The 72,089-nt window shown below is 37.1% G+C and overlaps 2 protein-coding genes across 6 annotated transcripts in view; both read left to right on the top strand.

The window, feature by feature from the left end:
* LOC116175069 (probable Na(+)/H(+) antiporter nhx-9) overlaps window positions 1-22,204 on the top strand; it is a 30,876-nt gene extending 8,672 nt beyond the window's left edge. Inside the window, exons 6-15 of one of the 5 annotated variants that reach the window (XM_031493137.1) lie at window positions 830-1,042; window positions 1,316-1,451; window positions 7,676-7,822; window positions 7,871-7,940; window positions 11,285-11,383; window positions 11,583-11,723; window positions 15,949-16,008; window positions 16,070-16,231; window positions 16,277-16,544; window positions 20,981-22,204. In XM_031493137.1, the coding sequence (XP_031348997.1) occupies window positions 830-1,042; window positions 1,316-1,451; window positions 7,676-7,822; window positions 7,871-7,940; window positions 11,285-11,383; window positions 11,583-11,723; window positions 15,949-16,008; window positions 16,070-16,231; window positions 16,277-16,544; window positions 20,981-21,194 (1,510 nt within the window). In that variant the 3' untranslated portion in view covers window positions 21,195-22,204. Of the gene's footprint in view, window positions 1-829; window positions 1,067-1,315; window positions 1,452-7,675; window positions 7,823-7,870; window positions 7,941-11,284; window positions 11,384-11,582; window positions 11,724-15,948; window positions 16,009-16,069; window positions 16,232-16,276; window positions 16,588-20,980 lie in introns of all 5 variants that reach the window. The other 4 variants (XM_031493136.1, XM_031493135.1, XM_031493139.1 and 1 more) reach the window with 4 other exon arrangements.
* A 20,086-nt stretch (window positions 22,205-42,290) lies between these two features.
* Window positions 42,291-70,749, top strand: LOC116175221 (transcription factor SOX-9-like). Its single transcript, XM_031493369.1, has 3 exons — window positions 42,291-42,819; window positions 49,951-50,097; window positions 69,805-70,749. The coding sequence occupies exons 1-3, from the start codon at window positions 42,605-42,607 to the stop codon at window positions 70,628-70,630; spliced, it is 1,188 nt and encodes a 395-aa protein (XP_031349229.1). The 5' UTR covers window positions 42,291-42,604; the 3' UTR covers window positions 70,631-70,749.
* Window positions 70,750-72,089: the final 1,340 nt, after the last annotated feature.

Genomic DNA, 72,089 nt, shown 5'->3' with positions numbered 1-72,089 from the left:
TAGGATTTTGTATTCATTAAATCATTCTATTGGAGCAATCAGTACTTTGAGTTATTGCATTCGCTTTCACTGAAATGGGCCTAACCTGCAATGTTTTCATTTAATTTCTTTTAGGAGAATTTTTAGCAAGAAAAAAAAATTAAAATGGGAGGGGGGATGAAACATTCAATGGGAGTATCTCGAGAACGGGGGATCGGAAGTCGATACTCGCAAATGGAAAATGATATAGGTTTCTCATCCATTGACCTAATCGTATCACTAACAACGGAGATATACCTAGTGCATTTTGGAAAACAAAGTGCCGGAAAAGGTACTCACAAAGCGAAGATAAAAGTTTTTTGCTATTGTTTTGTATTTCTATTTGCGGATAAGACTTAATCGAAAAATTAACCTCTTGAAAATCGTATGTGATTCAACTTATCTTAATTTAATGTAGTTCTGCACGCTTGCGGAATGGACATTCATCTTTGGGCTTTGGGTCGAAATCTATACCGGTCGTACCTGTTCGTTATTCATTGGACACCCTTTAAGCTGTTTTTGTTACGGAAAACGGCAGAATGTTGGTTAATTCACAAATCTAAACGATGTTGTCACACTTCTCAGGTTTTTATTTCGTTCATCTTACAAAAATCTTATTCCGTGAAATAATAGCTGCGCAGCAACGTTTTTGCTTTTCTGTTAAATTCTTTGAGCATTGCAAAAGATCGCGCTAATGCAAAAAAAACATGTTCGTTTGTTCGCGCGAACCTCACAAACGGCACAACATTGGGACAAACTAATTAAGACTCGAAATACAGATGATGAGTAATTGTTGTTTCTTATTTTACAGGTTTAAACGATTTGACAACAAATATATCCGCCCATTCCTTTTGCGCAACTACCAAGGAGCAGAACCAAAAATTTTAGAAACCTATTCCAAGTTAGCGATGCGCGACGCCATGGAGTTTATGCGACGTAACGCTTCAACAATCGGTAATATATCTGGTACTGAAAGTATGTCTGGTATTTTCAAGAATTATACAGCAGGAAATCTGGATGGCAGGTGCGAAGAAAAATTACTAACCTGGTAACTAACATCGGCACAGACTGCCAACCTTTCTCTAACTTGTAGAATAAGCACGTCACACTAGTCCACTTTTCTTTTCTAATCTAAGCTTAGGTAACTCATAGGAGCTTTGCTTAGTAACGCTTGCATTCTTCACCTTCAAATGCAAATTAGTGAGGAGTAAGAGAGCATTTTTCGTTGCTTGTAACTATTTGGCTATTGCGCCAACGAAAAAGATTTTCCAAAAGTTGAACTAAACAAATTTTTTAGCACGAGCTTTAGTCAATTAGACTCGAGCAACTGGAATGTAGATATGCAGGAATTGGAATATAATCCTTCCAAGAAGGATTTAACGGATGCAAAGATTCATCATCTTCTGGCTGAAGAATTATGCCAACCAAAAAGGGTAAGCTTTTTTTAGGTCATACAAATTCACTAGGGATCAATTATTAATTTAAATTCTGTTGCACGTCATTAACGTATATACCGCGCACTGGAAAATTCCACAATAAGAATTTTCTGTATTGTGTTATTACTAAAGATGCACACATAATTTTAATACCAATGGTACTACCACTAAAATTGCTCATGCTACGACCAAGTATATTTTATGTATATTTAATTGAATTTTACAATTTCAGGGGTTACTGTCTTCAATCTTTATACTTAACCAACTTTCAATGGTTGTTTCGTCTCTACCAATACACCAGTTATGATAATGACCCTTAGGTATTAATTTAATTGGATTAAAGATACAATGGTATGGAGGCAATCGTAACACTGAATGGCCATATTTCTTCGCTAATTGATCCATATGGTACACTTTTACTGGTACACGATTGGTACATTGAACATTCATTGGAATAATGTCCCTCGGACGCACAATTGAAACATCGCACTGCTTGTTTCGATTTGCCACCTGAGCTCTCTGACTTTACGTGTCACATCGTGTCGCGCGTTTTCTCCATTGGATAATTTGTCTCGCCACGATTTTTTGTAAAGTGTTTCGCCGCCGGTTCGTGTTACTCTTTGCAAGGATACCATGTCATGCAAACGGTCATTGGCATCGCTATGTTCCTTGACCATTAAAGCCGGAATTAATGCTTTCTGCACCAGACACAGCTTGTTCTTTACACTCGCCCAAGGTTAAATTTAGTACGTTGCACCTTCTCGGTTTTTCATGAAAATGCAATTCAACGTTGTACTCGTTTTTCCATGCGTCTCCACGCGACTGTCACCGTTTCACGCAAGTCAAAAGTTAATGCCTTGTACTCATGGTATAATAACTTGTACTGGAACTGAAACTTTGGCCACGAACGGAATTTCGCCCTCCTAACGTGAAACTAATCTTTAGCTGGTCGCCACACAGTTTCCAATTTCATTTCGCCTGACCAGTTTTGCAGTATTGGGCTAGAGTAGGTATTACGGTACCTTAGCCTGGGAAAATTCTTGGGACAGTGGGGGGGGGGGGGGGGGGTGCAAGATCTAATTTTGGCAATTGGCCCGGGGATGCAAGATCAAATTTTGGCAGTTGGCGGGGGAGGGGGGGGGGTTAGGTCAAATTTTCGCAATTGGCCTGGAGTGCAAGGTCAAAGTTTTTACTTATCTTAATTTGCTCCACAGTCATCTATGCGATAATCCGTCCAGGTTCAGCCTCTTACGCAAAAACGTCATTGCACAAGATACATATTACTTCGCGTGTATACTCGCCACGATCTGGAAGAAAACTGACAGGTCTTGGTTGTGCGTTAAAATGACGCATGCGCACATTTCAAGGAAGATCGGGGCAAAGTCCATTCTCTGCTGTTCAAAACCCAAAGGTTGCTGCCCGGTCAAAAGTCCATTGTAAAAGTAGGTCAACCTACCGATCAAAGTCCACCCGCTGTTCAAAGTCCAAAGGTTGCCGATCGGGCAAAGTCCAAAGGTTGCTGACCGGCCAAAGTCCATTACACACCTGTTCTAAGTCGGTCAACGTCCATTCGCAGCTAATCAAAGTCTAAAGGTTGGTTTTCGGTCCAAGAATTCGTGTAAAGTCTAAAGGTTGCCGAACGGTCAAAGTCCGTTTCTCGCCATTCAAGTCCAAAGGTTAGTGTAAAGTACAAATTTCAAGTCATTCCATCACTTCTCTGCCCCTGGTTCGTTGAAGTTGGGAATTATTTAACTTAAATCGGGCATAATTACGTAGGGTCGCCTCAAGGATTGGTCGCTGTGCTGGGGCACGTTCCGAAGTGATGTAAGACAGCTTGCAATGGACGACCCCTGTCGCACAAGATCGCCTGTCTTATTCCCGCTTGTTGACGCTCGGGTCGCGTAAGCTCGAAACCGCTTGTTTTCGCTTCCAGTGGACGACCAGCCTTATGCTTGACGTTGACGTTTCATTGCACTTTAATTTGTTCCTGACGTTCTATATCCCGCTTCTGAATTTGTTGGCTTCCCTTTCAAGAAACTAGGATGAGAAATTAACCACAAACTCAGTTATTTAATCATTATTTAATTAAATATTCAGATTCAACTCAAACATGACCACACGACAGCGACACCATTTCTCAGTTATAACTTTCTTGCCAACTTAAAATCACAACAAAACTAGAATTCTAACCAAAATAAGCCATAGATCCTATCATTCATGTGGTTCAAAAGTAAATTGGTTTGCCATTTATGGTTTTCTCTTTCTACTTTATTAGTTATATGTCCCTATCCAATTCAATAACACAAGCAAATTTCATGAAAGGCACTATGAATACTCACTGTCCTTATTTAATTTACTGTTTCTTATGAAAGGGTGGTATAAACATTTTTAATAGCTAATTTTATGACGTAACGGTAATCACTCTTGGTTGTACTATTGTACAGGGTTATTCCGTATTTTTAGACAGCGCGTAACGCGTTTAGTATAAGAGATAGAAATAAACTTTAAATACAAAAGTTGTAGATTTTATCATAAATCGCCAGAAAATGTAAAGTAAAAAACCAAATGAATATCGCAAAGTTAATAAAAAATGCAAATTTCATAAATTTTTATGGAACGCCGTGTATATTTTTCAAAAATTGAATAGATCTTTTCTTTTTGATTTCAAAAATGTACACGTTGACGTTCGCTTTAGCGGTTTTTTTTTTAATTGTGATCATATCCAACATTTGTACATTTTGGTTACAACATTTTGATTATTGAAAATAAATATCAAAAAGTCAAGTTGGTTTAAAGTTATTTCCAGGGTAAAAATAATATGCTACTAAATAATAATGGCCATTTGTTTTGTTATGTCAACACCGATTTGCTAAAACAATTGGATAACAATGCAAATAAAAACCAATGTCCACATATTATAGAGATGAAAAAAAGATCTATTCAATTTTTTAAAAATATACGGGGCGTTTTTTCTGTAATGATAGACGCTGAATATACGGAATAACCCTGTAGGTAGACATGTACACTCTACAGGGTATAACACATAAAAATGTCAAAAAATTGGGCAGTAGAAAGGAGTAAAACAATCAGTTTTTTTTCCAAATAAACCAAATCTTTCGGGGCGTATTGTTTGGGAACTACACCCCCAGAACTCACAGGATTTATAACGGATATAACAGTTACTTGGTTTTTGTTTATGCTTTGATTTTCCAAAAACATTTCCAAAATTCCTACGACAAGATGGTGCAGCCTTAAAAGGGTCGCGAAAAGTTATCATTTCGGCAAAAGTTGGTATGTAAGAACTAAGAAGAGCCCCGAAGACAACTTACGAATCCAAAATAAATGGTCAGAATTTCATGAATTTTGTAGGTACACACACAAAAACTTTTCAAAAAATGTTAAGTGCGTTTTGTCGTCGAAATCACCTGACGAACATTTATGCTTTCCTCGCGAAAAAGTGTTCCGGATTAGGTGGAGAAAGGAATCTTTATCGTTGAGTTTTCTTTTGCACCCCCGTTTAGGGTGTACCACTTTATTAAAATTATATTTATAAAGTGGATTGTGACAGTATCGCCAGATTTGGAGTATTGGAAATCAAAAACCAAAAAGTTTTTTAAAAAATCAGGTGCCTTTCTCTGATTAATTGTCGATGTTTTTTTTTATTGTATTGTGTATCCAAAACTTTCAAGAAAATCTCGAAAATTGTACGTAATAATTGACATGGTGTCTCACAAGAAATTACAGAAAAATTAATTTAGTACAAAAATCTACGATAAATTTAGACAAACAACTCGTAAAAAGATAAATTTCATGTACATAAAAAACATTAAAATGGCATGGTTCTACTCCAGCATCGGTATGGTCGATTATCACAGTCAGACCCCGCATAATAAACAGAAGAAATGTTAATTAGAGGACCCCCTTTCTCGCATTCCTAAGACACAAAGAGGTGCAGTCCACACGAGATTAAAGAGGCAACCTATACAGCGAAGAATAGGGAATGTATGGGGTACTTTTTCCACGGGATAAACGGTTATTCGATTTATACAGTGCAACATCACACTGGTAATATACTTTCACGTGAATACATAAATAAATACTTAATAAAATAATATAAAGCCACCTGTACATTAGAAATAAACCTGGCCTGATGCACGCCATGCTTCAATAAACATATATCAGCATTTTATAACAAATGTAAATAATTGGGAGTTTCAAAACAAAATAAATTAAACAAATATAGCAAACGAGCTCCTGAGTATGGCTATAGCATGTGCAAAACCAAATTTTAAACCTGATGTTAGTTTTGCGTTTATTTAAAGCGTATATGTATGAAATTTCATTTAATTGCTTCCATAAATAAGAAAGTTGGCACTGCACCTCGCACTGCACATCCTACACAAAACCAAATTTGGAAAATGGCGCTACATTTGCTTTTATTCTAAGTGGCTGTGTATCAAATTTCATTTAAATCCCTCCATAAATAAGAAAGTTGGCACTGCGCATGCGCAAAATCAAATTTTGAAACTGGCGTTAAATTTGCTTTTATTCCAAGAGGCTATGTATCAACTTCATAAATAAGAAAGTTTGCAATTCGGTCTGCAAATGGTCGAATGCTGATCGATTAAGCTCAACTTTTGGAATTGTGTTTTATATAACTAAAGCTATGCGCATATAGAATTTCATGCAATTCGGTTCATAACTAACGGAGATGTCAAAAGGGCCTACTTTATTTTTTGGGCTACATTGCCAATTCACGAACTCCGATCTACAAATTTGATAAAGAATCCACCTGCAAAATTTCATCGTAATCGGTCCATTCGTTTATGAGTTATCGTGCTAACGGACGGACGGACGGATGGACAGACACCGTAAAATTATAAACTCGCTAGGAGCTCGTTAATAAACATTGAGAACAACCGGCACGCCAGCACGCTGGATGAGGGCTCGGAATCTAGAGACTCAAGTCAACTTTTCCTTGCCAACGCCAAGTTTAATATCCCAAAATCCCTGTTTCCCGGTATCTGCGCAGAAATCGAAGAGTTATCACGATTGTTATGTACAGAGCGTTTCGTAGTTTTTTCCCATAGTGCTATTTTTCTGATGTAAGTTATGTTACCTTACCGTAAGGGATATCACTGAAAATTCTTTTGGAAATTTACCACTAATAAAAGATTCATTGGTTTAACAGGGTAATTATTAAACAATTCGTACGTCATTTCTTTTTCTTTTTGTGAAGCCAGATTATAATTGTTCATCGTATACTTTCTTTGCATCATTAATAGAACGTCTATGTTTTATGTTGTTTTAATAGATTTTTATACGGCAGGAAGATAAGCCCTTCTCTATACAGCAGTGTAATGTAAGTCCATCAAACAGTATCCTGTCACTTTCTATTCCTGTTAAGTGATCGTATATAAAAACGAACGTTTTGCCATTACTTTTAATGCTTTTTATACACTTCGCTTGTCATCGTCTTGCTATGAGAGTCCAATAGTTCCATTTGAAAGAAATTCATGTTTCGTTTATAAATATGAATTGATGGGAACCATTTGCCTTTGTCACCTTATATTGCTTTAAAAAGTTGACCTTTTTGCGAACAACGTCAGATAACTCCATTAAGATTCGTTGTGGTTCATCTTTTTTCCGTTTAGTCCCAATATCTTTCAATAGTGGTTGAAACGATGTTTTATTGTTTTCAAAAAGGTGTATACTTTGACTGTTCATAGGTAAATGGTGGTGTTACATGCCTTAAATCGTATAAAATTAATTAATTTATATTAATGAAAATGATACAAACAGTTGAAATGTTTATTTTGAAAGCCGGTGCGATCAATAAACAAGGTTAAGTATTTGTTTTTGAATAACGAAAAATGCACACCCCTCTAACGCCTGCCATTAGATGTACGTGGCCCTTTCAAAATAATCGTTTAAGCTAACCACCAATTATTTAGCTTTGCCATGTAAATATACTTCGGCATTTCGACGAAAGGAAATCAACACTTCAATTTTGCTCTGAAAAGAGCAGTTTTTATAACTGAAAGGGAAAACCGAAAAACGTTCGGCAATGTTGATTATACCACACACTTGTATAAACTTCCTAAATATTTTTGGAATTGAAAATAACAAAAACAAAATTTTATTTTGTCGGTGACGTGCAACGGAATTTACAATAAACAAAGGTGGGTAGTTAACAATTGGTGATTTTCTTCTAATTTCAGCATCGGCGTCTTAGTTACAGCAGGCACGCTGTAAACGATAGGGATTTATCTACCCAAGTCAATTATAAGATGCATTACAATATGAGAAGGATGGTCGGTGATAGTAAACGACATCACCACAAACGACATAGTAAAAAGTTGCAGAAGGTATACGCTGACAGTAAGTGATTTAGTACCTACATCGTATTATTTCAGGACGGTAAACAAAACCACGTCAGCTTTCCAGAATTTCAGCAAAATGGTACTGCTAAACAATTTTCACATGGTAAGCATATATTTGTAACTGGGGAATATTTCAAATGCAGGGTGTTCTCCTATACAGCTCTAAAACAAACTCATAAAATAGATTTGGCTTTGGTTTGATTTGTTTCAAGTCAAGTCAACTTTTAAAGTGTGTCCAGGGTTTATAAAGGCTCTCTAGGACTTTAAAAGACTTTTTAATATTGCTGTATGCTGTCCAGCTGTAGCTCAAAACAAAACAACCTTTAACATTGTAATTATTTTCCTCGTTCGTCCCTTGTCACTATGGAAAATCTCAATCTTAACTTTAAATACAGTTTGGAGCAGTCAGTAGCCTCGATCGACTTCCTAAAATTCTAAAAAGTTTATTACACAACTTTTTATTAACACCTAAAATAAATCTTGGGCACGAAAAGAAAAATCTGACATGAATAACTCCATCCGTCGAAGAAACACACAATTAATTGATGGAGAAAGACAAACATTTATTCCGAAACACATGAAACAATTAAACCAAAATCCCTGACACAGAGAAAATCTTACAAAACTTGTTTGGACATATTACTCCGCACGCAGACAGTCGACAAATAAAATAAAAAATCTTAAAATTACTTACAGTTTTTTTTAATGATCAAATAATCTGGTCGTACAAGATTTGCGATATTCGGGCGCACCTATCTCTCACTAACGCTGACAGCTTCTGAACATCACACAAATTAAACTTCTTGCGGTTAACTTGCTTCTACACACATTTATTAAAGAAATGACGAACTGCGTCTTCAATAAAACAAGTTAACTGCCAAAAATTTAGCATAAACAAGTTTACACGCTCTTAAGCCGTCGCGAAACTAGCAGCAGCAGCAGTAGCCTCGTTTTCTCGTCGTCTGCAGAATTTAAAGAATCGCTACTTCCGCCATCAAATAAACTCATTCTTTAAGAAATTTCCAATAAACCGCCAATCACAATCGATTTCAATAACGCCAGCTTCGACAGAATACGTCCCCCGTCCTCGTTTCTGATGTCATGAAACACTCCTAACTGTTTCGTTAAGGTTCTTAAAACCCATGAGGTCCTTACATCATTAAAAGCTCTCAACGACTAACAAAAGCTGTTAATTAAAAGATCGGCTAGCCCTAAGAGAGCTCTTACGACTTTTAAACTTCCATCGAAGCTTTTTAGGTTGAAAACCTAAAAACTCTTGGAAGCAAGTGAAGGCCAAATGGTTTTAACGAATCCCAAAAATCTTTGAGGTTACATAAAAGCTCTTAAAGTTCTTCTTAAAGATTATTAAAAGCGCCTTAACGCATTAATAATAAAAAGGTGGCCCATTACAGACTCTCAAAAGCTATGCAATACCGAAAGACTCATAAAACCCTATGAATCATAAAATTTGAAAAAATTCATTAACGAAGGCAACTCGGCCTTTTCTCGGAAGTTTTCAAAAGATTGCACAGTTTACGCAATCCATTGAAAACCGAATTTGTCAATAAAGATTATTTAACTGCAAGTAAATTACGATATCTAAGGCTGGCTTACGTCATACTGTTTTATATACCGTCCATATTTCTCGAAAAGGATCTACCAGTCAAATTCAGTAATTATTTTAATGATAGGCTTTTATGGGATATTGATAACGTTCGTTAAATTAAACCTCATTGTCAAGTAGAGGTTTGTTTTCCTTTTCATGAGTAGGTAGCTGGTAGGTGCTTTTTCCTTGACAACGCAGTATGTATCTTACTATTGAGTGAAAATTGAATTGTTATGTTTCCTTTACAACACTTTTCCCTTCGGAGACAGGAAAAGGAAAAGTATAAAATCTGCTCTAGCGATAATGTCATACTTTGGCGGCTTCTACTCAGTCAAACAATGACCTAATATTTTGACGTGTGAAGAAAAAAACTGTTTTCGATGCATTGAAATTTTCTCCAATTGTCAGTTGAATTTTTCCTTTGGACTGCAGCAGCAATTTGGAAAATTGGATGGTCGTTCGGACCTCTTGTATTACCACTGAAATTGGTTTACTTGTTCAAAATTAATTCCGAAAAACGGTTGATGCAATTTGATTCGGGACCAGCCCGTGCTTCGGGCTTACTCTTATTTACTTAATTGAACTTTCAGTTATTCCCAATAACAAATTACCGATGTTACGCAGTGTGTACGTGTCAAAAATCTGTTAACAGGGTTTTAACAACAAACAGAAGCTTGAATTAATTGTCTTTAACCCTTTTACCGGTAGCCGTTTTTTTCATAATTTTGTTCGCACTTCATATAAACAAATTGGGTGTTGTAGTACGTAACTTGTTACTTCAAATCTGGTGCAATGTAATGTTTTGCACCTTGGATCCAAACTCTTTCGTAGTAACAATTTATCTTAATCTCCAAATCTGCACCGCACCGAAAAATGTTCGCTAACGGTCAAGCTTCTCAATATTTCGTCACACAATAAAGATCCTCTTTCTGCATAAACTAACCACGTATTATTATTTACTTTTGAGGGTAACTCATAGCGAATTTAGAAGGCACCCACATTCGTTAAACTCGTTAAAAATGGTGGCACAGTCTTTGGTTGGGAGGCCAAAGATTCTCCCACACCGCGATCTCAAAAAAATGGCACACAAAATCACAATATTCGCCTTGGTAGTTTTACAAATAATTTCGTTTTACGCGATTTATAAATCTCGCTCAACCGACCGACTGATTCTCTTCGCAGACTTCCGCTCTCTCACCAGATTCTTACTTAAATACTTTTTCTGAACGCATTTTTTTTTAAAGCACGCTCTCTTAACCAATACAAATCCCGTATTTTCATCACGTGCTCGACTTTTCGCAAACGGAACGCAACTTTTGAGGTCTGTGAGATCGTGGCAACGCTGTGACGTTTCGACTCTTATCTACTTGAACACTTGTTTCTTATCTTAACCTGCTTTATTTTCTCGAATAGGAGTTCTGTTCTCTTTCATTATAAAGCGGTACACGTAAAGGCCTAAAGCGACCACCTGTTACAATATTGTTATTCACCCACAACCGTTGGCAACAATTTACTTGCAGGAATAGTCTTGACCCTGGTTTTGACGAATTAAGAATTGCTACTAAATTCAAAAAGTTCAAGTCAAAACTTCTTACATCTAATAGAGCCATTTGACATAAACCCAATCTACTTACAATTTTAAATTAATTCATACGTTGCACCATTGAATAACGTTTTCACTCAACCGTTGCACAAGAATATTATATTCTGTAAAGTAAAGACCGTAACTGAAGGAAGTGGCTCCCAATTCCGCGAAAATTGAATAGAGCTAAGATTTTCCCATACGCTGTATATACCGTGAAAAGTTTCACAGAATAATATTGATGTTTCCGTATTTTCAGATTACATTAGTCAAGTATTAAGCGAAGAAGAAGTGCCTGATCCAAAAGCAAACAAGGAGGAGTGGGACAGTCCGATTACATTTACGGCAAAATCGTCACGTAAGTTACAATATAAGAGACTATGCTTGAAGTTATAATAATTTTTTCAATTGGCCGATGAATTTTAAATTACTCGAAAAACTAAAAATCTGCACGATAATGAGGTACCTCTTGACTATAAAAATGTTATTGTCATGTATGTATTTCAACCGGTTAAACATTCGACTATGTGTTAAGGATAAAAAGGGTGGTATTTTAGCGAGCGATGAAGCTCATATGAGTACGGGAACGGAAGGAAGCGGAAGTGTACATTTTGGTTTGTTGCTCGGGATAAAGAGATACAAGTCAACTGCGGCTGAAAATTACATGCCTTGGCGACAAGACAAAACGAAATGTAACGGTACAACACAATGCTTTTGCTTTGTTATAAAATTCGTTTTAGAATTAGTATACCTACCCTTTTCAGTGAAGTACGTTGTAGTAAATAGGGCCTGAATGATTGTTGTGTTTGTAAGTAGTCCCCTACAATTTGTATTTAAAAAAAACAGATTTTCCGTACTTTTGAACTAATGTACGTACTTCGCAGGGTTATTTCTGCTTGCAAGGTGTAGGTGGTAGATCATTATTGCACTGCTACAGCTATCAAACTTTAATGGTACCTATACATTGTTGTGCACATCCAAGTGGGTGATCTATTAAAATACTCTTTAAATATATATTGCATGGCACTTACATGGCAAAGAGTACCTAATAATAAGAGAACTCTTCGGCTACGAGTTTTGTGTCATTTCGCAGTTCAGTCGAATTAGGATGTAAAAACAATTGGAAAAAAATCTTGGAAAAGATAATAGGAAAAGACCAAGGAACGAAATATATGTGGGAGGATCATTTTTGTCGTTAGGGTGTGTAACTTGAGTAGGAAGTATGTCTCCTGACATTTTGTATGTAAAGAGCCCTCTAGTACTTACTTTGAGATAAAAATTAATTAAAATCACCTCGTTTATCTGCCAATGTTTACATATTACTCCAGATTCAATATATGATCGATTTTTTCAATTTCAAGAGCTCAACTACCTTCCGCAAATATTCCGTTGGAATCACTCAAACTCCGTAGGGAATACAAAGGAATAAAAAATGTTGATTTGATATCCACAATATGTCGAATTGGTTAATTGAAAGTGAATGAAATCCGCTAGCACCCTACTATATTTGTAGGTACTGTCCCAAAATGCTAGTACCAAGTCCATCAGACTTAGCGCACTTATTGTAAGCACCCTATCATTGAAAAGTTGCTTTTTAATAGCGTAATGCTAGCTCTTGGTAAATCATTTTTGCACAGTAAATGCTTAATTGTTCCAAATGAATTAAAAAGTACACTTAAATTTACATATCCACACTTCAATTTATTAAACACGGATAATTCCATGCAACCGTAATTTTGGTACAACCAAACGCATTAATTGTCGTTTATTTGCCCTGTCATAAGAAGCCACATCTCAACAATCTTTCTTATGTATGCATTCAAGAATAAAATACAGGTAATCAAGCTGCCGTTTTCTCTCAAAGTTTCTAGGAAGTGTTTCTGAAGTACAATTGTAGATTATTGTTTAAATTTTAAACTAATAAAAGTTCGGCTAATTATTTTCAAAATATACGACTAGCTCGCTGTGGTAAAACACATTTGCAGAACAAAACGAAGCGGACCGGAATGGGAATAGAAAGGAAATGGAACAAGAGCGGAATGAATTTGGTATTAATAGAAAGAAAGGCAAAGGGAACAGCACGAAAACGGAAATGGAAACGAAACAAAAGGGAAGTGGGAGGGAACAGGAGCGACATAAAACGGAACGGAAACAGAATAGAGAAAAGAGAACGGAACGGAAAGGACCCGAAACTCCAGCAGAACTGAATAAAAGGGCAACGGAAAAGAATGAGACCGGAACTGAAACGAATCATAATAGGAAATGGAACAAATTCCTCACGGGAATGAAACGGAATGAACCGGAGCGAAGCGGTACGTAACAGAAACGGAATAGAAAATAAACAGAACAGAGACTGCACATCAGTGACGGAATGAACCGTAAACGGAGGAACAGGCCGGAAACGGATCGTAACGGAAATTGAACAAGAACGGAACGGAATAGAAAGGAAGAGACAACGGAACCGAAACCAAAACAAATTGGATACAGGATGGAAGCGGAAGGGTAACGTAACGAAATGTAACGTGAATGAAAAAGATGGAAAGGCAACGAAAAGGGCATAGAACAGAAAAGAAACGGAATTGATGCGAGACTGAAACAGAAACGTAATAGTACAAGCGGTACGGAAACAGAGAGGAACGGAACATAAAGGAATCGAACACGTAACGGATATGGAAAAATAACCGAACGTAGCATAACGAAAACGGAACTAAATTGTAACGGAAGCAAAATATAACGGAATGAGAAAGATACATGCTGTAGGAAGGAGTTGTCATATAAATAAAACGGAAATGGAACGGAAACAAGTTTTACTTTCCTCCGACAACCCGCTTTTGAAATATCACCGATCACGATAGGTGGTCGAAGAGGACGACTATGGTCCCCCTCCCGAACCCCCTATTTTAATAAGGAGTGAGAAAGAAATTAGAATACCATGAAAGGTAAAATCAATTTCTAACCCTCACCCTATCTCGAAAAAGGAGTCGCGCAGGGAAAATAGTTTGTACAAACCAATTCATTTCGATGAAATGAGACCTTTAATTAGAATAAAATACCATGAGGGGTAGAACGTATGTTTATGCCCTCACCCACCCCCATTTTTGAAAGAGTTACCGGTCACCCCTAAAGGCATGCGAACGAAAACGGGACGGAGCGGAAACGGAATTGAACGGAAACGAAACCAAATGGAGACGGAATGGAATGGGGAACGAAACGGAAACGGAACGAAATGAAAAGGGAACTGAACAGGGACGTAACGGAAAGGAGAACAGAATTAAATGGAACGCAAACGGGGCACACCGTAATAGAACAAATGGAACGACAACGAAAGGGTAGCGGAAGGGTAACGGAACGATAGGTAAAGTGATAAGTTGATAAGACAATAAATTCACATTCGAAGCCAAATGAAAACGAAGCGATATCAAACGCGGCGGCGACACGTAAACGGAAGTGGAACGAGAGTGAGGGGGGGGGGGGCTACGACAACAAAATGTGATGGCCGTCTGGCACACAAGGTATATAGCCTACTTATTCAAAAAAATTCGAGGATTCTAGGACCATTTCGAGCGGACAAAACGTAAACAATAGTACGGAACGAGAACAAAAACGGAACGAGAATGAGACGGAAGCGAAATGGTAACGGAACAAACTATATCATAAATGGTACGGAATGAAGTGGAATGGATGTGGAATATAACAGAACGGAGACGTAACGGAAACGGAACGGAACCGTAACGGAAACGAAACGGAATCAAAACGGAATAGAAACGAAAACGGAATGGAACGGAAGCGGAATAGAGCGGAATGGAATGGAAACGGAACGTAACAAAAAGTGAACGGGGACGAAACGGAACGGAAAACTGGCGGAAACGAAAAGGAAACGCAACGCAAACGGGACACACCGTAATAGAACAAACGGAACGAAGACGATACGGAAGTGGAAGGGTAACGGAACGATATATAACGTGACATGCAAACAAACATAACGAAATGGAAGCCACATGAAGACAAGATAAAAATCAAATGTAAGAAAGAAACGGAAATTAAAAGGAAACAATTGGAAATGTTAACGACAGGGGTACCAAACAGAAACAAAGCAAAAATGAAACGGAGATAAACCGATTTGAGGTGAAACGAAAACGGAGCAAGAAGGAATCGGAAATGGAAATAAAGTGAAAAAAGAAGACAATGGAAACTAAACGGAACCCGTGCAGGAGGCGGAGACTGGAAACGCGAGGGACCGGAAACACATATGACATATGGAAGAAACAAAAACAAAACTGTAACGAATCGGAGCAGAATCGGGAGCGAAGAAGGCGAAACGGAAAAGAAGCGGAGACCAAATATAAACTAAATAGAAACTACACAGAAACGGAACCGGAACCGAAAATAATACCGGTGTCGAAAATGAAAACTCAGAGAGGGAACAAAATTTCAAGAAATGCGAAAAGACGGGGATGCTAAAAAAGTTGCAACTACAAACGGCAATTAGTGTGATCAAAATTAACATAACAAAATTGACTCCATGTACTTATTCCCAAATTGTAATAGTATCAATGGAAACACACTTCCGATATCGTGAGGCAACAAATAATACACGATGTAAATTCACAAACTCTTCAAACATTATTACACTTCTTCTTAATAGGTATTCTTTGCTGAGGTAGGCATTGTTCTTGAACTCATTTCTTACTTAGGAGCATTCCATTTCACTTAGCATGGACTTAAGAAAGAGTTGAACGACACTGCCTAACTCAACGACTAAAATGAAGGTAATGAATTTGTACCTAAATCATCTCTTTAAGTTCGGAGAACTGAATAAATAGTGAGTAGTTTTGAGAACTTGAATGTATCAACTGACTCCTATTAGTTAAAGCCACACCAACTTCACCTGGGGATACTAAATTTTGATCAATTGAAATTCAGTTACAGATGATAGTATATACTCAGATGGAATGAAACGTACGTCGAGAGGATCTATTGATGGTAAGCGTTAGAGTAGTTAACGATATTAAGGTGTGCACGTTCTTATAAATGATTAAATTAGAATCCACGAGGGTCACAACTCCGACTGCCACCGAAACCATGCTGCCCTGGAAAAGGGACGATGAAGATGAGTGTTCGGCACCATTACAACAGTGCGAGTTTCCTGCCTGGGCGTCTAACAAAGAGTACTTGGCTTACAACTCACCTTCCGCCACATTCCTTGGTATGTATCCTTCGAAATAAATACGAGAATAACAGTAACTTGTAGGGGGATTAGAAAATAACCGATCATCAGTGATCGGGTTATTTAGACGAGATAGCGCCGCATCTGGTCACATAAGCAGCTGCGAATCGTCGCCTCAGAAGGAGAGGCGGGGTTCTTCCGGTCCAAACGCTATCATACTAATAGAGGAAGATGTTGCGGATCCTCTAGGCGTACTTACGCGACAATTGACGGCACCGACGACGTCTCACCCGCCGCTAACTCCAAATCTGAGAAGACAGATCCGTAGAGGTTCAATGTTAGAAATATCTGGGTGTGTTGATGATACCAGTAACAATAATACACAGACATCTCATGTAAGAAGGTTTTTTTTGTTTGTTTTGTTTCTTCTGCACCGGTTTTGATTGGACTTACTTCGGTATGGTGATTGGTGGCTACGTTAGAGGAATAACCTATATATTTTCTGTTTGTCTCTTATGTTTCTATTCTTTTTCAATTCGCTTTTTGGTATTTTTGTTTATGTTGCCGATTACTAATTTTTACTTACACTCACATCATACATACCTGCACACACTTACCACAATATACAGGATGCGTTAAAATTGAATATAAGTATTACATCTTGTATGTTTGGTACCTACACTAGTATATAAGACTATCAAGAAGAGGAAACTATCGCAACACTAACATTTGCACAATAACACTCTCTACATGAACCCCACTTAAACGATTATAAGTGCTTTATTGTGTATATAACGCTTGGTTGTGTAGTATCACAGCTATTTTCCCAGATAGATGGAGAGCTTTTGTTAAAAATGGTACTGAGCAAATGTTTCAATATTATGATATTGATAATGTACTGAAATGCCAACATAATTAAGCAAGGAAAAAATTCTCAGGAATTTTGTAATTAGGTCGATATACCTAAGTTGATGCGGTTATTCGAGTTTTCTTGGTTCCCACAAGGCACTCTTCTTCCTCATGGTGGACCAGTGGACATGATTTGGATGGTTTCGTAATACCTGGCCTTCCCAACACTTTTATTTAACTGTTACTTTTTCCGTGTCCAGGTAAACCACGCATATGAAGGTTATGTCTTTCTCGTTTGGTGCAGAATTTGAAATTTCTACTCCTTAAAAGAACATTTGGAACAAAACATGATTCATTTTCAAATATTCTTTCGATTTATTAACTAATCATCTTGAAGTGCATTAAAATTGAATATTTCAAAAAAAAATTTTCAAAATTATGGATCGAAATATATACAGGGAATTTGAAGAGCGTGCAGATTTTTAACCGATTCTAGTTAAATTACTATCCCTCTTAAAGCGTGATATTCACAATAACTGACGCTAATGGGTAAAAAATTGTATATTTTGACAACTTTGGCGTGGGTAACAGACAGAGCGGGACACTAGGAAAATTCGAATTGTATTAACGATTTTATACTCTTGGAGACACATGAAAACATAATAGTTTTGAAGAACCCCAAGGACCTTTAATTAAAAGGTCATGAATCCTTTTAGATAACCTATAATGATCCTAGGGGTCCCACAAGCCGGCACTGCAATCTTGACTAACCTTATACAGCCTATACTTACAGGTGGCAACTCTCTGGGGGAAAGACATTACGAGCAAAGCCATCTAGCTTTCAAGTCGAACCGACTGACGTTTCTCGGTAGCAATCGGCTACAGGTCCTACGTTGTGTATACTATCAGTCTTTCATGTGTTGGGACGTGAGACCTAATCCGGAAGTGAATCGCACAAAATTTTGATTTTTTTGCGTAAGAAAAGACAAAAACAAATAAAATAGGTTACGCACACACAAAAAAGGTCAGGACTGGTTCAATTTAGGTAACACAACTCGTAAAATGGTAAATTGCACGGACAAAAAATATCACGTCAAAACAGGCGTCAAAAGCATAGCTTTACTCCAGCACCGACTTCAAATAATTTAACACGAAAAAGGCGTGTGAGTCTCAGTAATGGGTCTATCATCGCACAAGCAAAACTAAATAGAAGAAATGTTAATTAGAGGACCCCCTCTCGTATTGCATACGCGCCGTCCGGCAGTGGGCATGAGTAAAAGAAATCACTAGATACAGCGAAGAATCAGACTGTATAGGTACTTGTTTCGCAGAAACAGTTAAACCACTCGTACAGAGAAACATAAAATTAGATCTCACTTTTCGCATATGCTAAGACATAAGAGCTGCAGTCCTCACGAGGTAACGGAGGAAAGTATGCAGCGGAGAATCGTCCTACATGCGATACTCCTTCCAAGGAAATTGAAACAACATACTATACGCATGAAGCCCATTAAGAGCCGAACTCTTAAGGCTAATAAACCGCTAAGCCGGGTATAACAATGTATTGCAAAGCCAGCTCTACATCAATTAGTGCCTTAGTGGGCCACTTTGCGAGGTAATACCCTTTTGACAAATAGTCCATTCTCTTTGTGAGTACCGTCCTCTAGGTTCATCTGTATATCGCAAATAGATGTCGTGTCTACACGTTTTAATCGACCATTGTGAGTACCTTCATACGATCCTCCATTCTGGAAGTGTTCACACTTGAAGTTTTGACTGCACTGATAGATATCTCCTGTCCTTCCCTTTTTTCGAGATATTCGTAATTAAATTTTTAACCCCATCAACTGATACGCGTGGTCCAGATCTCCCATTCTCCCCTTGAAAGTACCCCTGTTCCAACACTGTTCTACCTATAGAAGAATTATGACCCATCTCGCTTACAAGGCGTCGGAGGAGTGAGAGTTAATATAAAACTATTCGTTTCGTTAAGACAGTTTCTCCCTCCACCATCTCACCTTCTACAGCACCCCACGTTAAATAGTGGACTAAAAACCGCGTAATTGCACTACTTTTCTTTTAATTTTGGCTTGGACGTTTGATCTCTAGGTGAACCATGTTAGTAGCCGTCGTTATCCATGTCTCGAGTAATATTCCGTTTCATAGAAAATTTGTACCGCAAAATTCTTTCCAAGGTGCAGATTACCTTTCAGAATACTCGCCCCTATCCAAATAGAAAACGCCATTTCGGTATAATTGTTTCAAATGGGGAAAACATTTCTGGGCGAATCGTTCGGAAGCGAATCGTCCTGGAGGTAAACATTACAGAGGCGAATTTTTCTGGGGACAAATATACCGAGGCACGGAACCTCGAGCGCCACTAGGAGTTTGTCGATCCTTGCTCCTGTTCGAGGATGGTGGGTTTCTGATCAGTCTAAGATTAAGCCACGGGTATTCAAACAGATAAGCGGAAAACTCCAGAGATCTTGGGGGCAAATGGCGGCGGTCACTGGCGAAAAATAATCGGCATACGGAAACTGTAGTGATTTCCCAAAACGGGAACGGAAGCACAAATTAACTTACGGTATTCTACGGGAAAATGAAACAAAGAAACTTCCTTATACGAAATGAAAATATCAAACGCGTATCTTGAAATTAAACGGCACGTTAAAATGCAATAATTTAATCCAAAATGCCAACACGGAAAAAGATCCCCCTAAATCGTCCTGTTACCTTATATAAAATTCCCAAAATTGTAGAAATAGAACTCGAATTTTCCAGCTGGTCACGCCGACTCCATCAGGTGATGACGTCCAAAAATTAAAACTTTTATTAAATTTCTCGGCTTCTGGTCATCATAAAAAACTGGGAACAATCTTAAAATTCAAGTTAATTAAGCGCGCTTCATTTGACACCAGACACTATATAATCCGACCAGGTTTGCGGCAGCACATCTACCCATATTTATGCTCACTCTAATGGTCGGGGCTGAAATTTCTAATTTCAGTAGCAATTTCGGCCAATCGCAAAAGGTCTACGATAATGAAATAAACTGCACGATTTTGCAGTTTTAATGCTCGTTTTCCCTTAACATTCAAAAACTAAACTTAGAAAACTGAACAATTAGGTACGGCTTCTCGGTTTCCTTATAGGCGGCTAAAACTGCGCTACAAATTATCTTCTATTTCCAATTCCTAGAAAAGAAATACATAGGTCCGAAAGCTACAGCTTCTCGTAAGGAAGCGTTGGTTTTCGTTCGTCGAAGTACCGGGTGTTCATTAAAGCTGGTAGTTTCCATCAATGAACGGTGCGTTCATTAATTCTGATATAATTCCTGTAGGTAAACGGGTGCTTCGGCACACCATAGTTTTCAAGCCAAGATGAAGATTTTTCATTTACTTGATGCCGACAAGAGGTTGTAGGCAGGCAAAGAACATTCCCTCAGACACCTCGTCAATGGTAGGAAATGAGATATAAGCTGGCAATCAGGGAAATTTGTTTCTTGTAATATTCGCTCCTTAAACAGAAGTGAGAGGCTAAAAGTATGATCACCGAGTGAAACAAGCGAGTCAATATAATTCTTGTTGTGTTTTCTGGTTCGGTCCCTGGTTCTTGGTGGCATTTGGTCGAGAGGCTGTGTTACAAATATGTTTCAATAACCAAAGTTTCTACTTGATAATATTCTTTAGCATGGCCGCTCCGTACACGTTGGTATAACCAACTCCAATTTTAAACCGTTCATGATATTTGCTTTTCTTCGCCAACACCGTTTCTATTAATTTGCCATAAACTGATATTTATCTACAACCAGTAACCTGTAGTGACTATAAGACATGAGAAGAATTTCCCAAATTAGAATTAGAAATGTTTAAAATGTTGGCATGTCAGTACCTTTAATTTCGTTCGATGATCATAAACTAAATCAATTTACCGTTCTAGAATAACACGTAACTCAATACCGGAGGAGACATTAAACAGACGTGCCTCGTGGCTACCACCACCTCCCAAATCATCACGAACACCACGGGTTAAAATAAAACGTCAGAGGACGGTCTCATCGAGCACAACTTTAATGTCATCATCTTCCTCTTCAGAAAGTTCAATTGAGGAAGAAGACGCGGACATACAAAGTTTAATGAAAGCAGGATTTTAATTATTTTGATTAATTTATTTGCAATAGTCGCATTTAACAATGTGAATAAAAAGTAAAGGACGTTCACGCTTCCGTACATTTTGTAATGAAAGTCTTAAGGTGCGTTTACACTTACTTTTTATTCGCGCTGTATCACACCAAATAGCTTCAGAAATTCTACATTTTCAAGGTGTGTAATATTTATCACGTATGTTTAAATTAGAAGCAACTCTGAGAATGCACGCCTCAGTAATTTCTGATTCGAAACTTAATAGTATTGTGTTTTTAGTATTTTTAATATTAGTTCTAGTTACGTAGTAAACAAATTTGTAGATTTCTAAAACTGTAAGTTAACTTATCATTTTTTATACCATTCTAATGTAGGATAATAATTTCAAAATTTCTCAGTTCAGCATTACGTCCAGTCTGTTTCAGTCAGTACTTACGGTAATTTGTTCTAAATAATATGCATACTTAATATAGTCAGGTCAGATCTGAAAAAATAATAATGTAGATAAGTACTTAAATAATGTAGTGGATTAGCTCAATTTTTTAGATTTACTTATTACTAATTAAGCGAGATCATACTATAGCCCATAGAAAATGATGAACTGTGCCTCATATACGAGTAGACCATTGCAGCATTTTTTAGGTAATTTTTTTTGTTTTACTTACAACGTATATGTGCCATTCTCACTTGCCCGTTAGAAAATGTTAATTTTTTAATTGTTGATAAGGAACTATTTACTTTTAGTTAATTTTGCATTCAGTTGATACGAAATGTGTACAAATTGTAAAAATGTTTTCTGCTTTTAAGTTTTGGGGCAAATCAAATGTCGCTTGTTATATCATTTTACATTTCCAAAATTGTAAATATTTACAGGTAAGGGACCTGTTATGAACCTTGTAGAGAATATTTTTGCAGCCTGACAATACCTTACGTATTTAAGCTCTGTGATTGTACATGTGAAGTTGGACTGAATGGTAACTTGTTAAATCTTAAACTTTAATAAAGAAATTGTTTTACTTAAGTTTTTTTTGCGTCTTAAAAGGTGATTTCACCCTGTATTTGTACAAGCAAAATCACATCGTTAATTCTTTTTTTGCTTTTTTTAGTGAAACATGAGAGCATAACTAATTTGAATTGGTAAGTGGCAGAAAAATAAACTGCAAAGAAACAGTAAAACACAACTCAAATACCTACTTAAGTAAGTTCATACATACAGATAAAAATAAGTACTTTTCAGGCCTCAAAGCCATAAATGCCTTTTACATTAATGAGTAGGTAGGTTTACCTCCGCAGTTTGTTCTGGGTACCATTTACCCAGATACCCCACCAAGACATCTCTGGGGAAAAATTACAAGCAGAGCCATCTAACTTCACGTCAAAATGAAGGCCGTTTGGTGCAATTTCCAAATGTCGGTAGCAGTCGACTTGGTCTGGGTGGTACGAATTGGAATCTTACGGGGTTCTACTATAGCAGATCTTTTGTGTGTCGAGGCATGAGACACAATCGAAAACAAACACTGTGAGATGTTTTTGCGATATTTCCTTCGGGAAAACTCGAGCCGGCAGGCTAGAAGTCAGAAAATATAATAATAATGATTATAAGACTTTTAACAATATAGGCAACCTTAGTTGCATCCGTAGTTCAGGATGATTGTGGTATCGTACTTAAATGGGTTAGTAGCGCCCTTTAATAGTAAGTAACAAAACGTCACGTGATATACGGACGCATTTTTGTATTGCTGTATTTTTGCATATTTGTGTAGTCAATAAATATTGGTTATTTAGAAGCATTCTTATTATTGTTATGGACTACCGCCAGCGAGGAGCTACTATATTACAAATTGGCGACGAGTAAAAGAAAAACTGTCGGAAACGTCGAGTGCAGAAGTTCATATGGCACATTCGTTCCACCAACGGGACTGGAGTTCGTACAGCAACCTGATGGATCAGAAGTACCTACTTTAATTACGTCAAAGCAGCAATGAGCTGCCTCGATCATAAATATTAGAGGACGCCAGTAGCCCATTACCCACCTGCTTTACTACAATGATGGTGGCCGGTTGCGTAGACACCGTCGACCGGTCGACGAGTTACTTGCAGCTATCAAAGGCGGGAGGTCAAATGTTATCTAGACGTGGGTTCGTATCCACTTTCCATCGCTGGCAGGGTTTCACTGGAATCCGCAGGGTGCCATTGTGGCCGAATGCGAGGATCAGTGGGCTTTGGACTGGTTGGAGAGGACCGTCCCTCTTATTAGGTCTGTTGAATAAATATGAATAAGTATACTTATTCAATGTTAGGTCCTAGGATGGCGCGTCTCTGAAAGTTCAATGGCACGTTCCTAGGGTAGCCACAGCGATGTTATACGGGCTCTTGGATCACGCGGCCACCATTTTGAAGCGCGTCCCAGAGGCAAAATCCTGGTTTCAGGACGAGCTTACGGAGGACGTCCTTCCGCAGGGAGGAGCCTGGTAGGGTCACCTCAATCCAGGTCCGAACACCCGACCTCCGGATTTACAGCCTAAAATACTCTACCACGGAACCATAAAGCCGGTTTCAGAATCCCCAGTTCACTGATCGGGACTGCTATGTAGAGACACTATCAGAGCGGTTGGATGGACCGCATTTGCTCTGTCGGAAAGAAGGGCAGGTGGGAGAGGCGGCCGGGGGCGTTTAACAACACCACGCTCGATTCAATTAGTGAGGCTGTTGAAGGTTTTAGCCATTGCTTTAGCATTGATGGGTCAATCGTAAGATGGATCCGTGAAAGAGCAAATGCAGGGGCTCTTGTGCAGGTCGATAGGAGCAGTGTGCAGTAGCCATGGCCTATTTCCGTTAAACCGGAAAAACCGAGGTTATTTCATTTTTGCGCATAGAAAGAGAACGAACCTCTTCGAGGACGTCAACTGGGTCTGACCAAGAAAGGGCACATTGATCGAATAAGCAAAAAGGTCATTATTTGTTGTACATTGGGCTTGAACCCTCGACTGGTATTACATAGAAGTGATAACGATAAGGCCAATAATACTGTACGATGCATCTTGTATAGTGGCCTGTCATGCGCAGGGCAACCTACAGGAAGCAGCTAGGAAAGGTTCAGAGACACTGAGAGTCACTGGAGCCCTGAAAACCGCGCCAACGTTGGCCTTCTAGGTTTCTTGGTTTAGAATCTTTTCACTTCCGTGCGGCTAAACGATTGAGACGAGTGGACGGATTGAGGCTGCCTTGGACACGGGCGGATCTGGGAGAATGCCCTTGTCTTACCCACAAGTTATAAAGTCACACTCTCTGACAGGGAGCAGTGCCCGTTCTTCAAATCTGAGTAGCTCGTGTGGTATTATAGACGGGTCTCTAACAGAAAGTGGAACGGGCATGGATATATGTAGTGATCGACCGAGATATGACATCAGTGGTCAGTATAGCACCGTGTTGCAGACAGATACGTTGGCCATTATCAGCTGCAGGAGAACCTCCGTAGAGGTTACCGTAATAAGCGAACTCAAGGTAGATTAGGTGAGTCTAATAGGGTAAGCTTAATCTGGGTGACAACGCACTGCGAAATAGGGGACAACGAAAGGGCGGACGAACTGGCTCGTAAAGGCAGTGGTGGGGTATTCGTCGAACCCGTGTCTATCCTAGGAATTGTGCTCCCTCCGTTCTCATACTGGGTGACCAGTCAATTCCAGACTCAGTAGCATTAATGGAGGTGAAAATGTAACCAGTATTCAAGGTAAAGCCGATTGTGGACAAACAGACCCACATACCAAACGGAAAAAAGTTAATTAGAAGACGCATCGGGCAGCGATTACGAGACGGGAAAGGAACAGATACAGTGAAGAATAATAGCTGTATTACGTGCTTTTTCCACAGTAGAAACGGTTAATAGAATCATACAGGGTAGTACAGACTCTCCTTTCTCACGAATATATAAATAAATACTTATTAAACTATAACTTATTAAAATATAAAGACATAATCACCTCTACATCATAACAAGAAAACATGATTCAATTATAGATAACGATACACAAATGCAAAACAATAGTTTGGCGATATGCTTCAACAAACATATCAAATATAATACAAAACGCAAATAATAATATATTGTGACGCGCGATTTAAAAATAGATTGTTAGTACGAGAAAGAACAAAAGAATAAAAAACAAAAACAAAGAAAATAAACATGATGAACAACCGGTACGCTCGCATGTTCCTCAAGCATTCGAAAAACAGTAACCCACGCCGACTTCATCCCCAAAAATCGCTGTTTCCAGCATCTGCGTAAAACTATCAAAGTCGAAAACATATCCCGATTGCTGTATACAGAGCGTTTCGTAATTTGCCTCATAGTGATATTCTTTCTGCTGTCAGGTGTGTTGGCTAACCTTAGGGGCATGTCACCTCAATTGCATTGAAGAAATTGCCTGCACATGGTTCAGGGTTCCAGCATCTAAGCTAGTCAAGGCTGAGAGTGTTAATGCAAGAGCAATTCCGGGTCGAGGACAACCTTAAGAACAATTTGCACTCAAAACGTGAAGAAAGAAAACGTCTTGTGACAAATATAGCAAACGAGCTCCTGGGTCACTGAAAATTTAATCAGTTCTTCGTTGGGTGATGATGAACAAAATACTGAAATCAGAATTGGAAAATTCGAAAGTTATCTTGTCGACAGACGGACGGGCACAAAGTCCAAAATAATGAACTCGCTAGGAGCTTGTTAATAAGTCTGCATTTTGATTAGTTATTTTAATAGTCAATAATCTCGAATGAGCAATAGTGAAAATATCAATGCGTAAGATAATTTGTTGCAAATGATTGATCATAACGCATAATAAATATAAATCAAATACACAAAAAAAGCAAGTTGAAAAACAAAGAACTGGTTGGGGTTCAAGCGAGTGGCAAAACAACAGGTGACCCAGCAACGTTGGACAACGAGAGTCCAGGATAAGGTCAGAACGCAGAAATACAAAAGTAGAAATGAAATGAAATTTTATACATAGGCATTTGGAATAGATACAAGTCTAACACCAGTTGCAAAATCTGGTTTTGCGCATGCGCAATGCCAACTTCCTTATTTACTGAAGCATTTAAATGAAATTTAATACATAGGCTAACTACACTAATTCGGACCGCGCGAGTGAATTACTACCTAAATTAATCAAAGTTTTAGACGTTTTACTTTAACTAAAAGTTGCCAAAGAAGAGTCGGGAGTTACGGATAGCGGAAGTCGTAAAGTCTCGCGTAAAGTTATCGTGAATTTGAACTCGTCGTTGATACTCAACTTAGGGAAGTGGATAGTACAACGTAAGCCGGGGTCGCATTTCACCATGTGCTCGTAGTCCATTGCGTTTGAATTACAAATGTGTCTTCCGACGGACTGCGTAAATTGGACAATCTCTTGAAATTAAAAAAAGCCAAGGCGCCCTCGTTTAAGAAGTATAGAAGTTTCCACCCATGAATTTTTTGTTCGACGACCTTAAAATACATTACATTTTTCTTATATTTGTATGTTCAACTCTGTGCCTTATAGATTTTAAGAGACCTGACCCTTGGAATATGAAAAAATTTTCTAATAACGATTTATTTATTTATTTATTTATTTATTATCCCTTTCTTGTTCTGGGTCCTCAACAGGCTTACGCCCAATACTTTTTAGAGGTCCCTCTACAGAACGTTTTAAGTTTTTCTATACAAGCTGATTTAAATTCTAGGGCCACCATGGGGATCTCGGGAACTGTAAAAGATAGGTAGGTACCTAGATTAAATTTGGCAAAGTTGCGTATTTTGATGCTTAACAAAATGCAGTTTTGAAACTGAACAAATACCGACTACTTTCGGAGGTATTCGGAAAAAAACGAAATTTTGCAAAATCGTTTTTATTTTTTACTGAAGTTATTTAACAAAATATTTCGAAATAAATGACATATTATTATGCCTCTATAATATGCTACTTTTACATTTTAAGTATGACGTTTCATCTCCAGTTAACCATCATCAACTTTGTTTTTGGTATGGCAGTCATTTTTGCAGTTTGTGTCATTTGATAGACTATCTTTTAATAAGAAATAGCTCTATTAATTCATAAAACGCAAGAAACTACGTACGTACACTACCCAAGACCAAGTTTTCTGGGAAAAAAAGAAGATATTTTAACAATAGGTATTAGAAAACTTGTGATGTTTACATTTTCGATATCAGAAAAAAATTCACTATCAACTGACATAAAAAGTAAAAATTACTTCCGTAAGAAAAAACAAAGATGATGCTGGTTAACCGGAGACGCAACGTCGGATTTAAAGCTAGCATTACACTTGTCAATTTCTTCATGAATTAATTCATGAAGTTACTTCATGAAGAAATTGTATAATGTAATACACCAACTTTGACGTCCAATAAATTCACGAAGAACTTCGTTAATTTCTTCACGAAATTAAGACATGTTCTATTTTTCGCCAATTTTACCGTGAAGTTCAGTGCTACCAACCAACAAATTTTTGTTTATATCAGAGAGAGTGGGGTTATGACTATATGTTTATGTTTACATTTTACCCGAAAAAATGTCTAATAAAAACGAGAAGAGTAGTTGTGGAAAGGTAAGCAAAAATGCTTACATGATTACAAAACATTTTACAACTGTAACCTATTTTTTTGATTGGGATGGCACCACTGCTCCAATGACAGATTTGTCAAAAACTTCACCAATTTATTCACAGATGTAAAAACCAAACCCTGTCGTGAAGAAATTGACGACAATAAATTCGTGAATTAATTCATGAATAAATTGACAAGTGTAATGCTAGCTTAAAATTTAAAACTAGCATCTTGTCGAGGGAAAAAAGTGCCCATAATAATGTGTTATTTACTTTGAAAATGTTTTTTTAATAACTTCAGTAATAAATGAAAACGATTTGGCAAAATTTCGTTTTTTTCCGGATGTCTCTTACAGTTCCCGATATTCCCATGGTGGCCCTCGAATTTGAATCAGCCTGTATAGGTACTACTACTCCGGTATTTACCTTACGAACTAGAAAAACTGTAGGAAAACTTAATTAGAAAGAAATGGAGTAGAAGAGTTTAACATCGAGAAATACAAACAAATTTCCTTGAGGGAGAATTCTAAATCTTTTTTGGTGAACGTTATAATGAACAGGTTAAACCGATTTTTCATATACTTACAGTAATATTCATTTTAGAAGTAGGGATTTCCTGTTACATATTAATTAATTAGAATATTATTGCTTTGGCTTCCGTATTTTTATTTTCGTTCGTGTGCAATGTATTCAACTGAAAAAAAAGTTGATATTGTCAATTGGTATAGAGCCGGGAATATTTAAGGAGCATAATAGACTTATTTTCTGTGTTGATCACTTTAAAATTAGTGGATATTTAAATGCGATCCACATAAGACACCGTAAACAACCCTCAATTTTAACGGAGGATATGAAACCGAATGGGAACTGAATTTTTGTGGAAGAGAATCCCATAAGAAACTTAAGGGAAATAGCGACTGAATTTAATATTTCTTCATCATAACCTAAAAGCATACTATCATTGAATAAGTGTATTGCTTATTCAGTGATACTATTTGCTGTCGTTTTTATTAAAATCTAGAATGCGCGCGCATGTTATTTCAGTTGCATAAAATTAGGCATCTTCCAGAAGAGTTTTTGTCATTTAAAAGTAGACATAGGAGATCCCTATAGGGCCCCATTCACATGCGGATATGTACGGCGGATCTGTACGGCGGACAGATCCGCCTTGAGCTACACACAGGCGGATATGTCTGTACACAGATCACGGACAAATCTTAATAGACGAGCAGGCGGCGTTCTCTCACTATTTCAGTTCTGTAGTGCTAGCCCCTGGGTTGTGTGGTTTTGAGTGCTGTGGTAATTGCTATGGATCATAAGAAGAAACTGACAAAATTACAGGATATATGGTTTTATTTGAAGATAGGAAACAGAAGAGGCTGTGGTCAAAACAGTGGTTCTTGAATCGAAAAAGTACTCTTCATATGACTTTACTTAGAGAATTGGAAACGCCTCATAATTTGCACAATTTTTTGGCAGAATATGCTCGGAAATGGCATAAAATTATTTCATTAGTAGTTAGGTGTACTTGGTTGGTGGAGTAAGGCACTACAATCTTTACCAGTATTTAAATTGTTCCTCAAAAATGCACATTTTGTTCTGGAATGTTAATATCACCGTAGTCTTCAAATTTCACTTTTAAAATATCACCAAAAACCAAAAGGTAACTGATCGGATTGTATTCGACTAATAGTCGGTCACCATTAGTTCGGTGTTGTTCCGCAATTTTGTTTGTAAAGTTACCCAAAAGATCATTCAAATCTTTATAATGTAGTATAGATTGTTAATCGTGTTTCAAGTGATGAAATACAATAAAAGCTTTTTGGACCTCTGTATAAAATTGCGGATGGTTCTTCAGAGGCAATGAAGCTTTTATAATGGATATATGCAGTTAACCTTAAAATAGAAAAACTGGTTAGAGAAATAGTTGGAAACATTTTTTGTACAATATTTCCAGAATGAAACCGCGGAGGGGTGGGGGATGAAGGTGATCGCCGTATTTTCAAAACTAACATTTTTATGACTTTATTAACGTGAAGATTCGGGTTGTAAAATGCGGCATTAGGTAATTAATTTAATTAAATTCCCTTTATAATTAGTAGATAAGGAGTCCACCCGCGATTTTCTCTGTAATCCTACAGTTTAAACCCAATATTCATAAAAAATTTTGCCTGTAAAGATAATTTATTATAAATTTTTCGCGTTGACACCCAAATTCAGACCAACTATTATAAAAAAAAATTCACGTTGACAAGAATCTTTACAAACGATGACAGTAAAATTTCCGTCGAGAAGAATGCGAGCAGGATCTCCAGCCTAAGCGCGCACATGGCTTCCATGAGGCATAACGTGCGCCGTGACGCATATCGTCGTAATGCCGCCGCTATCTACCTGCCGAATCTGTCGCGTTAATGATCATCTAAATAGAAACTCAACTTATTATCTCTACAGCTATCGTTAACAAATTGTTAACTCTGGCAGTGTTGTGCCAAATTTTCGTAATTTGTTTGGCAGACCTCGCGCGCTTCGTGATTAAGATGGGGAAAAAATACCCGAACAATTAATATGGACATTGATGTATAGAAAAATGTCGCACATATTTAAATAATATGCAAACTGTCAGTCTGCGTAGATATGTGGAAGGCGGGGTGGTTTTTATTTTCACCCCCCACGTAGACATTTTTGTCACTTGTGGCTAAGGCGGTAGCTTTGATCACTTCCTTTTTACTTCTCAAGCATGTCCCCTTTTACTTTTGTATTTAAAATAAATAGCGATACGGATTTCGGCTACTGTGAGAAATAGGAAGTTGAAAGGTTAATTAAAGACGCGCGACGTTCAGCTTTATCATAAATTTATTATTTTTAATAACGATTCATTTCCGTCACTTTTACTGAGTTTACGATAAGGGGCTCTAAACACTCTTTATTCCTTCTTTAAACAAACGTTCTTTGGTTTGCTTCTGTAGCTGTACCTATCCCCCTTTGGTTAATTAAACTGTGGATTATTTTCATCTGCAATTATAATCAATAATGATAACTCTATGGATGTATAGGGCCCATATTCGAAGAGGCGTGTAATAATTATATCAATGTCACCTGTGAGTTATGAAAGCCATTGAATTCTAATTAGGTAGTATTAATGTAAGTACTATATAGGGTGGTTCCATTTCTCGGCTCGCCATCTCCGTAACGGTAGGATATACAGTGTAGGTTAAAGCAAAGCCCTTTTTTGACACTAAAAAACCCATTTGAAATTTTTGAAAAATCTTTGAAAAGAACTGAGATATCACCGAAAATTTGAAAATGTCAAATTTCGTTTTCATTTTCCATAGGTTAAACAGTCGGAAATGGACTTTTTTCGGAGAATCTAAATTGGTTATCAGAATTTTCATAACACGCTAGCGGCTAGCGGCTAGATGTAGGTAGAAGCTACAGACTATTACTGCCTCTTTTCTTATGGACGCCATATTGGATTATTACAGAATAAGATAGAGAAAAAACAAAAGAAATTCATTTGAATGCATCGCCATTATATAGCCATGCTGATTCAGTACGATCTAGTTACCCGTGGATGTAAAAATGTAAAATTTTTGATTTTGAAATTGTTCTTGTACATTTATGTAATAGTATTAAGTGTGACACGTCATTATTTTTCTTTTTTTGTCCTCTATCGCATTCCGTAAAAATCCAAAATGGCGCCCATAAGAAATAAGAAAGTTGTATCGTGTTGAATCTGCATCTAGCGTGTTATGGAAAATTAGAAATTTTGATAACAGATTCAGATTATCCGAAAAAAAGGACCCATACAAAATACTAACGGGAACCGTCCATTTCCGATCGTTTAAGCTAGGGAAAAGAAACACGAAATTTGACATTCTCAGATTTTCGATACCTGCTATTTTTTCAAAAATTTCAAATGCGTGTTTTTAGTCTCAAAAAAGGGCAACTTAGTCCCCGTTAACCTACCGTTACAGAGATCTCAATGGTGAGTCACGAATTTGAACTACCCTGTACAGCTGTAGTACTAATTTTTAAATTTGACATTGCACTTTGATTATAATGTGGAGCGCTGTAAAGGAAAGCAGATTTTTGATTAGGAATTTTTATCAATACATACAGGGTATCAATTTTAAAACTTGCCGTCGGCCATATTTTCCAAACTAAAGAAGATATTGAAAATCGCGCAAAACCGTTTCGGGGGTATCGAGGGGGATCCAGAATGACGTTATGAGTGACAACCCCTACCCCTCCTTAACCCCCCAGCCCTCCTCTTCAAAAATCCTAAATGATAACCCCATACTTGTGACACATGGTTGGAAAGCTACGGAAAAATGCTTTCCATTGTGGTACCAATAAAGTCAATATTCATTAAGATAATTTAACAAAAATTTAATAATTAACAAAAAAAAACTAAATGTTGACATTGAGGGATTTATGGCACATTGGCCAAGAACTTCAACCTGAGATGGTTCATTAAGCAATCTTGGTTGCTTTCTTTTTTATTGACTTACAGTACTGCTGAACGTCTGGAAATAATATTCATTTATGGCTCCGAAAATCGATCATCTTTTAGAACAGCTAGAACGTTTAATGAGCGACATCCCGGGAGAAATGTAAGCCATGCCTATGTTCAAGATTTGGTCGCTAAATTCGAAGAAACGGGATCTGTTACCAATAAAAAAAGAAAGCAATCAAGATTGCTTAATGAAGCAGCTCAGGTTGACGTTGTTGGCCAATTTGCCATACATCCCTCAATTTCAACATTTAGTTTTTTTTGTTAATTATTACATTTGTGTTAAATTGTCTGAATGAATATTGACTTTATTGGTACCACTGGAATAGTTATTTACATTATTAGTGCGGGAACAGTTATTTTGCAGATGAGCGCGAAGTTTGACGGCGCGAGTGCGCAACGCGCACGAGCGACGCATGTCGCGCGAATCAAGCAAACACTGTTCACGCACGTAAAATGTATTCTATTTTTTGCACGGATTAGTTAAATCGAATTTATATAAATTCAAATCCTTTTCGCGAGATTTTTGCGCCATTATAATTCTTTTGAAAAAATCAAGTCCTCTATGCCGATAAAGTAGAAATCTAGAAATTTAAAATGTCAATTTAATGTTCAAAACTTCTGATTTAAGCTTATTTTTGCCCCTGTACTACAGGGAATGATGTAAAGTGTATTTATATTTTCTTTTTTACTCTTCCATCATACTACTTATTGGTTTATGATCCGCACTAAATAGATAATTTCGTTGAATTTTTAGGCACTAGTGCGCGAAAGTAGATAGTCAGTTGTAAACTTGACGTTCCCGACGTTCGTGTTTTATTGGGAAAACGCGATTTAGAACGAAGGAGTGCAAAAAGCATTTTTCAGTAGCTTTCCAAAGACTTGTCACAAGTATGGGGTTGCCTTTTAGAATTGTAGAAGAAGGGGGGGGGGGGCTGGGGACTTAATATACCCCGGGAAAATATGGCTTTGGATCCTATGGATTCTCGACCCCAACGAAACTGTTTCGACCAGACTTATACTTGGTAAAATGATGGAGCTTTCTCACCATATTCGTTAATGGATAATTTTTGGTCATGCACCCTCCTTAGCCAAAAATCTTATAATGCTTATGTGTTCAAGTTTTACATTAGGTACCTATTTTTCAACATTCAAACCGATAGCAAAATTACAAAAATCCTGCAAAACACTTATTTGGGCTTCATTGTTTGGAAGTTGGTAATTTGTTTATCTTAAAACGCTTAAAAAAGTAATTATGTTTTACTGAGAAGTTAATAATAGATTAACTAATTAATTTAAATCAAAGGATTGTAATAAATCTTTTCATTTAATCGAGTATTTTTTATTGTCAGTTATTTTGACGTATAATGAATTACAGAAGAAAATTAACTGTCTCGGTTCAATAAACGTTTATTACTGAGTTAGAACAAATTAATTGCAATCGATAAAGAAATTATTTTTAAACAATTGTTTTTTTAATTTTGCCACTTATAATAGGTATATTGCAATATTTGGACATTGGTCGAACGGAATGAAAAAAGTAATATCGATTTACCCGCCGAGCTAGTTTTTTTTATTTACTGCATCCACAGATATAGATACGTATATCTGTGCTGCATTTATACTATCTATTTTCCAATTTCCGTTCTAAAAAATGAAGATTCGTGAATTCGAAGTGTTTTTAAACAAAACCAGAAACATTTGAAGAATCACGAATTCACTAACTGCAAAGAGATTCAAAAAATTCCGAGGTTTTTTTAGTTTGCAAAAATATCACAAATTCTTCAAATTGGAGATATTGGAGTGGAGTGTTACAAGATGCAAAATAACAAATTTAGGTTCAGTTCAGTCAATTTTCTGTTTGGGATGTTGCAGAATCTACATTTAAAATGAAACTTATTTGGAAATTCTTCAATCAAGAAAGTTTTTATAATTCCGCTACCCTATATACCCTAAAAACTGAATATCGCGGAATTTTAACCAAATCGTGGTATTGTGTTAACAGAAACACTGTGGATTTGGAACGGGCGGACAGACGGGGGTACGGAGAAAGTGAGAGTGTAATTTCATATGCGTCCTAAGTTTTTTCATAAACTTTTTCCCACAACGGTGACAAAAAGTGAATTAATGGATTTAAAAATTCCAATTCAAAGTTTAGCGTGATAGGTATCACTAACAAATTTTGAATTCTAACGATCTTAGAAATGATCAAGACATGACATTTATTCTATCTATGAAGCTTGCAAAAGTTGGTCTTAAAACTTCGGCCATAATTTGGCTTTTTCGAAAGAAAAAAATTCCCCTAATGTGATGGTTTTGTCCGTCCGTCCGTGTTACTCGAGAACGAAAAGAGACAGCGATGTCAAACTTTCGCCAATCGATTTCTACAAGTTCAAGGATCAGTGCTATTGAATATGAGCCGGATCAGAAGTCTGGTTTCCGACTACGAGCGGAGTGACAAAAAATTCCCCTACTGAAAATCGTATGCGATTCTTCGTATCTTGAGTAATTATATTACATTATAATTTTTGAACCATACAAATACAGTAATTAATATTCTCACAAAATTCAGTTTACTTTGCGTATTCCACCGTTTTAATACCTGCTTGCATGCACCTTCCTTTTGCCATCAGTGGAGGGTTGAACATTGTTTATGCCCTTGAAATATTATTTACACTAGACGTTGAAATTGAAATTGTATCAACCAATGAATTAGACAGATAAACAAAGTCACATGGATGAAGTTCACATGCATAGCGGATGTGAGAAATTTGTTTTAAAAACGATATGAAATTAAATCACGGATGTAGGTACCTACCTACATTAAAAATAATACAAAGAAAGGGTTATGCGCAAAAATTGTTATAAATATAAAAGGCTACCGGTTTTTTAAATGACATCGTCCTAATGAGAACTGTAAACGTTGCGGTTTCAAATTGCATTCCTTTCAGAGGCGATAAAAGATTAAAATTATCTGACATGTTTTAGTTTGCTTATTTAAGATCAGTTTAGCTGAATAATTCGCAGGTGTCTTTATACGCGGAAATGGAGCTGCTGCCTGCAACAAAATTGAAATCGGCTGTAGGATTCTTTCTAAAAAACAAATTATGATCGAGGGATTCTGTATATGTCGGAACCCCTCTCCCAATCCCAAATCCTAATCCATCGGAGATGCGAGATCGCGAGCTCGACGTCTACACTAGAAATAAATAGTTAAATATGTTATAGGAGAACAACAAGGGCTCGCGAACTATTCCTTTGATGTACCTACCGCTTCAAAAGCGGTTCCACTGCGAACTCGGGAACTGTTCGCCTCATGAAGGTACGTCCACACAAGGTTCGCTATAACAGTTTGAGAACAGTTCACGAGCCTGGTCTGTACCCGGTCACATTAAGACAATTTTGATTTTTTATTATTAACATAAAAAGTTTACTAACATTGAATGAAAACCAAAAAACAATAAAAACCTTATTTTTTAGTTTTTAAGAGTAGCATAGAGTAAAAGTAGGCTATTGATTCATGGAGATTTTGTTTTGTTTATTGTATTCATGGCAACTAAGGCAGCCGATGCCAATCAATAAAAATGGCCGACGGTAGTAACATGACATTTTGAAAAATATGATATAATTATATAAAAATATAGGATGTGATCAATGCAATCAGGAAAAAGGAATGCCAAAAATGACATTAAGATATACAGGGTCTCAGCAAAGGTAGTTCGGGGGTTCGATTTGGAGTTCCCGTAAGCTGGAAATCCATATACGTTCTGTGGGCGTTCTTCGAGAAATGTTTGTAAATGTTGTATAAAAGAAAGGGCCCAAATGTCTATTAGACGTATGCGAATAAACGTCCGTATTTTCATAAAAAATTGTAGGTACTAGGTATACGATTATCTATGATAGTCTTCGAATTTACGCCGTTTGCCCCCGATACCCTCAAATACAGCGCTTCTTAATGCTTCAGTAAAATCGCCGTGCCGATGCCTTCTTAGAAATTGATGAAATTCAAGTTATGGTACAAAATCTTCGGAAGCCGATGTTTGTACAGGGTTATTCCGTATATTATCCTCGTGTGAGATCGATGGGACTTTTTTGTGTGACAGATCAGTATTCTATCGGCACGTTTTGTCTCCACCATCAGTAAGATCTTGTCAGGGGCTACCACATTCTCTCTGTCGGTATACCCACTTGCGACGTCGCGTTCACTTGAAATAGTTGAAATTCGCGTTTGAAGTTTTGATTCCACCATCAGTAACACTTTGTCGGGGGCTACTACATTCCGAATGTCGGTATCCACTTCCGACGTCCCGTTCACTCTCAATTCGCATTCCCTAATTAACATACAGACGCTAGCTATCGTTCTGTATTTTTTTTCTAGGTCCACGAGTTGCAGAGTCAATTTGAAGGGGTACGATACAAGATTCTTCAGGTTACCACGCTTGAAAATGGCCAGTTCCTTTTATAATCAGTAAACATAGGTCTAATTTGATCATTTTTACCATTAACTGCACTTAACATAAGTTCTGGGTATCAAAAAATTTCGTTAGACCCAGTAATCGCCGGATACCGACGGATTAGACGAGGTACGAAGTTTCACGCGGATCGGAGACCGAAAAGTGCCATTTTTGGTACTCAATTTGAAAAGAATGTGCCATTATGGGTGCGAAGTAAGGTTTTCAAGTATTTCGTCTCGGAGTATATGATGTTTTAGGTCCGTAACTTTACTTGAAGTTTTATAGTGCGCTCACCCATATACCCCCTTCCTAATTCTCCTCCCCAGGTAACTCTTCGAAAACATTTTATAAGTTAAGTTATTGGATGTATCACCATGGAAAAACTTTTTCTGTAACAGAGTTACCTCATACGAGCGCATCAATTAGGCATATTTTGCGAGCCTTTTTTATTGTTTATAACCAAAACAACTGTTTGGAAGAAAAAACTACTCTTAGATCCCATTTTGTTTGAATACAAGATTGAAAATTACAGTCTTATACCGAAATCCGAGACATCATAATGCCACAACAATAACTCGTGGACCTCTCAAAAACACAGGATGTAAGTGTTTGTTTACAATGGACGTATACGTAAATATTTCTAAACCGTAACTCGTATATATCCGTATCGTTTCCGTAAATTTACTTCGTTGTTTACAATAAACCAAAGATCATGCTACATTGCTACATAGTAGTATGATCATTGACCGTACGTAGCTTTGAAACATTTTCAACTTTTGCGACTATGTGCAAGACTTCCATACCGCTTACGTATACGTACGTAAAAATTACGTTCATTGGAAACCCCTTCTTACTGTTATCTAGCGTATGGACTAAAAAAACCCTCCACAAAATCGTACTCGATTTTTGGGGCACTTATTATAGCTCGACTTTTTATTGGCGGCACGAGAAAGAGAGGCCGCGATTCGAGCTCTAAGAAACATTTGGGCCCCCAAAAACTGCTACCTTTTGAAGACGCGCGCCTTGCAAAAGGTAATTAAATTCGCAAATTCCGTCCTGCAGTGGGCGTTTGCAAGATCTTTCCAACGACACCAATTTGAACACAATCGGATCAAAATTGTAGGAGACCAGAAGATCACAAACACACTCCGAGATGGCGCCCAGATGTCGCCGACCCCACATCCTGTAACCCAGTCCCTAAAGTTGGTAAGTACATGACCCCGGTAGGTACATGTACACTCCTCGTGTTTCTACAGGCGTTATTCTACGGGCCCGCATTTGCTGCCAGCCAGCCAGCCATCGGTCGAAGTGAGATTAAAAGCTATCTTTTTACAAATAAATTTGCAAAAATGCCGGAACCATGAGAACTACTTGTAACTGTTGAACTTGCAAAAGTAAAATAATAATAATAATAATAAATGTCTTTAATTAGTACCTAGGTTAAATTACATAGAAATGTGTACAAAGGGCGAGATTCAGTAATGGAATGAAACATACCATTTCTGCTCTGCTCTAAAAACACCAATAAACCACAATAATATATTAAAACCTCGAAAGCGTTTCGACAGCAAGGTTGTCATCATCAACGAACAACTAAAATACAAATACGCCCATATGTATGCTACAAGTAAACGTTTACGAGCTTACGACCTCCTTAATCATTATTCTCTAAACTTTCAGAACAATCTAATTCATTTTTACTATTTCCCTGCTTAACTAGGCAGATATCGTCAACTATATGACTATTTTCAAACATTCGTAGCACCCATGCTTGGCTTTCTATATCTACTTCATTCAAGATGGTCTGTTTTGTACTTGAACAATTTTTATCGCTGTGACCAAACATTTCTACTTTTCGTCTTTTTATCTGTTTTTGCTGTGACTTCTGACTTTTGGGTGCCAGTGCTACCGTTACCGTAAGATCTTTAATTTTCCGAAGAATTTTCGTCTTTATCAGATCTCCTTTGATTGTGATTTGTTATCGCCATCACCATCGGTTTGTACTCCACGACTGTATATGGTCCTTCCTAAACTCTTTGTAATTTCGGTGTCTTCTCTGGGGACGATACAACCAAACCAGATCTCCAGGTTGATAATCATCAATGGGTCTTTACGTCGTACTGCACTTTTATCATATCGCTATATTATTGAGTAATACTAATCCTTCACTCAACGGCTATAATATCTAACTGCATATTATGGCGATGGTACCCAATTTCTGATGCAGGTTTTCCCCGGTTTCTTATTCTTGCCCGGGTCTTGTACCCCATTTCAAATTACATGGTAACCGGAAATCCGTGCCAAACAAACGGAAGCTGGGCTCTGTTCTGTAGTTTCTTCCACCGCAGCACGGTTCACCACCAGGAACAAATAAAGATTCTATGGTTCAGTGGTAGAGCGTTGGACTATAAATCCGGAGGTCGGGTGTTCGAACCTGGGTTGAGGTGAATTTTTCATCTGTGGCAGAGATGGGAATTACCTTGGACCAGTTTCGAGCATTCTGCCGGATACTCCGAATTAGGTTTTCCTGCAGTTTTCCTATTATGCGGGTCACTCTGTAATTGGGCGCAAGCCTGTTGAGGGCCCAGAACAAGAGAGGAATAATAAATAAATAAATATTCATCCCAATCACGCTGGCGGTCGAACACAACTTTTGACAAGTACTTCCCCCGTGTCCTATTTATATGCGTGCTACCCTTCCGTCTGACTGTGGGTGGTTCTGGTTTTGCGATTGCCCAATAGTTGACACAGGCTTTAGGCTGACTCAAGATTTTGACCCCGGTCAGAGTGTAGTTCCAAGGGTGCTCCAAATCTACTAAAAAGTTCTTTTACCAGAATGTCTGCCACCATGGGCGTACGCAGGGAGGGGCAAGGGGGGCAGCAGCCCCACCCTGGCCTGGCCACAGGTTACGTTTTATGTTATTGTTAAAAAACATCTGTAAGAATTGTCTTTGTTGGCTTCTAATTCAATCCTTTGAGATTTAAACAATGAAAGAGGTTTTAAGCTATAAATTAGGGTACCGGCTCGCCTGCCGTCGGGCTGAGCGAAGTTATCGTTCACTAATCGCGCGTTAACACAAACCACTGTGCAGTAGTCAGCCAGTGATGTTCCGTCTACCGATTTTTCGGTAGATCTACCGATTTGCCTAAAATTCTACCGATATACCGAAATGGCCTTTACATCTACCTATCCATTTTCGCCCCGTGTTTTTTTTTGCATATTTAATACAAAATTAATTGATATAAAAGCGGTAATGGGCAACTAATATTTTGAGAAATACTAATTTTGAAGACGGTTTTAGTAACTATTACCTACTAAAAATAAAAATGTATATTATGTGCTTCATTAAACATTTTTTCCGCCAATTTTATTTTTTGCCCCTCCCTAGACCAAAAGCTGCGTACGCCCATGTCTGCCACAGGTTGTCGCTTCTTGATTTGGTATTGCATAACATAATATGCTTCTGTCCATTTACTGAAATAGTACATGACCGCCAAGATGTATTTAGTTGTAGAAACTGTCTTAGAGAAGGGGTTTGAGATTTCAATAGCTATGTATATCCTTGGACTACGGACTATCCACATTGTATTGCCTCATTGTGTCACAAACCGCACATTTTCGGCACCACACCTCCACATCTTGGGTGCAATTATGAACCGCACCTTAACCACCGTTTTTGCCACTTCCCGGTATACCATCGTGCATCTGTCGTAGTAGTTCAGATTTCCTGCTCTCCGGGATCAGTACCTATACATACACACTTGTGGTCGTGCCATCATCATTTTCTAGAACCCTCTTATGAAGATCGTCTTCTAGCCGTAAACGAGTTCCACTGCAGAGACCAATACCAGTTTATCAGGTAAATTACGGTCATCTTCTTGAGCCGTCCGGAGTTCTTGGGGTGTCCAACCATAATCCACAAGTACCTACCGTGCGTTTTGATTTCATTTTCTACTGTATGAATTTTATCTTGGACACTGTGTGCCTCACTTTGGACACTGTGTCTTATATCGAATCATACCTCTTATTTCTTGCTGGCCTGTTTCAATTTTAACTTCCCTTGATTGCAAACCAGCTTCAAATTGCTTATATAGCAAATAACGGTACTTCTAGAATGTTCTCCGAGTCCTCCCGAACGTTTCCGAATTTGCTAAAACGAACCCCTCATATTTCCCGGAAAAAATGCGTCATAACCGCCTTAGTTTCTTATCGCTAATGCCGCCTCGGTGTCTATCGGGATTTCTAGAATATTTGCTACAATATTAATCAAAAGTTCTATATAAAAATTGAAATTGTATTATTATAAAAAACGATTTTGGAAAAAAATGTACCTTATACAAAACTCGAGATACGGAAATTAAACATCAATTTATTTCCTCGCCATGTAATGTGTCATTTTCCTGTCGTGTTATGTAAATAAGTATGAATATTATAGGTAGTTATTTGTCGTGTAGGGCAAAATTTTACACCCGGAATTCGATAAAAAATAGACGTTTTACTGATTGCCTGGCACCAAGGCCTCTGACTTCCATGTTACGGTACTGCAAAGACACAGTACCAGTAATGAAGCTTCTCCAATATGAAAACTTTGTTTTTTTAATCGCACCTCCCTGAAAATGAGGTCATAACACATAATTTAGAGGTATGAGGTTTGAGGTAGGTACCTACAGTACCGTTTTAATTACTCAATGCTAGTATTTTTTGGATTTCTGCTGGTGAGGTTTCATTCTCAAGAGGTGATTCAAGCGCAAGTCTTTGGAGCCTAATACTTTTTTTATGAAATATACCTAAGTACTTTCGACAACCCGAAATACGGAGATTTTTAAATTCTGCTTGTCTGCCGAATGGATGAGTTCCTGGGATGAACAAAATCGGATCGACCACGCAATTTAAAAAAAAAATGGAACTGGAAGTGAAAAACTTCTATCTACCAAATCAAATATTTATGTACGGTGTGTTTGTTTTGACAAAAATGTATATCAAAATGGTACCAACTATACCTAAATATTATAAATTTGGTTGAGCTGTCCAAGTAATGAATGAAAGAACATCAAAATCGTTATATGTTCACCACCTTACCTAATTGTGAAAATAGCTCAATGCTAAAGAAGTTTGAAATTGTCTAATTCCTGACGCAAACTTTGAAGCAACATTTTGACGGCTTTCGATTTTTTATTAAGACCTTTGTTACCTACTTTTTATTAAATAAGTTAGATGAACATGTTCCAAAAATGCCCTACTCATACAAAAAATTCTCCAACAAACCCACCTGTTGCCCTGTGAGATGAACACCCTCCTACATATCAACTCATAAAATTGAGATATCGCACCTTCCTGTTTACTTTACGTGAAGACCCGTTACCAGATTTATCAGATGTGACTAATTGGTGGTCGTCGACCATTATCCTCAAAATAAAAAAGTCAGAGAAGAAATTAATAAAAAAAAAACTATTAATCTCCTCGCCAATAAGATTACACTAGGCGTACTTAAAATAGAAGGCCTTCTCCCGATTGGCAGTCTTCATCTTCTTGGCATCAGCATATGTCACAGTTGCTTAAAGACCCACATGAGGAAACGTAAATCGGCTAGTCTATGCCAATCGGTGAATTGAAGTAAGACGGCAACAAAAAGCGTGGGCATTTTAAGATCCCGGTCTTTATCTTAAACTGGCGCGTGGTATATGAAAACTGCTTTGGGGATTTGAAAGCACTCTTTCATCCGTGTTTGCTAGTGGAGGTGTTGAAGCGATGTTAATAGGAACAATTAGGCATTGTTTGACGTAGTACGTTTTTTTTAAAAAAAAGTGGTCGTGTAAATTCATTCATAAACTAATTTTGTGTGAACCGAACTAATTTGAAATGCTGTCGAGCGGCAATTTGGTGCGTTCTTCGCCGGTGCCAATAAATTCGAATGCGGCGGCTTCGATTGCGGCCGCGTCGGTCGCGTCCATCATAAACGAGACGTCGACGTCGCCGAAAGTCGAAAATGCGTCGCTGGATAAAAGCGAAATAAATGAAGCCGTGTCGAAGGTGTTGCGGGGCTACGATTGGTCACTGGTACCAATTGCAACGAAGTAAGTTTATCTATTAAAAAATTCTATTATCGGTTAATTACGCATTGATTCAGAATGTAACGCTGTTGTTATGGATGCGTCGCGTTAATCTTCTTGAATTTTACGCAACGGAACGTTGAACTTTTTCGGTGATTACGACAAAATTGGAGCGGTTCGTGAATTAGAGGATTTTGTAACGTGTGATTCATAAAGGGGTGCGAAGTGTTTTAAAAAGTTCATAATTAAAGTAGGTTTGCTAATTGTGTTAAGTGACGGCACCTCTCAACTTTTTAACATTGTTTGTACGTTCTCTACTGGTAAAACGTAATATTTACAATGTCACTAATTGTTCCGTGTATATTTAAAAATTATCTCAAAACAAACGGTTCTTTACAAATTTTAATATACGCACAATATTTGGAAAATTCCGAGTTTTACGACATGAATTCCCTACCGTCTAGTTTTCAGGAAGTTTCGAATTTTACAGACGGGGTTGGAACACATTTAGCTCCGCAATCTCAAATCACAAAATTTAATGGTAGAATAGCAGTTGTTGCGCAATTCCGAACTTTATAAGAGACCGCCGCAAAAAGGGGCATGCTGACATACCTAATTGACAGTAATACGGGGATGTAGGTTGAATTTCTGATCTTACATTACGCTGTATGCTACAAATGTGGTCTGCTTTGAAAAGTGAGAAAAACGGGGAATTTGTTACAAAAACAAATAAAAATATGATCGATAATAAAACTCGACGTAGGTAAAGAGTCTCGACTCTTAAAGGATTTTTAACAGAAATATATCTAGATACTATAGGGACCTACAGATTACTGCAAATTTTCACCATCCATCTCGCCATCCATATACGCATTTTTTGGATCCCATCGTTATTCTTTAAGTAATTGGTTTTCTATTTACATCATGGTCAGGGCCGGATTTACCATGGGCCCATGGCGGCAAATTTTTAGAGACTGCAAAAAAAGAAATTTAGGAAATAATTTTACAGTGCTATCGTGGAATAATAACATAACCTCTTAAGAAATGGAAATTGTTACACACACTCTTACCAACTTAAAAGTAATCATGAAATAGGGAGTAACATAACCTCACATTTCGACGAAATTATGTGAATTTTGTATTACGATTGTGGAAAATTTGTGGCTTCACCCGCAAATTTTTTTGTTGAAATTAAAGCCTTTGGAAAACCACTTCTGAATTTCACATTGTAAATATTACGTAAAACGCGAGGTAAAACGTATGTTCTTAAAAGTAAAAGTAGATATAGCCGCATGATCACCTCCTGTTGATTAATGATGCGGAAATATTAATAAAAAACGAGTAAATTTCTCTAAAAATTAAACAGTTTGGTATTTGTTTATAGTTCAAAGAACAGCTGATATGATATTATACTTTGTTTTAACCTCGGTTTTAACACTTTATAAATATAAAAAATGTTTTTTACTATTAATTAAATCAATCTGAGCAAATTAGGAGAAAGAAAATCATATTTATACTTTTTTGTATAGAGTAAAATTTAGTTTTGGGGTAGGTACATAATGATTTTAATTGGTTGGGAGCGGGGGGGGGGGGGGCGATTTTGAAGGACCAACAGGCGCATAATATGTAGATACGGCCCTGGTCATGGTTGAATCTGATTGCGCCCATAATAGTCCTACACCTAGAGTTATAGATCGGTTTTTAGTAATTCGATAAATGATTTCAAATAATATTAGAAACGAGATTAGAAATCAAATCATTTTTAGCTTATAACTTGCAAAGCAAGCTATTTACGCAAAAAGTGCTAGTATTGTGAAATGGAGACGAAAACATTACCTACAATCTGTGTCTATTAACATTTTTGTGGTGCCATATTGGGGAAATCAGTATTTTTTGGAAAATAGAAGCTTTATAGGGAAGTCCATGGTGTCTGTCTGGCTGTCTGTCTATGAAAACGATAACTGACAAACGCTTGGATTGATTCGTTTCAAACTTTGCACAGTTGATCTATATGCCACATGTACCAAGACTAATGAAAATCGGCCAAATTTAACAACCTCGTAGAGTCGCACCGTATCAACGCCTCTACCGCTTCTCTAGATCTGCTTTACGATGTTTAATTTGTAGTTCCTTGCCTTTCGAAGTGTTTATTTTGAAAACCATAACCCTTTGTAACCCTGAATATTTCAGTCGGGTTCATTCTCGGGTTCATTAAAGAAAAGTGATTGGCGAACGTAAAACAAAACTTTATTCATAAAATATATAGCAATTTTAGCATTGTAATTTAAAAAAAAAAGCAATAAGCAATGTCTTAAACAGTCCTATGTGAGGCAGAGGCGGCTACGTATGGAGGGCAACCATGCCCTCATGCAAGGTGATGTTAAGGGTGCTTTGCTCTCATTCAAATTATATTACATCTTTTAAACTCATATTCATAATCAGTTTCTTAATTTAATATGGCACTGAAACCGATATGTTGGGCAGAGATGCAGACATAGCACGCATAGCCCATTTTTGCGGAACGCCGGTGTGGCTAGCATCGCATGATTCTCCGACTTTCTTCGGTGTATCATTACTTAAAAATTCAATAAAGTAGATCCTGATGATTTATGATCCCTATTCTTCACGAAAATTGACCCTTGCCCCCATGCAATAAATTAAATCCCGCCGGGCGCCGCCCCTGATGTGAGGGAGGTTTGAATCGACCTGTTTGTTGGGAGCTTTGGGACTACATACAGGGTGTCTTAAATTGAGTAGGATAACATGGCTATCTTTGTTGTTATTATACTTACCTACCTACAGATTGTAGATAATTAAAAAAATTAACAAGTTCAAATATTTTAGTAGCAAAGAGAGCTATCGAAAAAAGTTTGCAACAAAAGTTGCAAGATTGGATAAATTCAATTAACGTAGAAACAATTTTTTTAAAATGGGTTCTGAGATATTGACATCAACTTCCTTATATTTTAAATAGACGCCATATTGGATTTTTCCGTCACTCGATAGAGAAAAAAATTACAAAACCAGTGATACTAAACACTTAGTATTTCATTTGGGAATCAACCTTACATTTTTGTCTCGAAGTTTACAATGTATTTCTTATGGCAATAATTCCATGGCCGTGTCGATGGTGACTATGCGAATGCGAGACAATAAACGAACAAATTTGGTTTCAATCATAATCAGAAGTTTTTTTCAAAATATCGCATCGGAATATCCCCCAGCATCAAAAACTACACAACTTTGCCAATTTTACCGAATCTGTAGGTAAGTATAAAAATAACAAAGATAGCCATGCTATCTTACTCAATTCAAGACACCCTGTATAGATACACTGTGTCCAAGACAAGGATGACTATCATGAGGATCTCGGAAACTATAGAAGATCAAATTAGGGAAAAGTTACGCACTTAAACAGTAATTATCATGCCACAAAATTTCGATTATTTCCGAAGATATGCCACAAAATCCGAAATTTGCTGTATTTAGTAGCATTTTTTGTACGGCAAAAAAAACAAAAGTTGGTAACTGTTGGTTTCAACTCAACAGGATGGTGCACCCGAGCACCATGACTTAATCGACCTATCGAAAAAATTTTATCCATACACAAATTTATAAACCACAACCGCGCCATCAAAGTAATAATTTCTGTTACGAGTATAATAGGTATACTCCCAACCTTTTTAGGGAATTGGGCTATTTATTCTCGTATTTTTTATTAAATTTGAAATCGAGTCTGAAATTAAGAATGAAGATTCAAAAAACTAAAACAAAAATTTGAAATATTCACGGAGATGCGGAAAATTCCATGATGCGGATCTCAAAATTTGGTACCTTAGTATTAAAAAACTTTCCCCAGAAAAACTACTGCACGTTAGTTAACGATCGAGTAACCTCGTGAAATCGGGCGGCGCAGGCGGTTGGAAATTTTGCAAGAATATTCTCGTAAAATATTCGAGAATTTATGGGAAATATTTGGTTAAATGTCCGGTGTGGGAATATTTCCCGGAACGTTCTTAGCAATGCGAATATACTTCCGAAAATATTGCAAAATTCGCCTTTAACATTTGCACGCCTCACAACACTATTCGAACAACAATGAAAATAAGGTGTGCCTATTTTCAAGCATCGGCTCAAATTTTACAGTGGTAAACATTAAAGTAGCCGTAGAAATAAATTTAATAACATATACAGGATGAGTTTTGTTTTCATTTTCACTGTGGAGATCTCGTAAACCGTATAGGAGATACAAAGGCGCTTAATGGGCAAAGTAATGCAGAATTTTCTGTTGCTTAATTTTCCAATTCCAAGTTTCTTGTAGCTCTACAAATCTGTCATATTCGAAAATGCGCTGGCGTTTATTAATTTTCAAAAGTATTAAACAATAATTTTAACAAAGCCTCAGTAATTTTTCTCGGCTTTCTGGTGGTGCTAAAATAAAAATTTGTTCAGCGCTCATTTTCTTACAACATCGCAAAAGTATATAATCAAATCCTTGATGAATTTAAGTCCCTTTCCCAAAAACATTCTGGTCTAAATTCCAACCATATCTCTTTGATCGACCGTAGTTTATGAATAGATGGTTAGTTTCTTATTCACATTGCAAATAATTCATTCTACCTATAAGCGAGATTTACAATATTATTGATGTATCATTTTGGTTTTTTTGCATCTTGACATGACAATAACAATAATTCGTTAATTGGGGATGAAGTGGAAGAAACAGATAATTTTGTATCTCCTATATCTACGGCTTACGAGATCTACAGAGTAAAAATAAAAAAAAAATTACGTAATGTATTGGCAAATAAACCTGGGCTTATTATATGTAATTAGGAAAAGGCAATCCGTACGTATCAAATTTGGTTTAATTCGATGCAATAGTTTAATAGTTATTTATTTATTTAGGCCTTTATTTTTGAGTGGGCGAGGTTTCAGCCAAGGTTGTTCTACCACCCCAACCCGCTATACATTTACAAATATCCATGCCCGAACCAGGGACCCTTGGTATCGCAGTCGAGATTCAACTCAACTGCACCACATGGGCCGGATATAAGAAAATGGGTTAAGGGGCGAAATGCATGCGGAGTCGCGCAAATAAGTACAAATTTTATACAACACACAATTTATCAAGAGACTCACATTTCTGGCCCTTTTTGGTCAGTAACTATGTTAGAACTGGAACTGGAATGTAACTTTAATTAATTTAGTTATTTACAGTTAATTAACAAAAAATTATAACAGTCTTGAAATGAATTGATTTATAACAGTTAAAGTACTATCAAAGACTATCCTGAGGATAGTCTTTGGTACTATCACTCACATATACACAATTTATTTATAGCAGCAGGAACTATTTATTACTTCGACGTAATTTGAACTGACTAAAGCACATTTCGATTTACTTATACAGCAAACGCCCCTCTTTTCGAAAGTTCTCGAACTCCTCCGAACATTCTAGACTGTTCTCGAATAAACACGTTATATTTCCCGGAAAGAATACGTCACATCCGGTTTCGTTTCTTATCGCCGATGACTCATCTTTTATGGTGCCTTGATGTCTATCGGGATTTCTAGAATATCGCTACACATAAAAAATGTCGCTGAAGAGCTACTTCTAAAAAATCTCAATATGTTTGCGTTTCTAACTAATGCTTTGTCTTGGGATTTTGAGAATTGGTAAAAGTTACTACTAAACGCATAACCGGTTCTACTAGTATATAAACTCGTAACTACCCTAAAAATCACGATCTTTGCAAAGGGCCTGTAGTTCATACATCACAAGTATTTTTCATGCTATATTCTTAGAAATTATGGTACTCTGTTCTTGTGCTAAGTTCATATTTTTTGGCTTACTCTATACACTGTTTGACTGAAGCCATCCAATTGCAGTTGCACATAGAATGGTTATCGAACATGCATCAACTTTTTATTGAATGTAAATGGTAATGTTGAAACACTTTTGTTAAAACCTATAACTGTAGGGGCACATTGTCGATGCAATCTCGTAGAAGTAGGATCCAAAATGAATGTGAACTTAATTGGCACCTCTTCTTGAACTGTCAAATAAATAAACGCAACTTTCACTAAAATGCATCTAGACTTTGGAGCAGTAGAATCATTCGGGAGGCGGGGGGGGGGCGCAAACAGAAGAATTTCCCAATTTTCCATAACTCGCCCCCTTTTCATACGCTCGCGCGTCAAATGTTTACTTGCCCAATACATCATTGATGCTTACATTTCTGTAAAAAAAACTATTAAATGCATGACCGCTCCCCACTCTTCGTTCGAATTTTTGAAATTTCTTATTTGCCGTCGCTTAATTGAGAACGGTACCTTCCAAAATTTACAAAAATCTAAAAAATACGGATCAATCTATTTTTGTTAACAGATTTTTTCAACTTTGATTTGCCAACAATCTATTAGGGCCCAAAATTTGTGATTGGGGTCCATTTTTTGTTTATCTTTATCTTACCATCTTTTTTCTAAAAGCTTCTTCCATTCGTTAATGACCGAGACCGTACTTCATCTGCAATTCGTCTTAAAAGATTTTGCATGTTTCGGAAAAATTATAAAGTGCTCAAGCCAACTGCTAAAGGAGCAACTAATGAAGAAGAAACGTTTGAATGTAAGTGGGTAAAGCGGCAAAGGTATAGAGCAATTAAACTCGAATAATTAGGCGTGTTCTTTTTAATATTAGTCTCTAACTACACATGTTTAAGAATTCTTATGGGCCATTTGAAAAGCTATAAAATTCACTTCATGGTTTACATTAGGACTAAAACGTTAGGGGGATTTTTATTATTTTGTAACAAAAACGATCATAAATAAGGACACGTTTCGAATTATTAAAAGTGATATATTGATCCCTTTTAAATTCGAGACCTTCACAATTCGAATGCGACTTTAAGTGCAATTATTAGTTCATCAAATTCCGATGCTTTTCCTGTCGGATAAATGAGGCTTACCTCATTACTCAAAAGAACAAAGAGTTCTTTGATCATAACCGAGAAAGTCACGTTCAGGTACTCGCATGCGACAGCAGTCGCCATATCGTGTATTTTTAGCGCGGGACCGGACGGTTGCGCGTATAATAAATAGTTACAAAATTCACAATTATATCCCCTATTAATTTTGGGATCGTTTCTTTCGCAGGGCGTCGTCGGATAAGAGAAAACTGCACGTAAAAAGGCCAATGAATGCGTTTATGGTTTGGGCCCAGGCGGCGAGAAGGAAATTGGCCGATCAGTACCCGCAGTTGCATAATGCAGAATTGTCAAAGACTTTAGGGAAACTTTGGAGGTAAGTTTTAATTAGTTTAGCCGCCACGTTTGAAATACGCACAATTCTTTGTGGTAGAAACTTTACTCCTTGTCCCAAATAGTTGAACTTTAGGTACTCAGAAAAAAACAAATTAGGAGTTACTGGCACCTATAGCTATAATACGAAAACTTGTTGCGATCGCTTTGTATTATATGGTCAAAAATCCAACTGTGTGCCATTATATTCGAAATTGCAAAATGATTTTGCTTCACATATTCTTTTGGGGGTAAAACAGACGTTTGGAACAAATACCTATAGCACCAACGGAATCAAAATGCGGTCTGACACAAAAAATTTCCAAAATCCATTTAATCAAGCGAAACAACATGGAAAACGGATCAATCGTGAACCTCAACATGTTTTGGTTTAATTCAAAATATAAGTTGTGTACTCGTGATTGGAATTGGCATTGGAAGTGTTATAACGATAGCAGAAACGGAAGTTTAAATACTATTAAAATTAAAATTATTTGATAAGAACTAGAATAATTAGTCATAAAAATTTTTAAACATTGTAAAACGCACGTAAATTGCGTTATACATATTCCGTTATATAATAGCGGAATCAGAAGCGGAAGCGAAAAAATATGCAGAACTGCCGCATTTGCGGAAACGGAAGCAGAAGTCCATCATCACTATTGTATATGATTTTTCGTATAAAAGCGCCTTTATAATGACTTATTATGTGATATTGAAATCAAAAATTCTTGGGTTCGAGTTTGAAAGTATTGATTACGAGCTATTAAAAAACGCTAATATATGCAGAGTGGAAAGTTTATATGAACCACTTCAAAACAGCATTTTTTATAGAAGCTTTTTATGGTACCAAAAATTAGAAAAAGTTTGCTATTTTAAATTTGTGATTACTTGCGTACTTCTACATGGTCAAGAGGGGTATATTTTTTATCGCAACTACTATTTTTTAGTACAATTCTTAAGTGCACACCGTGTATGCTGCTATACCAAAAAAGTGAATTCTTTAACAATATGCAATGAAAATTAGTAGGGGGTCGTCCATTAATCACGTGATGTTTTTTAGCAAATTCTTAACCTACATCTCCTGTCCTGATGATACGTGGTGAGGTTTGAGACTAACCCCCCACCCGCTCAAAATCACGTGTATTTTTAAGTACAAAGGCGAGTGGTTGTCTCGGCGGGCAGAGATATCGTTACCTATACTAGCAACGACGACGTGCCTTGCCGCTTTTCGGTTTATCAATCGCGCGTTTTAGCGAAAAAATAAATACACGTAATTATGTAATTTTTTCGAACACTCTGTTCCATGTCACGTGTGACGTGTTTAATGGACGAATGTCATTAAGAAATAATGCGCTTCCCTTGACCATGCAGAATTACCCCACACACATTGAAGCTGCAGGGTGACCCATTTTCTGCACTTTTATGGGGTATTTCCGTAATTGTTAGTGCTATATAACAAGTAACATAGGCGTCATGTGCCATTTTTAGGTGAAACTTAAAATGGAGAAATAAAAATTTGAAAATATTCACTGGCGTAAGAGATACGAGTAAAATAAGAAAATTCCCAATTTCAGAATGACCCTATATTTTCTTAGTTACAAGAGGTACAGCAAAATGTTTATTACAATAGTTTCTTTAATGATTGTTGAATAATCTGCCGTTTGAGGATAAGTACAGCCAGGTAAAAAAGTTATCTTTTCAAAAATATAACACACCAAGGATGAAAAACATCAAATAAATTCGAAAAAGACTGAAAGAGGTTTTTAAAAAACTTAAAAATTTAAAAAATGGTCCAATGATTCAAAAAACAAAAAAATTCAAAAAAGGTTTTTGAATATCTGCATTTTTTGAATCAATATTGAATTTGATTGAATTCTTTTTAGTGGTATATTTTTGAAAAGCGAAATTAATGCTATTTTTTTTAATTAAAATATGCAGGGTGTTCCTTTTAAAAATAATGAGGTTAGGTTCTATAACTTTTTGATCTGACCCCGTATGCTTATTACTACAGATTATTCAACAATCGTTATACACAAACTTGTAATAAACTTTTTTCTGGAGTGGAAAATATAGGATCATTCTGAAATTGACAATTTATTGATTTTTCTTTTAAGCGAGAGGATATTTTCAAATTTTGATTACACCCTTTTAAGGATTCTAATAGTAGTTCTGCTTCGAAGGCTTTTGTAAGTTTCTCAGATTCTGAGGAAATTCCAAGACTTGAAATTGTGAACATTAAAGAAATATGCCACATTCTAAAACCTGGACACATTTTTAACGTCTTTATTATGACAAATGCACTAATTTATAGCAATCCTTCGGAAAAAATATGACATAATTCAAGCCTTAATTAGTACTTATTTTTGACCATATACAGGACGTTCCTAAATACATATGATGTAAATACAGAAGGGGATAATTTTTTGGCTTATTTTATGACTAAAAGTTCATATAAACATCGGTCCGCAAACTCTTCGTTACCGATCTACAGGGTGTTATAGTTCTACCGTACACTTTAGAATTTAAACTTTTAAATATAAACATATGCAAAAACAAAAACAAAAAATAATATATTATCCAAGTAAGACCATGGCCTACTGGATTAAATTAAACTCTTGTTTCACAAACTAAACTTGTATTTCAAATTTGAGCGATATATCTCAAAAATTGCAGGAGGTAAATAAAAAACTTAAAAAATGTTGAAATTTGCACACCCTGTAAATCAGTAATGAAGGGTTGCGGACCTAGGTTTATATGATAATTCAAAGAATTAGCCCTTTCCGTTTTTGCATGATATTTAGAAACACTCTGTATAACAAACAATGAAGGGACAAACTCCAATTATTATGTTTTGAAAAAAATTCTGTGATACGTCGATTAGTATTCCCACTTATGCGTCTTTTTTTGCATACAGCGTGGGAATTAATTAAACACCATGTATGCTGTGGCAATTTACAATTTTGCGATCTTTTTCGTATAACAGACCGATTATCGATGAATCGTCCATAGATGAGTGCAGTTGTAAACAATTTATCGTCTTCAAAAATGTCTTAGAACCGATTTAAAATGAAAAGTAAGAAAGAAGTTTTTATCTCGGACAAAATCCGAGTGATGTAGACTCGGTTTTGATTCTTCCCAAAAATGATCAATCTGCAATTGGAAAATTAACTATTCACTCTTTTCCCTTCCATATATTCTTTAATTTGCCCTGGGTTTCCAAATATACTTAAGCGCCTGAGCGTGATTTTCGTAAGAAAACTATAAGAGTCTACTAGCGGAATTGTGGTGGACTGAAACTACGTCTGCGGTCTCTTTCTTACGTTGAAAGACCACGAAATGGCTGCATAATAGAAACAGATTATACAGTTCTATATTTATTTCACACCGTGGTTCACTGCGAAAGAACATTATTTTAGTCAAATTACAGAATCTACGTACATCTTTTATGCCAGTTGTTCGATTTTTAATGCGACCCGGCCCTATATGGAAAATATGAAACATTAAATTTTATTGCTAAAGCGCCGTGACGTCAAAATCTATACATGAATATTATAATTATAAATTTCAATATATCTTTCTTTTGTTTTGACATAACAATTGTAATAACCCAGGTCCAGCTTAGAAGCGACTGCGCAACTCAAAACCCAAAATCAAAACTCCCTCCAAAACTAATCCATGGCACAAGTAACAAACCTGTCTAGTGATTGGACCTACTTTGTGTTGTGAAATGGGTTGCTATTCATGAGTCATTTGGCGTGCTATTTCCTTATAACAAAAAGGGGTTTACGGTGTTGTACTTTACACCAGGCGCACATGTAATAATTACTGGTCTTGTGTATCAACAAAAATGTATTTTAAAATTGGTTGGGTACTTGGTGATAAAATTACACCGATCACATTTTAAATACTTGGCAAGGTCCATGTTTTGACATGTGTTAAGTGATTTAAGACTGGATTTAATCACACTGGGCACAAATTAATTCCATTGTGACCTTGTATGTTAATTAATGTGTTTTATAATTAGATTTATCATTCGGTGCATAGTCACACTAGACACATTTTAAATTTGTGGTAGGCTCGTGTGTTGAAATGCTATTGCGCATATGCGGTATTCTACTTACGGTGCAAAATATACCTATCTCGTCTAGTCTTAGTGACACTGGCATGGAAACGAAAATTTCCTAACATAAAGCAGGCCATGAAAGGTTTCATGAAAAGTTGTTTTGAATTGAAATTGAAGCGGGCGTTTGCATTTACGTCACATGTTTTCAGTTAAAATGTTTGAGTACGGGCAATTTACCAGAATCAAATGTGTCTGGTAAAACACGGAGAGTACTTTTGCAGACTATATTCCGCAAACCGTTACCTAAAAAAATGTGCATACCAACATAGATTTTCGTGATCGTGATCTAAGAAAATATTATGATCGTTTTACTTCCGGTCTTACCAGACGTGGATAACAAATTTCTTATTTTAAATAGAACACCCTGTATTTTATTGCATTTTCGAAATCTCCGTGTAAAATCTACGTCGTTTGATACCACATTCTTGACTTGAATTTCAAAAAGTCTTCCAACTTCAACAATACTGACTTGATGCTACATAAGAATTATTTAAAGATGGATCGCTCTTTTACAGGGTGTTTTAACACTAATTGCCAATTTTAATAACTTCAAACTTTAAAAAGTTGATTTTTTCAAATACATACAAAATACTTTATTTTTTGAACTTTCAAATGTCGAAAAAATTTATAAATCGATTAATATTATTACATTCCCTATATCTATCTGTTATGCTTTCCGTTTTATTTTAGAGTTTAAGCGCATTTTTTTAAGAATTAAAAAAAATGTGCTATGGTTTGCGGTTTGTCGGTCCGTCCGGACCCACTTCTACCTTTTTGAACTACTTTACTTCTAGGGGAATGGTCCTGGAGTCCTGAAATGTTTTGCAGTAGGTAGCCTATACCTTCAAAGTGTGCCAGACGATCATCAAATTTCGCTGTGTTAAATGGATAGAACTGGTTTTTATCCTTCGAGGAAAGGAATTAATATCTGCCAACCATAGTCCCCCTCTTCGGCCCCTTGTCGTGATCGGATATATTCAAGGGCGATTGGGACCTCTGGAAGAAATAAATTCATTGGTGATGTCAAAACTTTAAGAGCGAATATCTCGAAAACGGTTTGTCGGAGGAAAGTACTCTCATAGTCAAAATGATTCGACTGGACGAGACATACCTATCTATTAGTGAACGTGAAGCTTTCAATGGAAATATCTGCAGAATGGAGTGTCGGAAGATTTTGAATGTATGCCGGACGGTCTTGTTTATGTTTGAAGAGACTCCTCTCCTTATAACCCGAGATAACCCACCATTTACTAAGCTATTTCGGTTTTCAAAAACGCGCTTTATCTGCACAAGGGTTGTGCACAATTTAAATTGTGACTCTTAACTCCTTAGCAAAAATTTTCTTAGGAGGCCTTGAGATGTTCATGTAGGTTTCGTCCTTTTTTTGGATTACGATATCACCTTATCATTCGTACATTAATGACGCTGGGCTAATTTTCTGATTAGAGATGGAGTAAACAACATTTGGTCCATCTTGTTTTCATAGTGTTGCCAATTTCCAATATCTTGTAATTTTAAATGCAAACGACGACGATTAGAAAAGTATACCCAATTTTGAAAGTTCCTATTACCTAATGCAATTTGACACTCGATTCCTCTTTAACATAAAGTTCACGGGGTCTTCTCTGCTCGTTTGTGCAGAAGTTCAAAACCATGTTGCATAAAAAGACGAAGGCCCCTGTCATTGAAATTGATGCAGCATACTCATTACTTTTCCATATTTCCGTTCAGATGCCCAATAAGTGACCAACAATCTAGGTCAAATTGTGTAAAGTGTAAAAATTAGGGAAACTGTGATATATGGCGAACATTAAAATATAGCCACTTAAATATTTGGCAAGTGTTTAACTTGTGACATGCGCCAGAATGTATGGATAAACGAGCTGCACAAGTCATCGTTCCTAATGACCCAAGAAAAACCGTATCAGGTCTAATAATCAACCAAATTAATATCTTCGGCACATTAACCGGTGACTTTGGCGGCGTCCCCTGCGGTGTTACCAGCCTTTTAGATAAGCACGATTCAAATGTAACGTAAATCTAAAAATGCCATCAAGTCGTTGGAAATTGATATATATTTTCAATTTTCTGCGTCTCCAAAGAATGTCACGTTTTGCGACCCACACACACACACACATCCGCGTCTCAGTTTAATTAGGCTTGCGTTTTTGATGATCCGACGGAAGTATAAATCCCTGCAATCGGTGTTTATTTAAATGACGTAGAGAAATCTTAGTTCAATCTGTTATCGCTAAGGTTAAACGATAGGTCCAGCTCTTAACAAATACGGTCAATGATCGACTCCTAATGACTTTGATAGGTTTTTTTTTTTCTCATAATGTCTTTATCATTTACGATATCCGCCGCATATTATTTTTATTATATTCTCTTATTTTGATAACCGTTCATTCATAAAACACGGAACGGAAATTACTAACCGTTTTACAATTAGCAACGACAAAATCCATATGGATACGCTTAATTTTTTCCTTGTACAATTCCATCACACGTTTTTGTGCGCACTTAGACCGTTTGTAAATGCTACTGTGAATAGTTTTTGACAATTTAATGTAGTGATAACAACCTACTTCATTTGTAATTGATAATGGCGTATGTGGAAGTTAAGTGCGGGACTTTTTTGCCCTTTTTTCGAAATGTCTAACAGACGTACATGATTGGGTTCAAAAATCTTTATGGTTTACTGTTTACAAATTTGACCTTTAAGATAACAATGTTTATACCTAATGCCAAGAACAGTTAGACTCTTAATCTCGGCACAAACGATACAACTTTTCTATTTAAAGCAGGATAGGATAAAAAAAATTGTTAATGTTACCTTAGCATCCACTTACATAGTTTTGCAAATCTAAAAAGATCTTCACACCCTCACAGCGTACCTACTAAAAAATAAAATTATTTCACTGCCCAGGAAATTTGTCCGATAGGTATTCTTGTGCGCGGGTGCACCGTCCTGTTGAAACCAACAGTTCCAACTTTTGATTCTTGTGTGTGACGTACTTAGTTGTATTATTCGTAATCAAAAATGTTACTCTATCCAGTATGTACCTTTTAACATTGGAAATGTTTATCGTTTGGTTTCGTACATGGGTATATAAAGTTACGAATTTCGTACAAGCGGAAAAGACAACGGTTCTCGCAAATCGCCTTTGATAGTATTACGACGCTTATTGGTCAGAAGGGTGACGTTTGCGAGCAAGTGATCCGATTGAATAAGGGTTATTTGTGTTTTACATATGGCGTTATGCAGTTATCATTTCCAAGGTTTTCGATGGTTGCATGGATTGCGAAATCTCTGAATTTTTACGGGCCGTATAAAAAATAAAGTTGATGATTTCTCCGAAATGAAACGTTGCCTTGTAGAGCTCAAAATCGACAAATTTGAGGTTTTGTGGCAGAGCTTCAGAAGTAATCCGAATTGATTAGTTTCCTTTACACCATAATAATTCCTCTCCAGAACGACCAGAACATCCATCTACTACAAGGCGATCATCTATAGTTTATTTACGAGCGACGGATATAGTGTGGTATTTCGGGCATGAGGTGGTTGAAATCGATGAGATAGTTAACACTGATAACGATTTTGGAACTAGGTGCCGAGAGGGCTTCCATTAAAAAATTTGTATTTTTATAGCTACGAAGCGTTCAACATACGTTATTGTGCGCGCCTCATGCTAGAAAGAGATTGGAGTAGTACGTTGAACGCTAATTTCAAAGGCCTCGTTAGTCTACGTAGCCGAAAAACAATAGCGACCTTTCTTATATCCTGAAGAACTTGTGTATCTATTTTCAAAGCGATCGGACGTTTCTACATGAAGATATCGAGCACAAGGATAGACAGACAACAATACAAAATTATAAACGATCTCGAAGATAAAAACTAATGCATCACATTTAGAGTAGCGGAACTGTGCAGATGCTTAAATGTCATCAGAAATGAAACTTGATCTGTCAAGCCGTTTTCAATGAGAGGTTTTACATGTCTATCTTGGAAGAGGATTCGTTATTATTAAAAAAAATCCAAGAATTTAAGAAGATTTTTGTAAATGTTATACAAAGTTTTTAAGTTGTTGTATACCTAGTAGGGACAACTGTATTCCGAAATTTTTTAAAGAAAGCGCTAGTGAACAAAGAAGTATAATTGATTACTATCATTGCATTAAGTGCATTTCATATTGTGACGCTGTGTCATGTCTATAAAACATCTTGATAAAATTAAAACACAAATAAAAAAGTTTTTAATGGTTCACAATGTTAAAAAATATAAATTACATAAATTTCATTTTAAATTATTCTTCCAATGTAGGATCCCTAATCTTCATTTCTCTGGGAACTCGGGCGTCAATTAATTCAGGAAGAATACATTTTTTATAGAATACGGTCAATTTGGGAAGCATTACATTTTGCCATAAATGCTGATGGTCCTTATAAATTCGTTCAACGTTGAAGTCGTTTTTAATGAAATTCAATTCCACATAGTTTTTTATTAAAATTGTATGGACAATTATTGGCAAAAATAGTATATCTGACGCAAAAGTATGTCATTATGTGTGACAATAGCTATTTTCCATTTTTGTTTTACACCTATTTATTACTTATGATTTCATAAATTCCAAAGTCATTTTTTGAGTGAAGGTTCTATTTTTTTCATATTATGTAAACATAGTTCACTCATATACATCGTTCTTAACCAGTGTGCCAAATTTCATGAACTTTCAATGATTCATTTTTGCTCTGGGATTGAACAAAGAATACATTACTTCGCATAGGCGGTTTAAATTTATACAACAACCTTAAGCTGTCAGAATAGTTTTTTTTAATACTTTGAATATGAATATGAAAGATATCTAAAATATTTTTTGACAATGTCAAATTTTTTTCAAATAATTTAAATAGTAACTTGATAACTTTATATGGGGGGAATTTTGGTTTGCTTGGTTTGCTCAATATAACAATTAACAGTTTAGGAAATCCATCCGAGCTCATCCCATTTAAAGACGAAATTCGAAGTACCTACTGTCGTATGTTTACTGCACTTTTCGGGAACGATAACGATGAAGCTTATTTTTTTCTCTTCTATTCTATGGATTGAAGACCATTACAAACCCGTTACAGCTTCAGGATACTGATATACCAAATTTTTCTTATATTAAGTATTGGTTTAGAAAATGGCCCATATTCGACTAAATCGGTTTCCATATACGACAACTCGCCACTGGACCATTCGCCCCTGACAAACTCGGCAAAGCGACAACTCGCCAATCATAGTTACCAATGACTTCGATAAATAACGATAGATCATTCTCTACTGTTCATGCAATATTGTAGTTCACAATATTTCGCAAAACGCATATGGGTTCCCCACAATATAGGACAAGAAAGAACGCCTTAGAAAGTTTTGTTTTTTCAAATGTGAAAAGTTTGATCCTTTTATCCTGTATAGTTGTCCCAAAAGTGATAAATCGGACGGTCTTTTGTAAATGTGTGGAATTTACTTTTAATTTGTCCTTGGCGATTTGACCCTGACCCATCTGTGCGATATCCATATGCGGCTTTCTCCTTTCAGGGTATCATATTTTTCTGGATTTTGATACATTTATAATTTAAAAAACGGTTTGAACCCCCACACTGATCCATTATACAAAGATTGTATGAGAATTAAATTTAGTGGCAGTTCGATCGTTTCAATAAGTCGTGCAATCACTGGAGGCGAGGCGTTAGATTGAAACTGTAATTTTTTGTTTGGTAAATAACTGGATACTGGATTGTAAAAATAGAATACTACAGCGGAGATATTTTTAGAGCATTGGATGATTGTAGAATCAAATTATCCTTATGTGGGAGATGTGGGCATGTTTGTAGGTAACGTCTTTGTGTAAGCGTTTCCACTTTGATATAAATTATAAATCGTCCTGTATAACAATTGCAATTGATTTTTTATGACTTATTAAATGTCGAAACTCTAAGATTGCTCAAGAACTCTAGAACATTATGGGAACTTGAATTATAATTGCAAAATTTTGCAATTCCAATTAGTTTTGAACGCACTCCAAAGTCCAAAAGGATATGTTATGTATTGATTAACAGTTTTGACCATTGAGTATAATTCAGAGGTTTTGACAATTCAAAAATAAGTGAGATTTTTATGTTGTGAGAATAAAGTAGTAAAAAAAGTTCTATTTTTAAACCCAGGTCATTCCGGGTATCCGAATGATCGCCATTTAATCCGCATCTACTGAGTAACCTTTTTTATTGTTAAACTTGAGACTATTGTCCTTGAATATGCTTTGTTTTCGTCATTATCTGCAAAACCCGTCAATCGCTGCTGCACTGCACCGTTTGCTTCTTTAGGCGCGATATTGTATCTTTTCTAGTACTCTAAAAAGTAAATAAAATTCCATTTGCATTCTTGATTTATAAAAGGTTTCTTTGTTGAAGGCTTCTTGAATGAATTTGCTCCCGAGTAGTAGGAAATATAAGCATTGAGTAATTAAGTAGGAGATAAGTAACGAGTGGAGCAAGATTTCTGTTTTCTTAGTTTTGTTTGCGAAAAAACCGAGGAGAAAACTATGGCTTCGGAAACTTGTGACCAAATCACACTGTACGTCACATCAAACAGTTTTTTGTTTGGTCCGACTTTGAATAATTCAGCTTGCAATGAATGTGCAAGCTTTTCTTTGAAACCTCCTTTGATGATTACTTCATTGAGGAATTCCATTACTACAGCTACCTTTCAATGCCATACACAAATATAACAATGCTGCACTGTCACATTGTGATGTAACCTGCCGCTGTACCTACTCTTATTACGCATTAGAAGGATGGGAGTAAGTAAAATCGAAAACATTTTAGTCATAAAGCCCAGATGTATCGAGACTGTTGTATCGTTTACTTCTTTGCACCTTAAAAGGAACTAGGAAGGTCTGTTCTCAGCACGTTCCTAATGTCATGATCAGCACATATACAGGGTTGTGATTAAATAACGGACCCGTCGATTTTATTTTTGGATTGCGCATATTTTAACTCAAAATGTAGGTAGGTATACAGGGTGACTCAAAAAAGCGTGGTAGAAAATTTTTTTCCATAAATAGGAATATAAAAAAAATTCTCCCAAAAATTCTAGACATGTTTCATGTAAATGCGCTATGCCGTCCTATCTTGAGTAATCTATTGATCGTTTGAGCTGTTAATGGCGGACACTTCCAGTATTTGCTAAAATAATTTTTTAAAACCAGGTTTCTGATTTTGTAAAACGCTTCAAACGGGGTAAACGGGATTTCGCAAAGGCGGTACGAAGTTCGTCGGGACAGTTTCAATTTATTATATAAGCTCAGGAATTATTTTAAAAAATTGTTTCATAAATAGAGGAGATAATCGACCGTTCCGGGACGCAAATTTCCATTCCCTATACAAGATGGTGATCGGTTGCACGAACTCGTATAGGATTTGGAAGCGGTGAATGTTTTTACCTATCCTATCCGATTTCGTGATTTGCTAGCGGAATATAGCATATTTGATAAACAGTGTCAAGTTATAAAAGAAGTGAAGTGAAGAAGAGGCGTAGAACTGCGAACAAAATTTAGACCAGAATTTTGCGAAGTAGATGCAGTTAACTGGATCAAATATTATTCAAAAGTTACAAAATCAAACTGGATTGTCCAACGGAATTACCAAGATCCAAAAAAAATCGTAAAATATTTCATACTTTTCATTATTTTTGTCTGTATCCAAAATGCCCTTTATTACTTGGTTCCAATGTTTTGAAAATGCAATAATGAGGATAGTGCAATGTTCACATTACACATAATTGATCATGATCACGAAATCGGATAGGATATGTAAATAGATTCACTACTTCCATATCCTATAGGAGTTTGTGCCACCGATCACCATCTTGTATAGGGAACGGAAATTTGCTTCCGGGACTTTGTACTTACCCGTTATAAAAGATACTACAATAGCTACACATTTTTATTTGGTTCTACTTTCTACAAAAAACTGTTCATTATAATGGCAAACGCTAACTAAAACCACCCACACCCGTCTAACTAGCTGAGGTACAGGTACCGCCTTAAAAATTCCAAACAATTGATTAAACAGTTTTAAATTTAACACCCGATGTAATTCTGGGTACGAAGAAAATTTCAGAACTCTTATCTGGGTCGTAATTTGTACTCGATTAATTACAAAAACCAACCATTTACAGATGAACAAATTTATTCGACATAAAACAATCAAATAAGCTGAAAGAAAAATAGGCGCTCAAGGCCAGAATAACACATACCACACACCAAGCGATCGATAGAACAATTAATTAAAGAAATATTAATAAGTGTGCGTATAATGACAACCCAGAAGGCGCTAATGCAGCTCTGGATCATCAATCCATTTTTGCGGATTTAAATAATTATATAGGGTGACTCGCGGGACTATACCCATTTAGTAATAGATAGTACAACGTTATTTTTTCAAAAAAAAATTTATTTATTATTATTTAATAATTTGTACACAATAGTGAAGACATGCCATTAGAATTACGTTGCAAAAATCAAGTCTTCCAAGTGATGTCCGTCCTCTCGTATGCAGGTTTCCAGTCTGTTAGTAAAGCTGTCCCACACCCTTTCCAGTGTCTCACGTTCGAGATTTTGCAATGTACGGGGTTTGCCAGCGTAGACCTTTTCTTTCAAGTATCCCCACAAAAAGAAATCGCACGCATTCAGGCCAGGAGAACGCGGAGGCCAGGGCAAATCCCCAAACCTGGAAATCAAGTGTCCAGGAAACAAATCCTTCAGGAGGTTCATTGACCTTCTTGCGGTATGTGCTGTAGCCCCATTTTAAATCTTAAATGGCAAACCGCAACGAAGAGAAAGGGCCCCTGCCACACTCAGGAGCCGTGTACAGTCTCATAAAAAATGGGTATAGCCCCGGGAGTCACCCTGTATATGAATAATGTATGATCTTGAAGGTAATAAACGTGTTTTCGTAAAAAATGATAATACAGTCTTATCTATGACCATTATACGATTGTGTTGTATGTATGGTATTTTGTATCTTTATCGGGAGCAGAATATAGGTTAATTTATAAATAAATCTAAAGGTTGTTTACCACGTACTTCTCATGTTCGTTATTTCCTTCATCTTAAAAAATAATTAGCTGCGTTGCTTTTGTGCTAATTACACCAAAACGGAAGAAAATCGTAAATCGCTCAATTTCTCGTACTTTTTGTACAGACAATTCGTTATCGTAAATTTCCTGACAGTAAAAATTTGAATAACAGGTCATCATTTGATAAGTACCCAAAATGAGTCCGATTTTAATATTTTAGTTTTGCTGACTTCGCACAGATGCACACCCGTGCTGAAAATGGTTAAATTGTCAAATACGAAAACTCTTTCTGTCTTAATAATGCTGAAGTCTGAAACAATCCACTGTTCTTATTAATGTTTACAGATTTTATTTATTTATATTTATATAGCAATCATATCATGAAGGGGGCTAAGAAAAAAATTAATTTCTGAAGTGCGATCTTTTTTCATAAGGTGCACCTAGTTAACCTAACTAATTGACAGGAAACGCTCCACTCACCCTAAGTACATTTATCACCTCTGTTTCCATCCAAAATCTACAACAATCGCGTTATCTCCCCTCGTGCCGTACCTTTATCTATTTCTCCCTATTGTAAAATTTCCCTTGATAATGTTTTTAAAGTTTACTTTCAAGATTACTTCACCTCATTTCCTATTATGTATACGCGTACACCTGGCTTTTTATTCTGCGCGTATTGCGCAAAAATGTGCAATTGAAAAATTGACTCGTCTTAATTATTATCATATTTAATGCGTACTTTACTTTGGTATTCAGTTGAGGGATAAATAAGTGCAAATCACGTTCACGCTGTACAATTTTCATTGTTGATGATCGTTGGGACGTCATTAATCACAATTAGGTATCTTTAAGCGGATGCCCATGAATTTTCTATAGGGATCAAATTTATAAATGTTCTATTACGTTGCAAAACTCATCATGTCAACGGAGCGGACAAAGATCTATCGTCATATTTATTAATGTAGATTGTTGAGGATGTCAAATGGATTGATTTCGTCAATATCTTGTACGATTTTTGCCCTGCAGATCTATTCGCGTTCGATCTTCTCTCGCAGCAGCAGGTCGAGCGACTCAGGACAAGTGATGCTTCGGTGGATTGGATCTGGATACCGTCCTGTGCGCCTGAGCGGCCCAGCCAGACGGCCAGCGTCCATTGCGCGCTGAGTAGTTTTCGCCGTTTCCTCACCTTGCATTCGTCGCCCCATATTTCTGCCCCGTACAGAACGGTCCACTGTATTGCATCTTCGAGGAATGCTGTGAGCCCCGGCGGGGGGATTCCCCACGTCAGTCTCGCCGCGGCGCCGATCGTGTTGGAGATATTTTCAACGTAACGTATTGTATGTTTTTGGAAGTTGAGCCGGCCGTCTATGTCTACCTCTCCTTGGAGCGAATCTTGCCTGTGCCGAGACGGAACGATGGTCTTCCTAAGAAGACAGCCTCAGATTATTCGGCAGAGAAACTGAGCTTCGCTTCCCGCGCCCACTCCCGGACATCCTCCAGCGCCTCGTTTGTCCCCTTGTCTTGCACTTCCCTGCCCGGATCACCAGCAGAGTGTGGTGCGTGTCGTCTCCGACGACTCCTCGGGCAGCTGGGTTCTGAAGACGCCCTCGTAGAGAAGTTTCCACAGGACCGGTTCGGAACAGCTTCCTTGTGGACAGCTCCTCTCTGCCTGTCGCGTTACGGTTCCGTCTCCCAGCACCACTTTCGCCGTCCTATCCTCGAAGAACGCTCCGGTGATGGGGATGAGGTTGCACAGAAGTTTTCTCCTCATTTCCCAGGTTGTCCCCCGAATGTCTCTTCTATTTCAAGCGCGATCGTCACGCAGTAGTCGCCCGACGCCTCGCGTCCCTGATGGTTCCGACTACCCGTCGGATGGCGTCCACGGTTGGCCTGCCCTGTCTGAACCCGCCCTGGTGTGGGTGGAACCCTCCGTTCTTCGTAATCTGGTAACTCGACATGCGTCGCAATGATTCCGTCCAGCGCCTTCCCGATCACCGGGTGACCGGCAGCAAGCTGATAGACTTGTACGATATCTGGGGTTTCGGGATGAATCGGATGGTTCGGGTCTTCCAGCAGTCTGGTAAGGTGCCCGTGTCGACGCACCGAATGCCTGTAGCGCGGTGATGCTGTCGTGCCCCAGCGCCTTCTTGGGGTCCATTCTGGCGATCGCTGCTCTTATTTCCTCCATATAGGAATTGCAAATCATGAATTCTAACTGTACTAAATATTCTGGAATAGTTCTCCATTCGAATAGCCGGGGGAAACGGTGTGCGAAGAAAGCATGATCGAAAAATGCAGGCGAGAAAGTTGAGACTGAGTATCGAAAATAAGGGAGGGGGTAAACTAGTAAAATTTTATAGGGACAATGATTTGGTTAAAATTTGGATAAAAACCGTCTTGGACAATATAGCAGAAATTATGGAAAAAATGGAAGAAGGGTGGAAATATAAGTAACAGAGCGCGAAGAAATAGAGGAGCTTGTGTACAGAAGAATAAACCATATGGTTTGGGAAGGAAGAAAAGAGGTCCTGGAAAGGAATTTGAAAGACGAAGATGGATGGAGATTGATTACTATAAAGCCACCAGCAATGGAGGTGGAGGCAGCAGTGAATAGTGATGCAGGTAGAATGCCATGCAGGAAGTCATTTCAGTACCAGAGGTAGAGTTGCATTTTCCATTTTCGCAGAATGTATGGCACATTACTCCGGAACTCAGAAGAGACGCTTTGGTGTTGTTCATGAGAAATCTAAAGATTTGTGTGAAGCACCATTGCCGTAGAATTCAAGTTACGCTCTGGGCGCTTAAGACAAATTTACCATCAACGCCTCGAGGTGGGTAAGGTGTGTTTCCTGCAGGAGCAGGTACGATTTCTTTATTATGTGTGATAAAAAAAGACCGGTCTTATGATAAACCTGGCTACGAATATTTCTGGAATACACTACACTACAGCACTTGAAAGAACAACTACAAATTCCACATATCGGATGCGACCTTGATAAGTTGAACTGGCGCATCGTGCGAAATATGGTGGAGGTGGTATTCCAGGGCACCGGGGTGGAAATATTGGTCTGTTGCTTTAAACCCAGAGGAACCCCTGAACCCATTCGTAAGATCATTACTAAGCCAATTGCAACGTACTTGAGTTAGTGCCAAGCTCGACGCGCTTGTGTTAAGTTATAAATTGTAAGTGATAAATATTAATTACTGTTATAAATTAATCCATCTTAAGACTGTTATAAATTTATTGTTTTTTAGTTGTAATAAACAAAATCACGTACCTAACTAAATTTGCGTTAGTTGAATTGGAGTTATCCAATGTAATAAATTACCTACCGCTGTTCCCAGTGGCGTAACTACGACTCCTTCAATGGTATGCTTCTATTAATTATAAAAAGATAAAACGTAAAAAAGCGCAATGAAAATGCTTGCTAATGTTTTATTTACGAAGGGCCATGTACCTGCTTTTTACAGTTTACAAATTACAGTCCGAAGAAAATTCTGTATCCATTGTTCACGGATGGTAAATATAGGTGAACAATTTGGAGCAGTATCGGCAATGTACAAAAATTAACAATCCGAGGAGGTAACTCTTGAATTTGAATAATTATCAATCTGACTTTAATCTAATACAAAATTTGGTATGCTCAAAAGTAGTCAACTCAAATAGATTTAAAAGCAACTCCACTCCTTTCCCATTTGTGAAAAATAAGATTCTTCAATTCAGAAGGTATGTGGAGGTCCTGGATACGGTAACCTTAGACTGAAGTTGTATGTCGAGATGAATGCCGCTAAGTAATTTTAACCCTCCAGCAGTTACCTCTGCACGGACGAAACAGTTACAGGCAGATTCATACACAAACAATTGAAGTCGCTAATCAAACTAAACGAGTTTAAACATCCAAGGCCCTGGCCAATATTAAACAAATGAAAATAAGAGAACATTTAAAGTGAAACAATTAAATAACAAGAAAACTCCAGGGTTACCTACCCCTAGTTACAAATACAAGTCACAATAAAACGAAGGGTTATAATTATAATTAAAATTAAGTACATTAATTACCTTCTGTTATGGCACAAATATTACACCAAGCTTGACAATTAAAGTTTGAACAAAATTAACTGGACTCTTAACGCAGAAAGCAGTGACGCTAAATTTTGCAATGCACCTGTGAACCAATGAGTTACAAAATGCAAAATCAGCAGGGCTAAATCAAGACACTATTTTCTACAGATACAGATTAATCTCGTTGAACAACTGCTGATATAAGGAAAGGGCCCCCAAATATTTTTGAAGACGGGCTTCTAAAATGCAGTGACGCCACTGGCTGTTCCGCAATGTAGAAATGTCAAAATGTAGGTACCCTGTAACTTAGGGTTTCAATTGGTTTTAATTTTCAAAAGCGTGAATTAATTGTCATTAATTTCTTTACCGGTAGCCGTTTTATTTGTAAATTAGTTTTTAGCACATTTTTTTTCGATGTATTGCTCCATTAGAATAGTAAGCGTCTTATTAAATGGTAGGTTGCGTAGAATATCTTATAATTATAAACATTGTTTCTCTCGGTAATTGATTTCGGAAATCAATTCGATCATCAGAGTCCTTAGCATCAAAGGTTATAATACATAAATATGTATAATAGAGTAGTTCAAGTAGTTTAAGTGAGGGATAAATCGTATTGAGATGCGGTGCTGTGTATGTGGTTTGAGGTTATGTTATGTTGCACTTTTTATAACTTGTTGAAAATATGGCGGCACTGTCTCCGGTTGTGAGTACAACGAAACTCACAAACACCGGGTACGGCTTTCGGTTCGAATGTTGACTTAATTAACAATATCTACGTGATCTCTTACATTTTTCGCTTTTACAGTATGTAACATTGCACCAGAGGTTCGATTAAAAGTCAATACGCGATCGAAAAATGTAGAGTTCGACCGGCAAAAATTTTAGTCAGAATCAATATCCCCCACTAGATTTTTACTTAAAATACCTCGCCGAATCCCAATGCGAAACGGACACCTTCCTCAACGCAACTTTTGTTGAAAGCGTGCCCTCTTAACCAATACAAATCCCACATTTTCATCACATGCTTGGATTTTCGCCAAACAGAACGAAACTTTTAAGGTCTGTCTGTGACATTTAGACTCTTATCTGGTTAAACACTCGCCGTTATCTTAACGCGCTTTATTTTCTGTTCCCTTTCCTAATAAAGCGTCACATGTATACAATTGCCTATACTAGTAATTTCAAGAAGGAGAATCCTAATAATGTGATGAATGTGAAGAATTTGAATAATAATCATTGGAAGTTGGAAGTTCAAGGGTCTGGCAAATCGAAAGAATTTAAACAAATTTACTATGAATTTAATCGGAAAAGAGACGACCGATAAATCGGAATAATTCGAAGGTTAGTTAAAATGTGAAAAGGCTGGGCCGAAGCTGAGAATGGGAAGATACCGATAAAATACCATACGAATCTGAGAGTATCGGAACGATCCGAAACTTCCGAAGGAATTAAACCCGAAGTAATCCAAAAAAGTGTGAACTTAAAGAAACAAGAAAGATCTATCTATCAAATTTCACCCGCAAATCGATTTGTGGTTAAAGGTGAACAGACGGACGGGCAGACAATGTTATAAGGTACATACCGTGTGCCCCCAGATTGTTTGGTCGTCGCTTGTAAAGGACAAAAAACTTTCGAAGTGAATTTTGAGCTTCTGGGAATCAGCCCTGTTTTGTTGGAAACTAATTTTTGACAAAATGTTAGTTTTCAAAACGTCAAGGTGCCTTGAAATTAAAAAAAAACGTTTTTTTAAAAACCGGTAAAGTACTCTCGGGGGACAAGTCCTAGTCCTATTCTAATTTTTTATGTCTTTATTTTGTAACTGGAAAACATACAAAAATGAAAGTTGGCCTAGAAATTTTGCACGTTTACTCAATTTTGAACAACTTTCCTTATTAACATTTGTCCGTATCTTGTCTCCAAAGAGGTATACTGGTATGCAAAAAAAGTGTTTTTGAAAATTTCAAAGGCGCCCTTGATGTTTCTAAAGTAAAATTATGTTAACACATTAGTTTCCAACAAAACAGGGCTGATCGCCAGAAGCTCAAAATTCAATTCTAAAATTTGTGGTCTTTTACGACCAAACAATCGGGGGACACACTGTATATGGACATACTTGGACTATACATATAAAATTTGTATTCTATACAAACCCTTCATTTCACCCTTATTTTTCTTTCCGTTAACTTAATTCGAGTGGCATATCATCAGATATTTTGAATGTCCCAACATTCCACGAACCTTCGCTTATCATTTCAAGGCAATAATTATGGCTAATTAGGTATACGAACAGCTAATTACGTTAGCTAGATTGCAACGATAAGTTTCTACCATAAAAGACCGTGCATTTATTAAATTAAATGTAACTACTACGCACATTAATTTTCTTCTTTCGTTTCAGGCTGTTAAATGACGCGGACAAGAAGCCGTTTGTCGAAGAAGCGGAACGTTTGCGTGTTATCCACAAGCGTGATCACCCCGATTATAAATATCAACCCAGACGCCGAAAGCAAAACAAAGGGTCGACCGAGTCTCTCAATCAACTAACGCACGTACAAAACGTTTCCTTCGGCCGTTGTTTAAAGCAGGAGGACTCCCCTTGCAGCCCTAGAAGCCAAAATTCAACGTCGCCATCTTCGTGCTCGTCGCCCCAAAGTCCGTCGTTGTCGGCGGGACAACCCTTAAGGCATTGCATGGAGCAGGCCGGTAGTAGCATAGATTTTAACCGATTACCAGACTTAGATAATAGTTACATGCCCGAAGATTGTCTCGATAGTCACGATTTGGATCAGTATTTACCCCAAGATAACGGTCACGCTTTCCCCGCGAATGTGTACCACGAAACCTACAAGCGACACATCGAAGAAGATGAGAGCAATAATAACACGCACAAAATCAAGAAAATGTGCGCCGACCCTTTGGGGCAACCGCATGAAGTATTCGAAGAACACACCACGCCGCTACCCTTCATTCGTTACCACGAGCTGCAACCGACCAACCCCCTAACGAAAACCGAACGCTACGTACCGCCACCGACGACATCGGTGTTTGGCTACAACCACCTTTCCACAACATCCGGTTATTACACCAACAGCGGCCACCACCAGTACCTACCGCCGTACCAGTATCTACCCCAACGTTCTCCAGTGTTCGGCAACCCTTCGATGGCCGCCTACGGTGTGAACAGCGCGACCACCTCCGACACGTGGACCCCTTACAGTATGTAACCTACGACTGTTGTACCTTATTTATAGTTTTTGTTTAAATTACTTTTGTATTTTTTATAAGTCTTAGCTTTTACCCATTGTAGGTTACACGAAATATTTTTTTAAATAAATCGTTTCATTCCTCGTACATTAACTTTTTGTACCGCCGCCCGCCACACTCCTCAAGTGGACCTTATCCAGACCACCAAAATATTTTCTTCGGCAGTGAGTGCGTACTCCGGCGACTGACATCCGAAAGGTAAGTCTGCTTAAAATTTATAGTGTAATACTCTGAAAAAAACGCTGCACTCTAATTACGAGGATTGAAATAGGGAGCGAGTAGTGTCCCGTTTTAATTGTAACTTGTCATGTCATATCACTTAATTATGTTAATAATAGATTTTTATCGCTCGTAAAAGCGGAAAGGTCAGTCTGTAAAAAATCGATGATCAGTTAAAAAAAGCTTCATTACAAGTCTATTTGTGATACATATACGCATCAGGTTCAATACTTTTCTTTGTCAGAATCGAATCTATCTGTTTTCTTCAAAAATGACCTACATTTTTGAAGAAATGAGAACGTGCTATTTATTGATTATTGGGGGATGCGTCCAAGATACCTACTTGAAATTTTTGTGTCTCATAAGTCAGAGTCTCTTCCTTTCATGAATTGCTGATTGCCGCTCAATTCATGACGAATTTTGAAGACGTCTACCTACAACAAGAGGGGGATGAGGAGGCTTCTATTTCGAAGGTAGTCTAATGAAAGGTTTGGATGATAAAGACTGGTTTTCCATCAATAATAGTTCCTCGTGAGTCTGTGAAGGGATACGCAAACAAAAAATTTGTCTAGCCACATATTTACTATTCGCGATTTAGATTAACAGTGGTGACAGCACATTGTAATTAACTAATTACTAATGGTGGACTAAGAGCGCCATTGTGTTTATTTACAATGACCACAAGTAATTTTTACGGCTGTAAAAGTAAATATATATATTCCATTTGCATCAAAGAAATTACACCTTAAAAAGCAATGATAGTTCACAACATCACATTTTATCACTTTAATTCAAGAATTTTAAATGTGACCAGTGTAATTATGAACCAACGATAATTAAAGAAATCGTCGCCTTACACCTAATATTTCCAAAGTCTTTAATTGTGAATAGTGCAATTACACAACCAACAAGGATAAGTTAAAGAATCATTGCATCACATTACCAAAGTTTTAATTGTGAACAGTGCAATCATTCCTTGACCGCTTTTCCATCACTGCTATCGTTCGCATCGCATCACCTATTAACACACATAACATTTAATTTTTAAACAGTGTAATTGCGCTACTCGCGATAAGCAAAACTTAAAGAGGCATATTATTGAAGGATGTTACGTGTACTCTGCGATTAGGTATGCCAGATAGTAAGAAAATTTTAAATCTTCAATTAATAAACCACGATACATCGAAGATTATCTATTGT

This window comes from Photinus pyralis, unplaced genomic scaffold (assembly GCF_008802855.1).
Source record: "Photinus pyralis isolate 1611_PpyrPB1 unplaced genomic scaffold, Ppyr1.3 Ppyr1.4_LG6, whole genome shotgun sequence".
Taxonomy (NCBI): Eukaryota; Metazoa; Arthropoda; class Insecta; order Coleoptera; family Lampyridae; genus Photinus; species Photinus pyralis.
Note: the sequence above shows the minus strand (reverse complement) of the source record. Positions and strands in the feature narration are given on the sequence as shown.

Excerpts from the sequence above, each read along its gene's own strand:
- LOC116175221 (XM_031493369.1), top strand. The coding sequence starts at position 42,605 with ATGCTGTCGAGCGGCAATTTGGTGCGTTCTTCGCCGGTGCCAATAAAT. Across the intron at positions 42,820-49,950 it reads CTGGTACCAATTGCAACGAA|GGCGTCGTCGGATAAGAGAA; the intron begins GTAAGTTTATCT and ends TTTCTTTCGCAG. Across the intron at positions 50,098-69,804 it reads ACTTTAGGGAAACTTTGGAG|GCTGTTAAATGACGCGGACA; the intron begins GTAAGTTTTAAT and ends CTTTCGTTTCAG.